Here is a 60948-nt window from a genome sequence, read left to right as displayed (position 1 = left end):
TAGAGTAATCTGTACTTCTATAGAGGTGTTACTATCAATGCATATGCTCATACAACCATAAATGCTGTCTCAAAGCCCTGTGCGCTCATTCATTTTTCTAAGCACATCCATTTTTCATTTCCCCCTTTTTTTTAGTTTGCAGTAAAATCTCTAAATTCTGAGAAATATTTTGAAGAAAATCTACTTGATACACACATTGTTTAGATATAAAACAATTGATATTTGTACTTCAATTGTGTAAATCAACCACAATTTTATGCTGTATACTTTTTAACACTCGCAAATGACATCTTAATTCAAAATTAAGTTTCAAAATCTTCAAAAAAACCTGCATTCTGCATTAACTGCCAAGGGCTTTGAGACATAGCATTTATTTTTTCAACATTTGGAGAATATTTCGTTATAAAAACTAGCCAAGATTATGGAATTTCTTTTTCCTATATGAAATCAGTAAACTGCATACTACTTGTTGCATGAGTAATTGGGACAAATCAATGCACTTGCGCCAAATGTCCTGTGGGTCTTGTGCATTAGACGCATCAACATCTTAGCCGGCATGCAATGTTTTGTCCAATTTCTCTCTCAATAAGTAATACTAATTAGTAATAAGAAATTAACAAAACTTGGGTTAAATGTTAAACCTTTGATAATGAATTGACTGCATGCTGTATAGTAGTGATGGCACATGGGGGTAGAAGAAAACAAAACAATTGGTCTGTTTATCACAAACTTTCACATTTATTTCTACATACTTTCTGCACACATGACATGATTTTTCTTTATCATTTCTCAAAAATAAACAGCAACTGCCTCAAGCCATTGCAACTATTCCATTTTAACATAATTGCCATTTACACTCTTCTGTAGTGGTAAAGCATTGTCGCTTTACCCACCGCAAAAGGTACAGACTCACAACCATTGCATTATACAACTGCTGACCATAACAACCGTAGTTAAACAAAATATCATTGGACAGTTAAGAGTGCACAACTGCCATTCATGTACGATTTGGTCGCTCAAGTTATATTGCTAATAATAAGTGCAGCATATATTACATTAGCCAAATATTCAAATTGAACATGAGCAGCACTTTTTCAATCATACAAATTTGCAACTCCCCACACACACAAGTATTGTATTAATGGTCTTATTTCTTATAACCCCAACACTCCCGTATATACACATTAAGTTATATCTGCATGGTTAGGTTGGTCGGCCCAGCAAAACACCTGTGGCTACTGGTTACCGACCTAGTTAGGGACAGGCATAAAAATTTCAAATTAATTATATTAACATGAATTGTTGTTTATTGGAAGAGAGAACTTCTCAGAAACAATTTGACACCAAAACCAATCTTCTACTGTATTGCTAAGTGAAGTTATGATTTGAAATTACTGTCGGAACATTGGGCCATTTTCTCTGATAAGACTTACCATAGGAGTGAATGGGGGACTTGATAATATTTGTGCCCCCCCCTGTCAATTTTTTTGTTTTCACTGTAATTTAATCTAATTTTTGTTGAATATTATGTATGTTATCATTTTCAACACATCTGTGAAATTTTGTATGAAAATTCAAATTTTAAGGTGGTAAAAAAGTGATTTTTGTGCTAATTTTGGTCAAATTTTGCCATTTTTCGGCCATTTTGGGCCCATTTTAGGCCAAAACAATGATTTTCCCCAAGCGATAACAAAAAAGTGCTTTCTCCTAGCAAATAAGTAAACTGGAATTGTTATGTGAAAAGGATGAAAGTTTTTGTCAAACCATGTTTCCCTTTTGTCAGGAGATGAATTTTGGGTCAAAATAGAATTTTTTCCCAAAAATGGCCCTTTTTGACCCCTTTTTTGACCAAAACGGTGATTTTCACCAAGGCATATCTCACAGAAAAAAATATTAAAAAGTGAAGACAATGTTGCATTCTGCTTCCTAAAGCTTTGAATCTGTTGTCAATGCAAACTAGAGCATCTGAAACAGATTAATTTTGGTTTTATTCATCATTTTCTCCAAAATGGTGTTTTCAGTGGCACAAAATGGCACAGATTTACATAGGGCTTTATTATCAAGTAAAATAAATAGCGCCCTCACACAGATGAGCCTGTCCCTAACCTAGTGTTTGGAACGCGAGGGGTCTTGGGTTCGAATCCCGACCAATACAAACTAACTTCTTTGTTCATCTTCTCTCTTTATTCCTTCCTTCTTTCCTTTCCGTTTATTAAACAGCACTTAGTGTGTTAATCATATGTCAAAAAATAAACTGCATTACTTGTTAGAGAAACTATTGATGCATTGAACAAACATCAAATGTATCCTAAGTGCACAGAGATGGCTTATTTCTTAAAACCAAGTAATTATTAGCCATTTTACTACGGAGAAACAACAATTTTTGCTGTTTTCCAAAGGTACACTCAGTGTTGTCACCAAATAATTTACGGGAATAATTACATCGAAAAAATTATGCTATGCATTTGTGAGGATGCACTGCGAATCCTTGGAGATTGGGTCCCACCTTTGACATACAACATAATTTTATGAGCGGTCAGGACTTAACAGTTAGTTACTATAGGTTAAAACCATAATACACATACTATTTATGTCAAGTTTTATTTGGGCTACTCCAAAATTACCAAAATAATGAGGTGAAATAAAATCTGACCTTGACCTTTTAACCATACACCTCTATGGGCAATTCATTACATTTATTCCAGTAATAATTCATAGCTGCTGTTTAACTACAAACACAACAAATTTGGCTGATTCCAACTTGTAAGTTAGAACATGTGTAAAAAGTACAAATATGCCAAAAATTCAGGTTTGGAAAAAATACATAATATATTTAAAAAAATCGTATATAATGGCTTTAACTGTTGAATGAACTCCTTGGACCAAAACTAAATGTCTATAACTTCTTTGTCCACGGTATGATGAAGCAAATCAGTTTCATACAAAATCTATTTGCGCTAAAGTCAGCAGACACGGACATTGAAAGAATAAGTGCGTTGTCATGTTTCATCTTCTCGTTTGCGCTTTACTCCTGTGACTACCGTAGTGATGAGTGGAGTGGATGTGCTTGATGTACTCATTGGTGTTATACTTGATGATGGACTCATTACAGACGTTGGTTGAAATGCACCACTAGATGGCACTGTAAATAAATAAAAATAAAAATAATCAAACAATTGGCGATTTTCCACTTTAATCACCTCAAAAACTACAAACAAACAAAAGTAATTTTGAAAGTATTTTTTTCAAAGCTGGATAGAGTGATACAGCCAGGGACACACTGAATTAGAATTCATTAAGGGCGTACTACACCCATATATTGGTTTGATTGGTCTAAATAAATATTTTTTCATTTATAGCTAGGCGATATATGCACGGATCATGTGAAATAAAAAAAATATGAAAAAAGAAGAAAAAAAGTGCTTTTAAACAATTGTAGTAAGTCATTTTAGCCCTATATATATTTTGTTTACTGTATCCTAGTTACTCAGATGCGTGTTTCATAACAAACCATGATTTATTCTATTCAGCATGTTCAAGTAGGGTACATGAATAGAATACATTAAATCCTTTGTTATACTCTCTATAGAAAATCTAGTGGTGCATGCAAAATATATAAACACTTACACAATGGATGTATAGTCATTAGTCAATAATATTATAATGTGTTGTTAGGAGAAGAAAAGGCTATTAGGTCACCGTATGTCAGGTTATAGGTCAATTGGTTCAGGTCAAATTTAAGCATCAATTTTGAATACACATGTGAGAGTTTGTGATATCATAATGAGGAATAATTTTGATATTCTGTCTTTAACTGGATATATATCGAGAAGTGCAAGGTGGATATACTAATATACCTTGGGATGTAAATGGTGAGTACAATTTAGAATGCCTAGTTGCGATGGATTTCACAAATAAATATAAAATAGTTACCAAAATCACAAACGTTAAGCTTACGGAAAACTACCCAATATGGTGGTATAGGTGACAAGAAATACAATTTTTTTCAACATTGCTGTAGTATGGTTGTGGTAACCTGTTACCTGTGGCTTAATTAAGTTTCAGTGAAATAATGTCGCAAGTTAAAAATACAAAATATAGCTCAACATTGAAAATAGAAGCATTTTAACCAGTTCCTTTTTGATAGTTGTGGAGCACCAAGTTCATGAAGTCATAAAAGAAATCAGGAACCACTTATTCCCATTTTACATATCAACTTTATTTCCCTAACGTGTTAGCAACACATATCCAAAATTTTAACGAAATCCGTTGATAGTAAGCTTTCCAAAATGAAGTGAATTTAAATCATCAGTGATGTACCACCTTTTGGCTTCTACTTTTAAAAGCATGTAAGCTACGTTGATACCGATGCCACCAATAAAACGAGAAGATTTGCCCCTTCATTTTGCATACCACTTTGTCCATTTTTTTGTTGTAATTTCTTCACAAAATGCAAAAAAAATGCAAAAAAAAATCAATGGGTGTAGTACCCCCTTAATGCAGTCAGTTTCATCTCAAGTTGAGAGTAACGCCATGTTGGATTACGCAATGGCATATTCGTACCGTGCATGCTAACCTTATCCTGCTGGACATATACACATGTAGAAGCGCAATATGTCCGTATGCTGGAGACACAACCGCATAAATGCATTGATTCGAATCTGCCACTGCGAAATCCAACATGGCATTACTCTCAACTTGAGATGAGATACACTATTGCTGAATAATACCAGCTAAAAAAGTAATTAAAACACAACTTATCCAGCTTTGACAAAAATATTTTCAAGACAACATGTTTTGTAGTAGCAGTATTTCTTTGCTGTCTTTTTTAAAATTTTAGTGACTTAGATTGTAGATGGATTAAAGAATCAATTCAGATCAGGAAGAGAGAGTGAGGAGTAATGAACAGAGACGAGGGGATCTACAATCTAAGTCATGTGTATGATCCACTTTTGAAGACTGCTAGCAAGACTAATATTGCTACCGGAAGTGACATAACTTCCCTTCCAAACAACAAGTCAGTGGTTCACTGACGAAACTGTCAGTCAGCAAGAAAAACTAGTAAGTTCTCTTCAAATTGGTTTTGACAAAAGAAAAACTCAATTCAGAATGGTATTTGCGCCCTGATATATAAGTCAGGGTGCAAATTCTAATAACAATACGCTATTTATATATCAATGGATCACATGCTAATAGCTGTTGCCGAATCCAGTAATTGATCTATGGTACAGGGTGTCCCAAAAAAAAACAGGCCCCTCATTCAGGCATGGGACTACGCATTTATGAAAAAGTCTGGAAAAGCTGGAAAAACATGTAAAATTGGACAAAAACACCTGAAAATAGGCTGAAAATAAATAAAACTGCGGGAATTTTGACATCAAAAAAGACTGGTTCCAGTGTTTCCACTGGAAAATCCCATGCCTGCTCATTGTGCCCTCTTTTTCTCCTATTTCTGAAAAGTTGATCAAATGTATTTTGGTATGTAAAGAAACCTTAAATCGTTAGCTTTAATAAACCAAAACAATTATTTCAATCGGCTCACAATTTTTGAAGATATGCCCTCTTTAAGAAATGTACCCGTTTTTCACTCTGTCCACGGATGAGGTTTGGCTACATCAAAGATTTTAACGAAACACACGGTTAATGACGTGGATAGATAATAGCATTAGGCTTGGTAAAGCATTCACTATAAGCGAGGATCACCAGCTAGCTTCAAACATCTTCGCAACCCCGTATTCGCAAGTATCCGTGCACAAGGATGGTACGCAAGCGCAATTGATGCAATGAGGACTAGGGCTGAAACTTGTATTCGTCAAGGAGGCAACCAGGTAGAAGGCAGAGCAGCACAGTAAACTCACTTCAAAAGAACCAAAGACAAACTAAACAGCCCTTTTCAGGGCAACCTTTTGTTCCAAAAAGAGAAATGACTTATGTTGTCAATAAAAAGAAAGCAAGAAACAATAAAGTAAGAAAGTAAAAAACCTCATAAAACAAAAAGGCATAAAATAACCGAGAAAAACATAAGTAATTGCAAGTAATAGCAAAAGAAGTCCCATCCCACATCAATTTCGCCAAATTAATGACACTTAACAAAATCCATAACCCATAAGCCCACGGTAAAGCCCATTCCCTTAAAAATAAAGTTTTTTTAAAAATAAAGTTATCATCGCGGAATGTTTTATAATCATGCATGGTATATGCACTTTTCAATCTTTGAAGTAGCCAAACCTCCTCCGTGGACAGAGTGAAAAACGGATATATTTCTTTAAAAGGGCATATCTGGTCATGTTTTTTATACTGGGACCCTAAAAAAGGTGGTGCTGTCACATTTTGCTAAATCATTTTGTCTACTTATTCCTATATTTTTGCCAAAATTCATCATGAACAAATGGTTTTGGTCTTATTTTGAAGATAAATTATTAATCTAATGAATTAATAACAAATACAATTAAACAAATGTATTAATTAATTACAACAGCTTAATTAGGTTAATTAGTCAAGGGTGGTGCAGGAAGTGGATGAGCAAGAAGCGGAGGAGCTCTGTGTAATTCCAATGGGAAGTTAATGTTCATTAATAAAATTTATGCACTTTGTTGCCTAGTAGAAGTAAAAATGCATTTGCATAATGTTAATCTTATTTTTTAACTTTCTATAACAATAATTGCCTAGTTAATCTTAATAAACTTAGTAATTAAGGATTTAACAAGCTTTTAATTATTAATGCAGTGGAATGTGGGTCATACAATACAATGGGCTTTAATTTTGCATGCATGCATATGAAATAAATTTCAATATTGTTTTATGTTTGAAATATAAAATAAATCTTCTCACAGGAGATTATTACAGTCAAAGGATTTAATCTGATGATATATTGATCTCTGGTTTATTGTTAAATAGTTTATTGATATGCTAATTGTGCATGTATATGCCTACATGTACATGTACCTTTGTTACTAATTATTCACTGTATATATTGATTTTTGGAACAGGAATTGGATATTTATATTTGATATTATAGCAATTCTGTAAACTATTTTGAATATATTTTCCAAATTTAATGGCACTTAGGGAAATTTTACATAAATTAAAAAATTTAATTTACAACTTTTTTCACACCCTGTATAACACAATGGGTTTAACAAATATAGTGCAAACTATATATTTAATGAAAGGCATAACTGTGTACATTCCAAATATCAAGTTCATTTTCCAATTTATATACTACATGTATGTAGAAATATTGGAGTGGTAAAGAAAGTAAATTTTTTTCAGTATTTTTAAATGGAATCACCCTGTATATTTTTTGGTACACCCTGTATATCCACTCAAACTTTACAGATTTGCAATCATGACAATATATGCTTTCTAAAAATGTATACTTTTACTAGTTTGGGTGAAAACGTTTTGAAATATAATCAGAAATACAAAATAGGAGTTGATTTTTGACAAATTGCAAGATGTGACACCTCAAAAAACATGACCATCTGCAAAAGTTATGATCACATTGATATAATGTTTCGGTTTATTAAAGCTAACAGGTAAAGGCTTCTTTACATATCAACATATACTTGGATCAACTTTTCTGAAATAGGAGAAACGAGGGCGCAATGAGGGGCCTCTTTATTTTGGGACACCCTGTATCTTCTAATTCTGTGCTTATTAATAAATCACTCTTACCTCTTTGTAATGTTGGTCTTATTTTGGTGCCAGAGCCTCCCATTATGTTGATAGTTGGAGTCCCTGGTGTTTTAGTGGACACTGAAATTGTATGAGGTGTTCTCATTCCACCCGATTTCAGTGTGATCGTAGGTGTAAGTTTGCCTCCTACTGTTGTTGATAACCCTGAAATAGTGTATCAAGAAAGTTTTATCAGTACAGGAGGTGAAGATTACATAGCATGGATTGAAAATTCTTACTAAGAAACAGGGCTAAAAATATGGCGATGAGCCCCCAAATTTCATATATTAGTCCCAGCAAAAATATTCCAAAGGCTTCTTTTAATAGACTCTGTTCATAATAGCCCATGTAATGACAAACATAATTTGAGCTCTGCTAAGTAACATTAATTGCAAAACCCTTTAAATAGCTGCCATGATTTTGAATAGCTGCTATGTAAACTTTTAAAATTCATGCCAATATTAAACCCCTGAATAAATTGATTTAAGGGGGTACTACACCCCTGGCCAATTTTGTGCCTATTTTTGCATTTTTTCTCAAAAATTATAGCGCATTGGAGACAAGTAGTAAGATACTATACGGGCAAGGACTACAACTACTGCACTGAAAATTCAGCTACTCAAGTCAAGTAGTTATTGATTTATTGATCAAATATATTGGTTTTCCTCATTTTTGATTGTAACTCCACAACTGTTGTCTGTGTTGAAATAAAATTTCCAGCGCAGTAGCTGTAGACCTTGCCCCTATAATATACATATCTTACTTGTCACCAATGCGCTATAATCTTTGAGAAAAATGCAAAAATAGGCGCAAAATTGGGCAGGGGTGTACAATGTAGTACCCCCTTAAGGTTATTAATTATTTTAAACTGTAGTGATTTGGTAGTTCACAGCATCTTACGAATGGTAGTGAGCTTTGGCAAAAACTGCATTGCTCAATTCATAGCGAGCGTGTAGAAGAATTGAAATATCACAGATACAGATAGGTGCTGCGGTTCTTGAGTTACGTTGTAAAGAGGGCTGAAACAACAACACTTTTGTAAAACGTACATAACTCATTAATAACAATAAATTAAGCAAGTTTGCAAAGTATATGATTTGTAGAATGAACTTTTGCAAAACATCAAGGCGTTAATTTTCAACAATATATTGATAAAGATAATGAAAATCGATTTCTAGGTTGCTTTGACCAACAATACCTCATCTACCCTTAATAAGATTGCATTTTTTAGGGTGTATCAAATACAATTACATTATTCCATTTTTATATGCCACCTAAACAAGGTTTCAACAGCCGCACTGTTTTTTCTTAATTCTTTTGAACAAAGACAGTTACTTACCTGTGCTTAATCTTGGTGGCATTGTTAGTGTAGGCTGCAAGAAAAAAATACAATTTGTGGATTAAATTTATGAAACAAGCTAGACAATGAAAGCACATCACAAACATGTGCCCAAATTATAGCTTTACTTGTACTATTCATACATGTACCCTGCAATAATACTATAGCTATTGTGAGTGGACACTACGAATTGTATTCCGAGATACAGTGCAAAATGTATGTGAACTTTGTGAAGGTTGTATTCATAGGTGTCTCAAGAGGCGCGACATGTTTCTCATTTGATAGCGTTTTAACCAATCAATAATCCTATTGCTGAAGAGGATAATAATCTTCTACATATAGAATCATTAAATAGAGTCTTTGTTTGCTTTGGCTAAATCCTGTTCAAGTGGTGGGTTACAATTGAATACATGAATCCAAAACCCACCCAAGTCCATGGGAAGTGATTTTGAGAAAAAAACCCTGTGTATCATTTTAATTCATTCAGTTAGATTTACCTGGTCAATATGGTAAGTTGTACGTTCAAATGGGTGGGTTTAACTGTATTAGGTATGACGATTAGCATTTCAGGGACTTAGTGGGGCTCATTTTAAATTCTGGACTTGGGTGGTTTTTTGAATCATATACTAAGACAATAATGTTGGAATGAGATTACCACTAGTAAGATAATACAAAATAAAGCACACAGTTATGTATAATGTTGATAAGCATTCTGCCATGTAATATAAACCACACACTTTCCTTGATTAAACTCTTTTTTTTTTCTTCAAAAGTCACTCTCCAGCAATGAATGTGTTACAAGTGGACTTTTATACATACTGGATTTCAATCAATGTGTTACAAGACTCAAATAATGGACTTGGGTTGATTCTTTCATACATGCTATTTTTCACATGCTCAATAGGCACAGAGGATGAATTTGAGTTGTTCTTTCATACATATGACAGGCCTATGTATAGCAACACTTTCCCATGCTTAACTCAATTTGGCCAAAGTATGGACTTGGGTGGCTTTTGTATTCATATATTCAATTGCATTGTATTTTGTCTGGGGTATGTATAACCAACAATTAACAATGAGAGGATATTCCCGAAGCTCGTTGACTTGGGGATGATTTGAAATGACCGCCAATTATGACTTTATTACTTGCAATGTGGAAAAAGAGATACACGTGAGAACCGAAAAAGGTACCATTTTGTTGAAGGAGCAGAGTTCAACACACCATAACCCTGCTTCTGGAAATCGTTTGAAGTCAAATGATATACCATTTTAAAGCTTATGATATATATTTTCTAAACACGAAATAAAACAAAATTGACCGGGACCGAGTTTACGGCTGATTCGTAGTGTCCAATCACATATTACATTATCATTTTGCTCTCATAAATTTGCTTCATCAATTGGAACAAAGCATAGCATGCAAGCAAAGCAGGACAAGCAAGCATGATTCCATTCAAGTTACTAAGGCAATACAACCGAAATAGTTCGATCGACCATCAATGCTTGGTCGATCCCTATTATTATTGAAATCAATTAATTGATTATTGTTAATTGTGATTACATATGAATCTGTGCATGTAATGATATTAGCAAATTTAAATTTACCAGTAATTCTGATTAATTAGTTGATAGTTCATTAATTACAAGCATCAAAGCAACAGCGATGGTCACAGTCGATCCAAAGATCGAACAAATTTGGTCTTGGTACTTTACTTAGGGGGCAGTGGTGCGCGGACAGCAGTACTGGCTCACCGACTCATAATCTGAAGGTTGCAGGTTCGAGCCCCAGTAGTGCCACTGTGTTGTGCACTTAGATAAGGCCTCTCTAACCAGGTGTAATTAATAGGTAGTACCTATGTAATAGACTTGTTGTGCAGAAGGAGTGGCAAGAGTAGTCTGGCCCAAACGAGAAGGAAAGAAGAAATAGGCACTTTGGCCTGGGAGCACTACTCTGGCATGACACTACTTTACTTTTAATTCTTAAACACTTGAGAATGTTCCTGCAATCTTATTGGTTCTTACCCGTCAGCGCGTATGCATCAACGCGATAGGCGTACTCGCTATTTCAAGCAATCGGAGGCGCATATCAACAACGGGACTGATCAATTTTAAGCCCTAGGTATAATTCCTTGAAAAATGTAGGATTTAATTTGATTAAAATTTGTAATACTTGAGAATAAAGGTATCGTTTTTAGTCGCTGTTGTGCATCTATCGTCTCATATAACACCAGCGACATCATTATTTTTGGCGTAAAACAAACTTAAAATAATGATGTCGCCCATGTTATATGGGCGATAGATGCACTCCAGCAACTAAAAACAATGCCTGCTATTCTGTAAATAGTTACTTACTCTTTTCTGTGATGGTTTGAGTCTGTAGTTACAGGCAGATAGACAATACCTGTCTGGTGGGATCCTTGGTCCATTGTGAGGCTTGATGGGTGGTAGAGGACTACTGTTCTTCTGTTTACCCATCTCTAACAGAAACTACACCAAAATATAGAACACAACAAGTTAATTGACATCAAAATATTTTGTTACTTCATACATGTACCAGGCTTTGCCATTTGAAATTTGCAGGGGAGCTTTTAATCGCTCTCCATGAGTGCTACAGGAAAGCACTAGGAGAGCATTTTTACTGTACGGTATATAGCGGATTATAGGCCTATATGTGGTTATTATTGTTCCACCAAAGGTAGGCAAGAAATTTAAACAAGGCGGTTCTCGAACCACGAGTCTCGCCTGCTTTCGCGATTACTTTTGGTAGAGGTAAATGAATTTGGTGGTTATCGGCTGGGCACGATTATCTGGCTGATGGTGACCGTACCCATCAAGTTTCATGCCCATGCAACAGGTTTTACTAATTTGACCTCAGATGACCCTGGTGACCCTGAAATGACCTTCCAAAAATTTGGCTTTAAATGTTGACTGTACCCACCAAATTTCATGCCTATCTGAAAGTTTTTACTAATTTGACCTCAGATGACCCCTGGTGGCCTCGAAATGACCTTCCAAAAATTTGGCTTTAAATGTTGACTGTACCCACCAAGTTTCATGCCCGTACAACAGTTTTTACTAATTTGACCTCAGATGACCCCTGGTGACCTCGAAATGACCTTCCAAAAATTTGGCTGTAAATGTTGACTGTACCCACCAAGATTCATGCCCGACCAACAGTTTTTACTAATTTGACCTCAGATGACCCCTGGTGACCTCGAAATGACCTTCCAAAAATTGGGCTTTAAATGTTGACTGTACCCACAAGTTTCATGCCCGTACAACAGTTTGTACTAAATTTGACCTCAGATGACCCCTGGTGACCTTGAAATGACCTTCCAAAAATTGGGCTTTAAATGTTGACTGTACCCACCAAGTTTCATGCCCAGGCAACAGTTTTTACTCATTTGACCTTAGATGACCCCTAGTAACCTCGAAATGACCTTCCAAAAATTGGGCTTTAAATGTTGACTGTACCCACCAAGTTTCATGCCCGTACAACAGTTTTTACTTAATTTGACCTCAGATGACCCCTGGTGACCTTGAAATGACCTTCCAAAATTTGGCTTTAAATGTTGACTGTACCCACCAAGTTTCATGCCCATATGACAGTTTTACTAATTTGACCTCAGATGACCCCTGGTGACCTTGAAATGACCTTCCAAAAATTTGGCTTTAAATGTTGACTGTACCAACCAAGTTTCATGCCCATACAACAGTTTTACTAATTTGACCTCAGATGACCCCTGGTGACCTTGAAATGACCTTCCAAAATTTGGCTTTAAATGTTGACTGTACCAACCAAGTTTCATGCCCATTAAGCTACTTGACGGTTCGCCATTATGCACTATGTCGGGGAGAGCCTCGAACTGGCAGCATACATGAAAGGAAGAATTATGTAACCTTACACAGAACGTTATGACTAGTTCAATTCCCATTCATGTATGCTGCCAGTTCGAGGCTCTCCCGCACATAGTGCATATAATGGCGGAAACTGCAAGTAGCTTAATCTGACAGTTTTACTAATTTGACCTCAGATGACCCCTACATGACCTCAGTGACCTTGACGCACTAACCAATACAAACCGGTTCTGTCTCGGGTCAAGATGCACCCACCCACCAAGTTTGAGGAACGTGCGACTCATAGTCTCTGAGAAAATAGGCGGAAGGCAAACTTTAACCAAAACTTTAACCAAATTTGTCACATACACACACACCCCCACCCCTACACACATACACACATACATACATACGGAAAAGTGATTATATAGTCTCCTGCCTTATCAGGCGAGACAAAAAACTCTCCTCAGCTTTATTTGAGGGAAGTGATGGGGAGCAATCACTCTAGCTCTCCTCAAACGGCAAAGCCTGATGTACACCCTTATGGAAGACATGCCCTTAATCATCTACACAGGGAGTGTCACTCAATTTAGAATGTAGTCACCCACTCACGCCACCCCATTTGAAATTGTACATTAAATAATTCATTGAATAATTCAAGCAATGGTATAATACGACACCTTTCATACACTTTTTGAATTTTGAAAATTTCAGATATTATTCATCCTTCCAGTTTGCAAGCATCTGCCAAGGTTCAACTCTGTATCTTAATTAAAAGCAATTTAACTTTCAAATGTCAAGAGTGATTAACCATCAAAATATATTACAACAAATATTGAACACAGGCACACTACACCTTTGTTTTCACATTTTTTTCTTTATTACTATTTTATTACTATTTTTACGTGGTTTAACTTATTGAGGAGTATTAGTAGAGGGTACACAGATTATGTCATGAAAAGGACATAAATTTTAACATTAACAAATTATTTTTAAAATTCTACATTTTGGAGGGACACCCCTGAGTACATATAGCTTGTGCACAAACATGTATGCAAGATACAATTATTTCAAAATATCAATCATCAACAAAATTATTTAAAAATCCTGACCCTGACTTACCTCCCTTGGTGGTGGTGTAGTGAAGGAATGATCTAGTCTAGTTTGAATTGCTAATTTTACATCATCTAGTTCTAAGTCTTTCCTACCAGCATGGTTGCAGTAGGCCTGGGCATCCTCCAACACATCTGTGACATAACCTGGAAAAAAAGAAAATTCATCATTTATGGCACACATGGCAACTCAGCGGGTGCGTTGCCGTTGATCGAAAAATCTAGTACCATCCACGACAACACGATAATTACTGTGTGGATGAAGATAGAGTGTGGAACTATTTAACTATTTCAGTCACTCAATCGTAGCCACTACTTCAGTCACTCAAGAACAATTCTTTGTGAAGTTTAATGTTACCGTACCAAAATTTATTTTGATGACTCATCTGTATCTTCAGAGCAAAGGATGCTAAATTCGCTGACATGTTAATTGAGCAACCTTTTTGGCCGTTTTATCCATCATGATGGTGTTTGTTTACTTCCAAACTTCCACTGCTTTACCGAGCTGATTCTGACCCATTTTGAGATAGCTCCACGTTCTATCCTCATATCCATCATCGGTTATCAGTCATGTCAGTGGCCTGGAATTGAGGATAGACTTTTCAATCAACAACAGCAGTGTAACCAACTCACTGGCTGCAAACTGTCCTCTTTGTTGAAAGCGTACTTCCGTGATTAGCCCAACATATCATGGCCTTCCTCACCATAGGGCCATGACCTCCGTACTATTGCACAAACCGGCGCGCGCACACGGACGCAGCCACACTGAACTCAAGTCGCAGTTTCAAAGGTTCAACTTGCATTCATTAAAAGTACTCACATGTTCAGTTTTGTGATACCGGTATACATGTAATCCTTATTTAAACTGTTATAATTCTTCCTTTGATGTGCATCATATCATCAGGGTTGTCACTACGCTGGACGGGGCCGTCCGGCACTCACAATTTTTTTTTTTGTTTTACATTTCGGGAAGTGGATGATGATATTTCATCATAAAAAGAGCAAAAAAAAATTAAATTATGGGGGTGGTAGTGGTACCCTCAAAGCCTATTCTCCGATCCCTAGCGTTTTAAATATTTTAACCAGTACATTTTTGGTCCTGGTGACAACCCTGGCCACCACCCGGGGTCCACCATAACCAAACTCACACACATTCAAAATACTTACATGATGTTGTACCAGAAATCTTAGTGAAGTGTCTAGACATCTTCATGTTTAAATGACTGTTTGGAGATTGCATTGAAATACACAGTAATTGACATTCTTCTGATACCCAGAATGCGAAGTTCATTAATTTCCTGTGTATTTCAATCCTGTGTATTTCAATTAGAAATTCACACATTAATTTAACCATGAAGATTTTACATTCAAGTAAAACAATTTGTGTCGAGCAGGTTGTCCAAAATGGGGAGCATTTTGCTCCACGACACCTGCACGTCTTGTTCCGCATGGAGCGTTGTGCAGTAGCCACACACAGATACGGATACATTAAATCGAACCCTGCAAGGAACAGTCGGCCAGGCATTGAGTTTTGCAATGTGACAGGTGTGCTGTAAATCGCACGCCTGGATAACCCGAGGTGTGCTTTTAGGTGTGCTGCAAATCGCACACCTAAATAAACCAAGGTGTGCTTTTTTCAAAACTGGTGTACATGTATGACTATGATTTCATTTTCAGCTAAAACTTAGCAATTGTGACAACATACATGTACTTTTTTTAAATGGCCTCTGGGGTAATGAATGGTGTATACTGCATAGATGTCCCTGGACTTTGGACTTATTGCTAGTGTCATTTGTAATTTTTTTTTTTTTAATTAGTTTTTTTTTTTTTTTGGATTTAGAATGTCCCTAGAATGTCCCTGGAACTTTAGAATGTCCCTGGAATTTTTTTTTAAAAAAAAAAAAAAAATTACAAAAAGATTTTAAAAAATTATAAATTCTTGTTTAAAATAGGCAAATTTGTAAATTATGTTCACATAATAATCTATGAATGATTTTAAAATGCATTTGTTTTGTATGCTTCTTTACTTCATAAATAGGTTGTAATGTGAACATCAATTATAAATTTGCCTATTTTGAACATGAATTTATAATTTTTTAAATCTTTTGTAATTTTTTTCAAGTTTTAAAAAAAATTAAAAATATTTCAGGACATTTTTAAGTTCAGGGACATTCTAAATAAAAATTAAAAACTTAATTTTTTTTTTTTTTTTTTTTTTTAGGTGTGCGAAAAATCGCACCCTCGGCGATTTTCAGCTTTTTGCCTAGTCATGCTTGTATAAAATATAACAAAATTTACAATTTTTTGCCATTTTCTGCTACATTTGTTACGGCCAAGGAAAGTTGATTTTGAGTTTCCCGTCACCCGCCCTCACTTCATTTTCTGACCCTCACTTGAATTTCATTATTGTAATTTTCCAAAAAGTACCGATAAAAACTGGTTATATTTGCAAAAAAATTATGAATATCCTTTTTTATTTTTTGTGGAAAAATCAAAATCAAAACATGCATTTTGCTGTCAACCTTGCAGACTCTTTTTCATATACTTTTGAATCTCATTTGGGCTAAACATCCATCTTCAAGTGAGTGAGCGGCAAATAACAACACATTTTACATGCGTGTTGGTCATATAATGAAAGGCAGAACAATAATGAATAATGAATGATGAAAAAGGTACCTCACTTGTTTTCAGAAATTATGTGACGGGAAACTCAAAATTGACTGTTAGGGGCCTAAGGCTAATGGAACTCGATTGTTAGTTTCCGATTGACCGCCCGCATCAATTTTTCAATTTGACCAAAACTTTCATTATTTTCATAAAAAAGTCAATGATCTGAAAATTGAAATGGAAATAATCAAAATTGAAACTCTCAAAATGTCTTACATCCCCTGCTGATCATAATCAGCAGTTTTTCTTAGTTGTAGGGGTAGAGGATGTAGAAAATAATGGAAATTTAAGGATTACCTCATCATGTTTCTAGTGATTACAAAAATTGCAAATTTCTTTTCATTTTAGTGAAAACAAATTCAAATCTTTTCTCAATCTGTTGTAAAGATGATCTAAGCATTAATACCGGTTTTGAGATGGTCTTTCATCAACAATATATACTTTGGTACTGGTGGGGAACCTAAATTTGGAGAAAGCTGTTCATAAAATCATTGATTGTGTTGACATAATGGATAATGAAAAGAGACCGAATAATGAATAATGAAATAGCGACCTCGTCCTGTTTTTCAAACATCCAATCGGAAACTAATAATCAAGTTCCATTGGCCTAATGTTATTTTGTATTCCTTTTCTCCGATCGGCACCAGATAAATCGACCTTCCTTTTACGCGCTATTAACCAATCAAGGATCGTAGGGAATTTGATTGACCGTGACGTAAGACACAAACTAGTCTCTTTTATCTGTCTTCAACACAGAGGAGTAAGATAAGACAGAGCGCGTACCACCAGTCAAAGTCCCCGTGTATTGTATGGTACCAGTTCTCGCATATTCATGAGGGCCGATTGTTCAATCGTGCTGTGTCAAACAATCACGCCAGCGCTGCGTGCCTTCGCGTATACGCGATAGAGCATTGCGTGCTTTCGCGATTACGCGATAGACCATGAAAATACACGGTAATTGCGTAGCAGTCTCGCCTGTCGCATTTCATGGAACAATCGGCGCTCATTATCGGATGAGGCGGAGACTTTGACTGGTGGTACGCGCTCTGTCTTATCTTACTCCTCTGTGGTCTTCAATTAATATAACAATAGTACAATCAATGCACTGCCACTGTACGATTCCCAGTCATGACTGCCGAATTTTGCACCGGCATTTTAAGAAAACCAAAATACGTTTGCATTTCACAAAATTTAATTTAATGCAGTTTACTTACGATATGTAAATTCAAGCATCTGATTAACAAGCCTTGGTTCATAGTCTGTGACTCCCATATCTTTTAGAATTGCTGTCATAACGTCCGCATCTTGCGGGTGATCTTTCGGGATCGGTTTTGGAGCAGCCATCTTTGTTTTGACCAAGTTGCAGAATTCGGAAACTGGTACAGTGTTGCTACTATTTTGAAGGCGGTGAATTCAAATGTAGTGCTCGTAAGTTTTTTCAACATTTTCTTGCTTTTGAAAAAGGTTCAACTTTGAATTAATACAATCATGGTTTATATTTTTTGTTCTGTTCAACATTGAAAGACGTTTTTTCAATGATATAGGCAAATTATTTTTAGAAAATTTGAAATGCATGGATCAGACGCATTGGATCATGGTGGTTTACCGGTAAGCTTAAAATTAAAATCATGAAAATTGAATTCTATCATATAATATATGTGCAAACTACAGTAGGAATTTCAATTAAATGTGCACAGCTTTCAACAGCTGTACTCCATCCAACCGCGATCGTGTATCGTGTATTTCAAACTGTTCGTGAACACACAACCTAGTGCCGTTACCGTAAAACGGGGTGAATCGTAGTCTTGCCAGCAAGACTTCAGTCTTTATCATAAACATAATGACATCTACGGACCAGAAGTCTTGCAGCGGTACATAGGGATGCACTGTACGTTTAAGAAATCCAAACTTCAAGCATCAAGAAATATATCTTGCATTTGTCAGTTTTACCTCAGAGATGTTGTAGACCCTCTCTACACTAACACAGTGCAGAAACATCACAAGGAGAATGCTGCTCAATATGATAAATCCAAATCATGAAAATAAAGCAATTTTGCAGAGCAATATTTTGACCACTTTTGCACTAAGTAAATTACTCCATGAAGATTGCAGGTTTTGCCAACTCAGGGAATGTTGAACCCACCCAAAAGATGAGATCAATGTAGATCAATTATCTCAACTTTGGTATGGTAGTAGTACAATGGGATTAAAATCATCCATGTACGCCCAGAGTCTGGTACAATGGGATTAAAATCATCCATGCAGGCCAAAACTGTCCTTGAGAGTTCCTCGTCTACATCCTTGGAGCCCAAAATGAGCCCACATATTGTGATGTATCTTATTTGTGAAAAAGATATAAATAGAGTGCACTATAACTCAGTATGCTGAGTTATAGTTACTAGAACTAGGTGAATCGGGACAGTTTGAGTTTGGGCTAGTCCGAATAATCAGACCCAGAACAAAATATTAATTTCTGACATGATCGTGTACTGGGTCTGAACTGTTTCCATATGAAATCTTGATGGCAAATTGGACAATAGAAGCACATGGTTCTACGTGACAGCTTTTTAATCCCTATTCATGTTACATGAATCACGCTATTGTGGACCATCCTTCTGATACTTGAGTGTTTGGACAAGCGGAGCGGTCTTTTGTCTACCTCTCTGTTTGTAAACAAACCAGGAGGTCGAAATCGTCCTCCTCGCCGAATACGAAAGTCAGCGTAATAGTACGGCACTAAGTTTGGGCATGGCTTTAATTGTATTTTTTTCTTTGTAGCTTCAATTGCCACAGTCATTGGTGCATTTTATGTCCACACATGAGATCTACATACTGGTTATGTTAGATTGAGTGGATTTCAAGTGCTTTACCTCTTTTTTTTAAAAAGTGACTGTCCCGATTCACCCCGAGTTAGGGGTGAATCGGACAGCAGAGTAAATAGTATTTGATGAAGGTTTGAATTAGTTTTTGTACCCTTTATCCCCACAAATGAGGTGAATTGGGACATTAAAGAAGTATTTAAATACTTCTCTAATAATTTAGAACAATTTAACAACAATTGATGTCATGTTTACTGCCATAACTTGGATGTTCTTTGGTACCGGTACCCGATCAACTGGACTGTACTTGTTACGGTAAAAAAGTAATAAAACTTTTGACCTTCACATTTCATGTTAAAACTTAAGTTTTCATTGTTCTTTTCTTATCACTACTTACATAAGGTAATACTACAGTGTGTCTTACCAAATAAATACCGGTACTGCATTTCTCCCTAAACATAAAAAAAAAATACCGATAATCATGTGTCATTTTTAAAGGAAAAAATAACGAGCGAGCTGTGACTTTCAGTCAAAAATGGACAACTCGCACATATTGCAGACAACTGTTAAATGTTCTTGCTACTTGCATGTGATTTTCCATCAATAACAATTATCATGTACATACAGCCTAAAGCAAAACAACCTTTGGCCAAACACATTATGGGCAATTTAGCAATACCATACTGGTACCAACTTGCAACCAGTGCCATAAAAACAACTCACGAATGATTTCTATCAGTCCAACAAATTGAACATTGGCAAACATTTTCCAACTCTAACAGCAATATTCAAAGCATAATTAACTCAATAATTACTGGAACTTCAGGATAAGACTAACAACATTATAGTTCAAATGGTTGTCCTCCAAAACTTTTTTGGGTTAAGGGTGGGTGGCTTTCAAATTTGTTTTTCTAATTTTTTAATTCTAAAATAAGTCAAATTATAGAGCTACCCAATGACCTGTGCCCAATGAAGGTGCAAATAGGTCTGTTTTACCAATACATATCTTAATACAAGTTATACCATTAAAGATACAAACAAATTAATAACAATATTTTAAAAACAAAGTACCGGTACATATTTATTTAAAACCTGAAAATCCTTTCAAAAAATTATTTCTGGAATTCTGAAAATTAGGTGTGGTAAAATTTTGTACCGGGACAGTAAAAACTCACTTCCTGTTTTTAAAATTAGTGGTGGGTGGTACCGGGTAGAGGACAACTAACTATTACAGGCTTAAGGTGATGCCACATAGAGAATAATCCAAACTTAATACCATTAAAGCTACAGTACATTGTGTCCCAATTCACCCCGTTCTCAAAAGTTCAAATCTGAAAAGTACAAAAATCAACAAAATTAAAAATTTCTTTGGACTAACCAAATTTTCACTTTTACAGCACATGTATGACACTTTTGTGAGGTCCCTGTGCATTTCCAGCTCATTTCCTCCAATGGTTCCACTGGGAGGATAAAGTTCTGACCACATCATTTTTTGGAGCAATTGGAGGAAATTTTCATTTTAGTGTCCTGGGCTCCATATTTCCTGTATCACATGTGCAAAGCCACCATTCTGATACTGACAGTCCATTTTTTAACATGGGAAGAGAAACACACAAAACAATCAATTAGGTTTGAAAAATTTGGTGTCAAAAACTTTTTGTGTTTTGTCCCGATTTACCCCGGTGTCCCGATTCACCCCGTTTTACGGTACGCTGACTTTCGTATTCGACGAGGAGGACGATTTCGACCGGGATTTCGACCTCCTGGTTTGTTTACAAACAGAGAGGTAGACAAAAGACCGTTCCGCTTGTCCAAACACTCAAGTATCAGAAGGATGGTCCACAATAGCGTGATTCACGTAACATGAATAGGGATTAAAAAGCTGTCACGTAGAACCATGTGCTTCTATTGTCCAATTTGCCATCAAGATTTCATATGGAAACAGTTCAGACCCAGTACACAATCATGTCAGAAATTAATATTTTGTTCTGGGTCTGATTATTCGGACTACACACAACCTTGAATCCGGGCCTTGCCTTGGAATTTTGGATACAATTACTCTTGACCCTACCAATACCCAATTGAATGAACGCTGCTTTCAACAGCTGTATTCAACCCATCCGTGATCGTATATGACCTCCCGTTACCCACGTACAGTCGCACCCGCTGGCGTACATCACGCACAATAGTGACTTTGTTATTATTTACCTAATGTAATCTTCTTACTCTGTCTTGGTAATGGATGCCTGGATGTTTAAGCCACCTTAAATCTCAAGTTGAAAGCAAGAGACCAAAGGGTCCGATAAAAACTGTATGGGTGGTGCAATAATTATGTGTACCCCCGGGGTGGTGGATTCTCAAAATGGTCTGCCAAAAATCGCTTGCCCCCCTTTGGCCGTGCTAAAAAATCTTTGCCCCCCCTTCGACTTACAAAAACCTTTTGCCCCCTTTGGCGTGCCAAAAATCTTTGCCCCCCCTTATACATGCAAGATTTGGGGAACCTGAATTTAAAACCTCAAAATGTCTTATCATATAATGCAGCGAAAGCGAGCAGGAAATTTTGCATATATTTGAACGTGTTCACTACGCCTTTTTAGGGCGTAATATAGAAATGGTGCCCAAAATATCTGTGCCAAAAATTGCTTGCCCACCCTTTCGACCTGCCAAAAATCGCCCCCCCTTTCGACCTGCCAAAAATGCTTGCCCCCCCCTTTTGGCCTGCCAAAAAACCGCTGCCCCCCCCCCCCTATCACTCACCCCCCGGGGTACACATAATTATTGCACCACCCCTAAGGAGTCCATACAGTTTTTATCAGACCCTTGCTTTGGTCGAGTTTAAGAATTCATTGATTAAAAATAAGAAAAATAAAAAGATCAGTTATAAACCTTTTGAATCACCACAGGCCAACGACACTAATAATTTCACTGGAATATTTGACAAGTTCCAAAGTTCAGAATTTCGGACAGACGGACTCCTTAAATTCTCATTGGACCCCTTAAATGTTGGTTTTGCGGGTACCATTCTACCAAAGGGACCAGAAAAATTAAATTGGACCCCTTGATTTTTTGTGCTCGCGCTACCCCTGCTGAGGTCAAAGGTCATTTGAAGTCAACTTGTTATTTAAGACTGGTTATTTAATAAATAAAGTATTTATAATATCTTGCATCAAAAACAACAACATATATATATCTAGTTTAATACACGATTCAGATTTGCTAATATTGTTGCTATTTTGCTGCAAGCCTGATTTAGGCGTTCAAACCACATACCTTAAAACTTATAACATATTGAGTTAAAATAGATTCACAGAATACCAGATCCTATTAAACTGAAGCAAAAATGGCAGCAGAAGTAACTCCTGATGATCAGCCAAGCATGGAATCCAAATCAGAAGCAATGGACGTAGACCAACCACAAAATGCAGTAGTATCAGAGGGAGGGAGTGAACAAGCATCAACAGCATTAATTAAAGCAAGTCAGAAAGAAGAAAGTGATGAGACATTAAAAGCAGATGAGACATCAAGTAACCAAAGACTAGGCTCTGTGTCAGATGAGGGAGCACAGCAGGGAGCAATGAATCAGGAGGCAGACTTGAAGGAGTATGAAGTACAGTACTTTGGTTTTACTCCACAGTCATTTGCCAATGGAGGTAAGTGCAGGTGAATGTATAAATTCTAAATATTTTTATGGTTCATTTAATTTTATGCTGCTTCAAAAACGCAGAGTGTAAAGTGTAGCACATTTTGTAACTTTTGAAGGATTTGTAGTTTTATTGCATTTGCTGATGAAAAACAATAATCTATGACCTGCATACTTTTGTACAGGTGGGATGTGGGGGTATGTCTGTGAGGGGTGTGCATGGTCAGAATTTTGTTCCACTGTGCGGGAATCAATCTTGATTCTTGCAGACACAATTTGTGGGAATCTTGCCAATCAACTTCTCTGTAAACTATAAAAGTTTGCAAGCATCAACGTTGATTCACGCAAATCTGTTTACGAGAATCTTTACGAGTAACGATTCTTGAATTCTTGACAAAATTCTGACCCTGGTGTGGGGTATGTCTGTAAGTGAGAGGGTTGTGTTGGAGTGTTTGTATGCAGGGGTGTGTTTGCAAGGGCTGGTGTGTGTAGAAAATGTGTTTGTGTATGTTGGGGCATATACCCATATAATTAAATCTTTGGAGGAGTGCATATTACACATACCAACTGTGGAGCCTGATCCCAACCATGGAGCACTACTGTTGAAAACAATGTATTTGACCCATAAAGGATGGTATATATTAACACCCGCAAATGTGTGTGAAAAATTCAACAGTTAGAATGTGTCATGTGTGTCGTATGGGGGTGTGTGTGCGTGCGAAACTCCACGCTTAGGAGATCATATAAGAGGGGTGGTTTGGGTAAGTGAATGTTGTATCATGATCGATGCTGCACTGAGCAGTATGTATAAAATCTATTCAATACTATCTTGTTATTTTTCAGTGTATAATGCAATGGTAGATTATTTACAAGATTCGGTGGAGGTTACTCAGGATTACATTTTAAAACAGGTATGTATGACAGTTGACTAAAGGCTCTCACCAATTTCTGGGTACCCAACCCGGTGGGGTCACTCCCTGACAGGGGGACACGTAGGACCATTACCACAAGTACAAATTACCCCCTTTCGCAGTCGATTTCAAGGACAAATCATGATATTTTACCCCTTTTTTACTCCAAAACAAGGACAAAATGGTACTCTGAAACACCCCTATTTTTTAAGATTCCGAGAACACATGATATTTTGGCCCTATTTCAACATTTTAAGGATGAGGCTTTTATGAATGTTTTTTTCAGTATTCAAGTATGGTACATGTAATACCCCTTGCATATAAATTGGCTATTGCAAAATTTCTGCAAATCTATGCTAAGCCTACGCACAAAACTAAAGAACTGAGAACAATATTGATCATGGGATGAGTACGAAGTAGAACAATACTGTTCATGGGATGAGTACGAAGTAGGAAACCAAATTTATTCCTTATTTATCTGGCCAGCTATCCACGGGATCGGGAGAAAATAATAATAAGAACCCCTTTCTTTTCAATTTTGTGGACATTTGTGCGATAAAACACCCCTATTTTTCCAATTTCACAGACAATTTTGTCCGTGAACAAGCCCTAAAAATTACCCCTTTTTCCGCGATTTTGGTAACGATCATGCGGTCAGTATTGCAAGTTGAGTGACCCCACCGGGGTACCCTAGGTCCTGCCCGTCCTTGGCCTGAACAGCTGGTCAATATTCCAGTAACGGGATCGACCTACACGAATAAAAAACTTTTAATTTTTTTGTACAAAAATTGTATTTTACAGCTGGATAAAGTTGTATGTTTTAACTACTTTTGCTTCTATTGGACAGCTAACAATGCATACTAATTCAATGTGTCTTTGACTGTTCAATAGAGGCAACAGTAATTAAAACGTACAACTTTATTAACCTTTGAAAAAAAAATTAGCAATTTATTTTTTTGGCCTTATGATCAACAGCCTAGAAGCACTTCTCCTGGAGGAACCACGCCACCTTTAGGTTTCACATGAGCCAAATGGCTCCTGTCTCCTGCTTAATCTTGCTCTTTGCTGCTCCCAAGTGTCAGCTATTTTTAGTGTCATGTACCATTATCCTAGAGTCCGAAGTTTACCGTTTTCTAAAATCCATTTTCCGTGTTGTATTCCGTGTTGTAAAATTTGTAAATCCGTGTCATGAATAAAACTTAAAATGTATAAATAATGATATTAATGTCACAGTAAAGTGTTCAATATCACGATCAATATGCTCTGATTGGAATATTCTCACAATAATAGGCCGACTATTACAATGTTTGGAGAGATATTGGAGTTCATACCTTGGTAATATACCTTTATTTCGGTAATATTAAACAGTATTTTTATCATAAACATTGACACACACAACTTATGATTGTTTTAACATTTATTTCTCATATCTTTTAACAATTTTTGTCACATCATACAAAAATGTCATTTTCCGTGTTGTACCTCCGAGTAAAACGGAAAACTTCGGACTCTACATTATCCATATAAGTTGAGTCATTTTCACAGAATTGTAGAGATTAAAAATTATTAGGTCCTTGGCCACTACTTAGAGTAATGTGCATGACATAGAGTAAGAATAAGCGCTAGCTTCATGTATTTAGTTTGAAATATGTGATATCATTATATATTATTAAAACAAAAAAATTTGTTTGTAAACAGTTTGCAGCTAAAGAAGATGTTTCTCAAGAGGCTGTGAAACAGGTATGTACACAGTCTGTATTATGTATGATGCTAAATTCTGATTCAGATTTTTCTAGAATAGAGAGTAAAATAATGTCATCAGCATTTAGATTTGGCTGTATTGGAGCAATCATAAATGTGATAATAAACCATGAAAATGGCAATGAAAGGAATCTAATCAAGACAAAATCTTAACCCCCTGAGCACTACCTGTCGATCTAACATTGCCTCTGATTGGTCAATTATATGATATCGTTACTTTAATCACCAATCAGAATGGAGCTTTGCAAATAATTCACCCCAATGTTTTTGCGTGGTGAAATTATTCTAACAAGGTTGACGATTGGTTCAATTAGAATAAAAGTACAATGGGATGTAAGTTTTCTGTATTTTTACAGAATTCTGTAATTTTTGTAGTCCAGATTTACACAATTTCTTTTATTTTCAGCCCATTTTGGGCTTTTTTCCGTATTTTTTCTTCAGGGTTACTTACATCCAAAGAGTACATGCTTTATTTACTTGCCAGTGCAGAATTTTTGTCTTAAAATGTTAAGGGGGTACTACACCCCTGGCCAATTTTATGCCTATTTTTGCAATTTTCTCAAAAATTATAGCACATTGGTGACAAGTAAGATATGTATATTATAGGGGCAAGGACTACAACTACTGTACTGAAAATTCAGCAACTCAGAGCAAGTAGTTACTGATTTATTGATCAAATATTGGTTTTCCCTCATTTTTGACTGTAACTCCACAACTGTTGTCTGTGCTGAAATAAAATTTCCAGTGCATTAGTTGTAGTCCTTGCCAGGGTCGGATCCAGAAATTTTTGATTAAAGGGGTCGCCTTTTGGTCGACGACGAAAAAAATGTGTTAAAGGGGGTTACCCCCTCGAAAACTCAACGGTTTTGGCCCATTGTTTGCTGTTCATGGCCGAATTGGTTGCTTTTTTTGTTTTTTTTAGTTACTGGCGTCCTTTGCTAGTCAAAAAATAGAGGGGGCGCAACCCGGCTGCGCCCCCCCCCCCAAATCCTCCCCTGCTTGCCCCTATAATATACATATCTTACTTGTCCCCAATGGGCTATAATTTTTGAGAAAATGCAAAAATTGGCCAGGGGTGTAGTACCCCCTTAAGACATTCAGTTGGATCACTGTATGGCTAAATATACAAACACATTCTCCAACAAACCTCAGGTATTTTAGAGACAACTCACTTCCCAACCCAGAAACTGGCAGTTTAGTTATTTCTGCATCAAGGCGTTCTAACCATATGAGTACAACCATATTGTGGGCCGGGTGGCACAGCAGTACAGGCTCTGCCTTGCAATCGGTGGGTTGCGGGTTCGAGCCCCAGCAGTGCCATCGTGTTGTGCTCTTGGGCAAGGCGCTTTACCTTACTTGCCTCTCTCTACCCAGGGGTGAAATGGGGAGCTGTTATGAATATTGTCCATTGAGCGCTGCCCAAAGGTGCATGTATGTGCATGCCTTGGGCATTCTATGGCGGCTGACATATTCTTAAGACAGCAAAATAAATGTAAAGCGCTCTGATACATGTGAAAGGCGTTGTATAAATACCAACATTTATTTATTTTATTTATTTATATTATAAATATTGTCCAATGTAGCTATTTCAGTCACATTCCTCACTCTCTCTTTGTACACATACAGTTGTTTCTGTAAACAATTTGACAAAATGTTTTAACTTTTGATCGCAATAAAAACATTTATTTCCATAATTTTCAGCTGTTATTAATTCAGCCTTCATCAGCAGAATGACCAACATCTCGCACTTGAAAATTATGGTGGTGATATTTTTGTATTGAGATCAGGAGTTAAAATCTTTCTATATTGTATATGGATTGCCAATACAGATGTACTTTGATGCCAATTGACACAGTCATGTTGTTATGTTACAGGGATCTGATAGACTGTTTGCTGTTTTCATTGATACATTCAACATCACCTTTGACAGATTAGAGTCTTATCTGCTGAAGAATATCTTCCACATTCCTAGCCATGTTGTCCTGCCTGAAGACAAGGTAAACCATTGTGGCTCTTTCTTTTTTCTTTATGTCAAGCATATTTTGGGTTTTTTATGTCAAGCGTATCTAGGCTTTAACACCTGACATCTGGGAGATAACACTGACAAAACTTCGGCCAGGCACAAGTGACCTGATAAAGGGGTCACTGTAGATAGGTAGTCGGTGCATTTATACAGGACATACAAGAGTAGCCAATAATCGGTATTTTATCATGGTTCATCTGCATCGCCTTTACCAGATGAGGCACTGGGAGAGCTGGATTTATAATAAAAAAAATTGGTCCTGTGGGGATTTGAACCTGGGACCTCTGGCACCAAAGGCAAAGACCTTAACCAGCATGCCATGCTGTTCCCTATTTATTTCCATTGTCTTGGCACAGAAACTTCACAATTTGTTACATTATTGCCAACTCTGTCTTTTTTAGTATAAAATATTATATCTGTAGGAGATAAAGTAGATAAAGTGGTTTAGGGCAAGAAAGCTCTATCTGCAATAGCTGCAGATAGGACCTGGTCCTAAACCCTTGAATTTTGTGATACTGAGTTTATTGATAGCTAATAGTGTAAGAGATTTGTGCATAATTTATTAGCAAGTTTTTGATGTTTTTCCATACACAGGTAAACCAAGAACATCAATACACTGCAGCAGAGGAGAGCAAATTAGATACAGAAATTGAAGAATTAAAACAACGGGTCACGGATGTAAGTTGATTCTTAAATAAATGAAAATTATTGAATGCAAAGGCGGTAAAGCGACACCACCAGCAAAATTGTCTACTCTTTCAATTTTGTGATATTATTGTAAACGTTTCCCTTGATAAATATTTTTTTCCGCATGCAAATATTTTCAAAATGTTGTTTTTTGTAACATATCGAAAATTTAGAATCCCGCAATGTGTAATAATTTTGCTTACTAACTTTGATAACATAAATTTGTCTAAAAAGTTGGTATCATTTTCTGCATTGTGGTCAGTCGCATGAGTTGGTCACACATGGTGGTCTTGAAGCTGACCAGTGGCCACTGTTATGACAATTTCTGTTTACATCATTTGTTTCTTTCTCTACAGGCTAAGTATGTGAATGCGAGATTACGACAATGGATGCAGGACGTGGAAATTGTCCTAGCCCAGCTGGATGCTTTCCTTATTCAATTGAATACCTGGCACGCTATCTGTAAACAAAATAATGGTAAGTAAAACTAAATGAAATTGAACATTACCCATGCTACCTACAGACAAAAGAAGCGTTACTACAGTGTAAAGTTGTATTGGAGTTCACCTTATGTCAGGGCATATGCTTACTGCAAAGAAGCTCTGACCCTATTGACAAACTACCTGGTGTGTAGTGCAATTTGTCAATTTCCAATCAGGGCATGCATACTTTCACATCAAGTTGGTAGTGACGTAGGTGTGTATTTCGCTGGTCACAGTATTGACGCTCTTGATACCTACGATACTACACCGCAGCTTGTTAGCACACATTCTTGCGGCACAATCGTAGAAAAGCGCTAGTATCACTACCAAATTCAATGCGCAATAAAGTGTAGTGTAAGAGAGAGTTTGTAAAATGAATCTTCAAAGAAATAATGCAGACCAAAACCCCTGAAAATCGCTGTGTGCCTGCAGATACACTACCCTGGGGGCCCTGAAATTGATCACCAAAGTCAGCCAGACAGACTCGGTGCCGATTTCAAAATCAATTCTTGTTGCCATTGCCTGTTGTTTATTGGCGAATGTAGTACTGTATACACTGAAATTTTTCGCAGATTATTTTGTGCCCGCGAAAATAATAACCCGCAAATATGTTTCTTATGTATTTTATCATATAAGTTGCCAACAACACCTCACAAATTTAACACTTCACGAAATTGGAGGGTGATATTTGAAACCGCGAAAATATCTGTACACAAAAATATTGACGTATACATTATTACAAAGTGTCACAAATTGTGGACCAGTGTTACAGTAAAATTTTACAATTTGAGTTTGAGAGCGTTAAAATTGGTCAGTATATTTCAAATCCAAGGGCCCATTTTGAAGTAAACAAATGTTTTATGGATCTTACAGCTGCCCGCAAAGTAAGGGCTTTCATACAAGCGCTCCTTCGTACACAAAGGAGCACAAACCGTCTGCGACCGAGACCAACGTATGTGCGTAAGAAATCTGGCTACATAAGGGTGATTGTCTAAGGTGTATGTCTATAGTTCTATGCCTACTTAAATTCATCAGCCTGCTCTTGACATTGATAAACAGGGCTAACTTGCTGCTAAAAATCAATTATCATTTCAGTGGATTTCCATGTATGTACGTCATCCACCAGTGGAGCTCCTGCGCCCCTCCGCAGAACTTCCGGTAGTGGATGTTCTGCGCTCGGGGGCGCAGAACATCCACTGTCGGAGTTGATGCGCACGGGCGCAGTCCCTTATATGTAACGGTGGATCATTGCTGCGCTCGGGCGCAGAACATCCACTGTTGGAGTAACTGCGCTCGGAAGTAAAATAATAGATTTTCTTATTATAATAACGGTGGATCATTGCTGCGCCGGGCGCAGAGAATCCACTGTCGGAGTTGATGCGCCCGGCGCAGTCCTATATATGTAACGGTGGATCATTGCTGACCTCGGGCGCAGAACATCCACTGTTGGAGTTGCTGCGCTCGTAAGCAAAATAATAGATTTTCTTATTATAATAACGGTGGATCATTTCTGCGCCGGGCGCAGAACATCCACTGTCGGAGTTGATGCGCCGGCGCAGTCCTATATATGTAACGGTGGATCATTGCTGCGCTGGGGTGCAGAACATCCACTGTTGGAGTAGCTGCGCTCGGAAGCAAAATAATAGATTTTCTTATTATAATAACGGTGGATCATTTCGCGCCGGGCGCAGAACATCCACTGTCGGAGTTGATGCGCCCGGGCGCAGTACCTTATATGTAACGGTGGATCATTGCTGCGCTCGGGCGCAGAAAATCCACTGTTGGAGTAACTGCGTTCGGAAGCAAAATAATAGATTTTCTTATGATAATAACGGTGGATCATTGCTGCGCTCGGGCGCAGATCATCCACTGTTGGAGTAACTGCGCTCGGAAGCAAAATAATGGATTTTCTTATTATAATAACGGTGGATAATTTCTGCGCTCGGCAGAACATCACTATCGAGTTATCGCCGCAGCATCCCTTATATGTAACGGTGGATCATTGCTGCTGCGGGCGCAGAACATCACTGTTGGAGTAACTGTGCTCGGAAGCAATATAATACATTTTCTTATTAGGCCTATATTAATAAATAATGCACGAGCGCAGAAATGATCCACCAGTATTATAATAAGAAAATCTATTATTTTGCTTCCGAACGCAGCAACTCCGACAGTGGATGTTCTGCGCCGAGCGCAGCAATGATCCACCGTTATATAAAGGACTGCGCCGGGCGCATCAACTCCGACAGTGGATTCTTCGCGCCGAGCGCAGAAATGATCCACCAGTATTATAATAAGAAAATCCATTATTTTGCTTCCGGCGCAGTATACTCCGACAGTGGATGTTCTGCGCCAGCGCAGCAATGATCCACCGTTACATATAGGGACTGCGCCCGGCGATCAACTCCGATAGTGGATTCTCTGCGCCGAGCGCAGAAATGATCCACCAGTATTATAATAAGAAAATCCATTATTTTGCTTCCGGCGCAGTTACTCCGACAGTGGATGTTCTGCGCCCGAGCGCAGCAATGATCCACCGTTATATAAGGGACTGCGCCGGGCCATCAACTCCGATAGTGGATTCTCTGCGCCGAGCGCAGAAATGATCCTCCAGTATTATAATAAGAAAATCTATTATTTTGCTTCCGAGCGCAGCAACTCCGACAGTGGATTCTCTGCACCCCCGAGCGCAGAACATCCACTACCGGAAGTTCTGCGGAGGGGCGCAGGAGCTCCACTGGTGGATCACGTACATAACTCGGATTTCTGAATATTATGGTTGTAACAAAAATATATATTTCGGTACATAAAAGACCACTATGTGTGATGATGTTATCATCAAAATTGTACTTTTTTGTTGGGGGGGGCAAATAATAATCATTTTGCATTAAAACCAAGTAAGGTATTATAAAAACAATAATTTTAACGTCGATTTAGGCATTAGAAGTGTAAGTTTGTACCAAAGATGCAAATCCCAACCACTAATTATATGGGAGAGTCACAATCTGCGCATATGCACTGCATGTATGAATGAAGTCAATTTTTCACACCTCGCTGTTGCTTTAAAATTATTATATTGTACAGACAAAATGGATCAATAGTTAGACTTTCCTTTGTTCAATATCATTGAATGGCTTTATTATTGTAAATTGAATTGACAAACTGAATTTTCTGTGCATTCATTTCAATACTGGCTAAATGAACGATTTCACTCCCCGCTTCACTCACAGGAAAGGGGTTTTGAATAGTCAGACGGGCGTATGGGAATCACAATGTCTCCATTATATCTTTAAACACTTACATAACCTTTCATGTACTGTTTCATTTGTTAGCAAATTGATACCAACTTCATCTTTTACTCTCTTCAGTAACCAACATATCAGAATCTATAACATTTGTTGCTGGCAAAATGCAGAGGTTAAAAGAACAACTAACTAAAGTATTACAACAGAAGAAAAACGGGAGACAGGTGAGTGCATGGTTAACATTTCTAAATGGTTTCTAAAGTGGTTCCTACTTCCCCAAGTATATTGCCCCTATCATCGGCAAGAATATAGGGTCGGTCAGTTGTTTTAGTTTTAGCAAATGACTCTAAAAATAACCAAAAATTCATTTTGTAATTCCACTATAATTGAAGTTTGCTGGGCTGAGGTACACTATATTGCCCTCTATGTTCGACACAAACATGGTGGAATCTGGACACTTTGGTCCGTATGCACAAAAGAGTTAGACCGGGTCTAAAGTAAGATCTGGTTCTAAGTGGATTTTAGTTCCATCAGGAATTGTCCTTTACTCTTATTTCCTTACTAGAGTAGCTAGCAAATTCTAAAGATTTAAATGCAAAGTTCAAAAATAATACAAAATAACTTAAGCAAATGTAAAGGAAAATGTCCTTTCTCCTGGGACTAAATTCCACTTAGACTGGGTCTAATGTTAGACCTGACTAACTCTTTTGTGCTTACAGACCTTTAAGTTTAACTCTCGCCACAAATTTCAGAAATGTCCATTTTCATGACCATGACTTAGCATGCATTCAAATGAGTACATACAAGCCTTCAGATAGCTCTTGATATTTTGGGAAAATATTTCAAAACTTTTGAATTTTTATGTTGAAGTTTGTTTTGTTTTACTTACCATATATATCGCAAAAATATAGTTTTGACTGGGTTTATTTCAATGCTTTCATTTGATTTATTTCAGAGAGAAGATCCAGAAACTCAAATCGAAGTGGATTCAGCAAAATTTTAACAACCAGAAGTTCAAAAATAAATGTTTATATTTTCTTTACTTGAAATAACCTGTACCTCGGTAGACTACCCCGTAGTCCACTTGCCCATTGTGCATACTCTGGATATTGTATTTAAGCTTAAAACTCTGATTTAATTAATGTGTGCACAATTGATAGATTTTCACATCTGATCTTTTCAGTCACCCTACTCCCTCTGTTTGTTAGCTTCCCAAGTGGACTACTGACATTGGAGTGCGGTTTACATGCTTAACACGGCTGTCTATGAGCTTCTATGGATGAGATTGTCGGAAATCTGGCCTACTAAAATTGGCGATGATGTAATGCATCTTTAAATGGATCTGGCTTGTGATTGGTCGCCCAGATCTCGTTATGGTTTAAATCCTCCGGTACCTGTCATAACCATTAATAACTACATGGTACACAAGTATGTGGCCTACTTACGCCTTTGTGTTGTGTAATTGCATGAACGCATCAGTAAGTCAATGAGCGCGTCTTGTATTTGCTTATGTTAAATTTGATTGATAAACAAGTATGATTGACAGTGTGAGTGTTAGGGACTTTGCCTGTTCAAAATCACGTTTTTAATTGAATGTCCATAGTCTATTTTAACCTGGAATTTCGCGATTAATAAACTGGCAGATTCTAAAATCAGAATTGTTCAGTACTGAAGTGCCAATACAATTATGACATTATGATATGTTGCATTCAATAATATAAGCCACTTTACTTTTACTGTCACTAATATAATTATATTAACTTTTTCAAAACAATTTTATACTAGTATTTTGATGTATTAAATATCAGTATAATTTCGAGTTCAACTGAATGCTTTCATCATGATTAACATGCTTTTATTTATCAAAAATAGACTATGGCATAGTCTAGTACCTCGGTATCCAAGGCTACAGGTAACAAACTCCTGGGTCTGATTTCTCGAAGCATGGCTAGTGGTCAGGCTTCCTAAGCCAGCAGACTAGCCCTACCAATTTGATTAATTTATCTTTCTTGGTGATGCACAATGTGAAGTAGTAAGCACTGGTGTATAGGACAAATTGGGCTTAAGCCTGATGGCTTAGGAAGCCTGACCAATAGCCAAACTTCAAGACATGGGTCAGATGCAAAAACTACCTAGTATGACATGTGTTGGTGGCCTTGTCTCAAAGGAGTTTGAAAATCTTGCAAATCATATTTTGTATGTGAATTCTTCAATTGTGTGTGAAGGGAATGGAAATACTTTTGGGCACAGCAACGCAATTTGTTGGCAGGTATTAACCATAGCATGCAGTGGCGGCACCAGGAATTAGCATGATCATTCCTTGTCACACATAACAGGTAAAAACCATCTTGGCTTAAGGGTCTTGTTAGACTGGATGTGCACACTGAAATCACAAGTAAATTCTTGAGTAATGACAACTGCCACCAGAGCAAAAGTAATATTGAAGTTGTTTACTACAGTGGGCAATCCTTTCTCATCACCGGTAACTGTTGTAATAGTTATTTATTTTGACATCTATTCCAGCTCCACTGACACCTCATTAATTTCCCTGGACATTTGGATGTATTGAAATGGGCGACGTGTCATGTCAAAAGGAGACACTTTTGGGCAGGTTATCAATTTTGAGGTTTTTACATATCTTAAATATAGAGATATTTTGCTCCACATCGTCGTTTCCCCCAATGAAATCGGACATACCTAAGCGAAGATATTGTGTTCGTAAGTTATAGCATTATAAAATTGGAAATTGACATATCGGCCTTTAAAAATATTATTGACAATGTAGAGAGTAGGAATTACCTTGAAAAATGTCTCAAAAATACAAGATGCCAGTTATATTCGGTCTAAAACTATCAGACAATATTTTGAACATTAATAACATCACCAATTGACAGCAAACCCAAATTGTGAAAAAAATCACCCCGGGCAGATTTTTGGCTGTTTCTCCATTTACTATCCTGCCCAAAAGTGTCTCCTTTTGACATGACACGTCACATGGGTATTACCAGGGATTGACACGTCACATGGGTATTACCAGGGATTGAGTTTTGAAAATAACAGGTGTGCTACAAATGGCACTTCTGGAAATGCTAAGGTGGGCTGTCAGGTGTGCTATTAAATTGCACTCGGTGAGAAGTTTAGGAATTGAGGTGTGCTATAAATCGCACTCGGACAGGCAATTTAAGGTGTGCAATCGCACTTGCGCGCCCTAAGACTCAATCCCTGTATTACCATTTTACTTTGAAAAATCAATATAATAGGGCTGTAGTGATAGTGTTTGTGCCTAAGCCTAATCCTACCCAAGCAAGTATGCACAATGATGTCAACGTGGTATTATGGTAGAGGACATCATTGCCTGCAGTTTGTCAGTGTCATACCATAAAGATTCACCTAATGGCACTATGGGCTTCCTTGACTTAAGTGGAATTTTAGGCACAGCCTATAATAGGAGAGACTGGACTTGGGTTATTTTTAGCAAATTTCCCTGGCAACTTACAGCTCAAAAACAAAACATTCCAAGCATGCACTCAGCGCCAGGTGTAACGCTTGTGATGTGCAGTGGGCGCATGGTCCAGTGACCTACGCGATCTGCGCTAGTTGTTTTCACTGGCACTTGGTTGTTTTCACTGGTATGACGTAGCTCCGTCCTTGGGATTTCAGAGGAGGGAGCTTTCTATTTGCACATGAAATTTACCCCAAGGCAAGGAGCCCAGGTGCATTATCTTTACGGTAATAAGTGACTATTGTCTGCCAATGGAAGTGAACTAGGGCAGTAATTTTTGTAACAAAAGGATCGACCATCTGCATTGTCTACTCTCTGGAAATTTATGATTTTTTCCAAAATTTGTCCAATTTTGACTCAGAAATTCCTGAATTGAATAATTGAAATAGAGAATTGCAATTTCTTGCACATCAAATCTATTTTTCACTGGGCAAATATTGCCACATACGTGTAAATACAGTGAAATTAATTAATTTCAGTCCATTCTCATCAATACTTGAGGATTCTATAGACAATTGGCATGAACTTGAAGAGTTAATCAAATCTGTTAACCATACGTAGACTCACATGATTAGTTTGTATAAAAATCTATTTTATTCACATTCAGCTACAATACATAATACTCAAATATAGTAAAATATGCTCACATGTCATTGACATTATTAGATAAAATGCTCTTTAAATAATTATTTGTAACATCAATGATAAAAGACAAATTCATGACACCTTTATCCTTAATATTCCACATAGTACTGACTGAGTGGTTGCTTTGATTTATTTTCCATATTTACTGTTTGATTTGGACTGTTTTGATTTGGACTTGATAGGTATATTTGGCTATTCTGGTTGAGATCCCTATACATCCCTCTATAGAAGAAATCTGCCATACAGGGAGTGGCAATTTCAAATGGGGAAACCTTTGCCTTATTTTATATGTGTATGACAATGATGTATATTTTGTAAATAAAATAACACTTGATAGCAATTCTGTGATTTGGTGTGTCAGAAAATATTCTTCTTTCTCAAGGTTCTTCTAGTACTATGATTTATGACTCCAGGATTCACAGGCATCACCAGCCTCTGTAATGGCATTGTGATTTTATCAGTATGCCTATGTGTACTTGATCAAATTTCATTGCTTCCTGGGCAGTGAAACAAACTCGGATATAGTGCATGTAATTTTTTTCCCCTCCCCCCCCAGCATGAAGCAATTAAAAAGAAAGATGTGTCTTTGAAGAGGACTTACTCCATATGCCAGAAAAATACAGAACTAATTTGTTTGGGATTAAAAAATATTACCCTGTTTTGTCAAGTGAAACATAGGGCCTAACTAGCAATAAAAGTCAAAATTTTAATATTTGGTTAATTTTCGGAAATAAGGACCAAAAACATGCGTTTTTATGGTGTTTATCGTATGCTGTGACAATCAAGCCCAAAGACTAATTTCAGTTTATGCATTCTAATTTTTGGAAAAGACATGTTTCACTTTTATAACCAACCATTAAATTAAAGTAACACAAAAAAGTGAAAATTAGAGCAAAATTTTGGCATATATACTCAAGATTTTGAATGCTTGAGACTAGTTCCACGTCTGATTTTTGTGACTCATTTGTCAGAAAACATGACAAAAATGCATGTTTTTGGCTCTTTTTGCAAGAAATTAGTAAAATAGTGAACTTTTTCTTATATCTCCAGTTAGGACTAAATGAATGATTAAGATTGAGCTATGTTTCATTTGGCAGAACTTGATAATATTTTTTTAATCTCAAAACATTTGTGCTGTATTTTTCTGGAATGGGGAGTAGGAGCCAACAGTTTCACCACCCTGGAAACAATGCAACCAGATCATGCCCTATACACATGCTGAATACAAGGTGAATACTTAAAAACAAAGATGCTGAAGTGTGTTACACTTGTAAGTATGGGACATTTTGAGGGGTCCGTGACATAAAGACGTAACTCCATTTTTTTGCGATAATGAGATTTTGATATCATAATTTTCAGAAACATGAGCACTTTCTAATAAACATAGAAGTAACTCCATTTAGCACCCCCATTGAAAGTCTGTTTCACAATGGCCAGTGAAACAGACTTTAAATACAAAAGTCAATGTGGACGATTAACTCATTTTTCTCAGAATGGCCAAAATGGAGTTTCATCTGTGTGTCACTCACCCCTCGATTTATTTTTGAGGACAAGGTAACATTTGTGGAACTTCTGCCTTACATACTCCTGTGAATCAGATATTGGGCAAATTTTATGCTTGGTTTTTTACTACAAGCCCAAACTGAATGAAAACAGGTGATAGCACCCTCAATAACCACATTAGCTATAGACCACTTGACATCATTGTTTATCAACAAAGGCGAGGGACTGGTCTATCGATATGCTTGAACGAACCACTACACTGTTCAATGACTTTGTTGTACCGGGTGTCCCAAAAAAAGGTTACATGTAGATTTTTGAAAATAATGTAAGTTAATGTTAACAAATTAAATTATCCTTTTCATGACATAACCTATGTAGCCTCTACTAGTACCCCTGTGAATGTCAAGTTCACAACGTGCGTAATTAGCCTGCATTCCACGCATTCCTGAGCAAGTTGTTTACCATGTTTACGTTACATAATGCAACACGAGGTTCACTGCCCGCATGCACGTGCACGGTGCATTTGGCGCTGGTCATTTGAAGAGGTCCAGCCATAGCATGGCAGACGCAATTTATTATTTTGTTGAACAGATAATTAAATTAATTGTTAAGTATTATTTCGAATGGACAATATTCTTACAGTTTTTTACACAGCAGCGATTTCAACTTTAAAAAACCTAAATGCAAATTGTTATTATCGTAATGCTGGTGGCAGGAGATACAGCGTGCAGAACTGCTTTGACCAAAAAGTGTTCCTCTCTAGTGACCATCTTCCTTTATTTTTTACCACCAAGAGTCAAGAAGCTCTATACAAATATGCAATATTTAATCGTGAATATGGTTCTTTATAGTGCAATAAGTTTTTCAGCCATGAACAAAATAATAATAAAAAATAAGAGATAAAGTAATAAGAACAAATAGAAAACAAAGATGTGCTTGTGTTCAACTTTCGTTGTACAATATTTTGATGATAAGTCACTCTTGACACCCATGTCATCTTGCGTTCATAAGTTAAGTTGCTTTTACGACACGGAGTTGAAATTTAGCAGACAGTTACAAGAAGGATGAATACATAATACCTGAAAAAATGACACTGTTTGGTTGTACCATCGCAAAATGCGGTTAATTTTCTACATGTAACGTTTTTATGGGACACCTTGTACTATATGAAATGTGGTGGGTGATTTAAAATGCACATGCCCTGAGCAAACTACGAAGCGTACGCACACTGCAGGGCAAAGAGCAATGGAAATAAGTTCCACATGTGCTTTAAACAGGGGTATATATGTAATGCAGTACTTCACTTATATGACCTATAAATTATCAAATTTGCACTCTGAATTACAAAATGTCTGTTTGAAACAAAGCATGATGAATCCTGTTTTCCAAGAAGATCCCATGTTCAAAACAAACTCCACACTACAACAACTGAATAATAGTATCAAAAATACTGCTGCACAATGCTTTATATATAATATATAATTATTGTATTTCTCACAAGATAAACCTTTCTTTGACTAAATATTGTACACGAATATGGAATAAATACTTAAGTTTCATATTCTACATTTTATTTACAAAATCAAGTTAAATTGCATAAATTAAAAACTTGCCCTACAAAAATAAATACAATACAGCAACACATACCAATAAAAGGTATTTGAAAGTAGTGAAAAATATACAACATTCAGACAAGAAGTTGCAGTCCAATATCCATTACCTGACATGAGATGGTCTATTTTACATGACCTGTGCTATTATTGTGCAATTCCATTTAAAATCCACACACCCCCTGTGGAAAATTTCAGTGCCATCACAATTCTAGTTGCACCTTCTGGTCAACCCAGCTGGATATACTTGCTAGTTTTATATGAAATTACAGCTGAAAAATGTATCAAATCTAGTTACAATTTGAATTCAGACAATTTGGGTTTTTTTTAAATATTTTTATATGGTTGACAAACTGTTGAATTCAAAGATCTGCCACAGTGGGGGTGTGGTTTTAAAATGACACTGCCAATTGAACAAGCTATATGTTTACTGGTAACCAGTAAGTTTGCAGTTTTCGCACCCTGACAGCAACGTTACCAGCCAGGACACTGGCTGTCGGTTTAGTTTCCCAGTACAATCTAGCACCCTGACAGCAACGTTACCAGCCAGGACACTAGCTGTCGGTTTAGTTTCCCAATACAATCTAGTGATATATGCAATGTTGGACTGCACTACAAAGAATTCACAATTATATAACAAAATATCTTTTTCAACTAATTTACAATATTAATGCACATATCATGAAGTACATACACTTATTAAGGAACAAAATCAAAACTTGTCCGGTTGCTATTGTTCTAAACAATGGAAACCGGACGGAACCAGCAATTGACCGCTGGTCGAATTTTTATTCCATCCCTAAAGACAAGCAGGGTATCCTTTTTACTCCTCATCTCGACAAGCAAGACCACTACATCACAATCCTTGTGAGAATTCAATTGCAACTTATGTGTGACCCCATCAAAGCCAACAAGTCATTTGTCAACAAAAATAGGATTTGAGTTCTGATCAAATTTTTTTGTTATTTTCAAGAACTTAAAAATAGTCATACCTCTGGAATGCTAATTCAAATTTGGATAGAATTCTACTATAAATGTAAAATGGTTTGGTCCAACAAAATAACTTGCTTTTCTTGAGAGTGTCACATATTATACTTGACAAATAAGGTGAGACTAGCAATTGATTTGATCAAGTTTTTATTGCCCCTCATAAATCAGTAGTACCTTCAACTTAAATTGTTTTTCACAAGGTCTGATCATGATTACTGATCCTTGGTCAACTGAAATGAGTTTAAACCGGGGGTCCCAAAATGGTTACATGTAGATTTTTACCCAATTTCCTGTAAAATTTCTGAAATAAAGAAGTTTTTTTATTGATCAACACTTTAGAAGTGAGTTTATTCTCCGAGACATGTGCAAATGTGCTTTGATGTGCCCAAGCCAGTATAAACAACTAGGGGTGTACTCTAACTTTTTTGGCCACTACAAAAGAAAAAGTTAACCAGCCTGACAGAAATTTTACATGCCCGACATATAATATATCCAGAGCCACACTCAATAGTAATAAAAAGAACCACAATTTGTGTTGCTTTGTGTATGTGGGCCTATTTATTGATGCATGGGGAAAGGTACCTAGGGCTGTTCATTTTTCTGAGTTTTCGTATGATATTCACTATTCATGATCAATGCAATAACGCATCGTCAGGCCCGTATGCATACGCATATTTGTTGGGAGGGTGCAGGACTGTGGAACTTTATCAGATGAAAAAGTGCGATTATGTCAATTTTTTGTAAAAATTTGACAAATATTGCACTTTGTTTTGACTTTTTGGAACACTATCACCAAAAAGTAGACCTAGAAATGTTGGGACAAGACATCCCAGAGCAGCTCAGCTGAGGGCTGCAAATAATAACAGTTTATCATCCTCAATTTCTTACCGGCCAGGCATTTTGAAAATTTACCTGCTCGACAGCAAAGTTATCTGCCCCTGGTGTTCGGGCAGGTGTTAAATAAATCCCTGCCTACAACGCAGTCTGAAACACTTGGGACTCGACAACAGCAAATCTGTGTGTATACTCTTGCTGTCATCGGTGCAAGTGATGTCTTCATCTTTCCAGGGTGTAAGGTGCTTCTAACCTATGTGATGAATGATGGACTTAAAACATTGCTGGAGGTAGTTCATAACAAAAAGGCTATTGCTAGAAAGACAATGCAAAGAAAGATAATGTACAATACATTTAGAGGGGGAAAAGACAGCTGAGGAGGTAGAGGGCGCTTAACCCCTCACTCTGGTAAAGACCATCCTCTCACCGCAGGTCTAGATACACAAAATGACGCAGTTTGGATAGCTCATTTTATTGTGGCCAATGGCCAAGATACATTAAGATCAAGAGTTCTCAGTTACGCTGGGGAAATGAGAAGCCACTTTTTCCAGACAGGCAAAACTAAGGGAATTTAAGAAAAATCAGGGGAAACTGTGGAAAATGATCCAAGAGGGCAATCATTTTGACATATAAGACACATGCCTTGTGTCATGTGTTGCTCTGTCCCATGGTCAAGTTAAAGCCCAAGACAGACAGATCTGGAGGACACTTGTTGGCGGCCTATACCCTGGGAAGGGGTGAAAGGCGATAAGTATAAGTAATGGTCAAGCTCCTAACACAACTACAGGCATGAGAATGCATTGAAATGAAAAAAAGGAACATTCTGTGGAAATTTGGACCAAAAACAAAAAAGAAGGAATTCCTTTTAAACAGGATAAATCTCATGTCTGCAACTAAAATATTATCAATGCTGTGTCTTAGACTACACCAGGCACAAAAAGAAACTTGGATTATTCTGAAATAAACATTTTGTTAATTGGACATTGCTTTCTTATTTGACACCCTGTTCGTGAACATTGAGCAAGAATTGACCAAGCTATGCGCCTCCAAACCCCAAAATCAAAAGTAGCAATTTGAAAGATTCAATTGTGCCTGTTACACTGTGTGCTTTATTGATTGGCCCGTGGTGCTTGTGTGCAATACAACGATGCGTTCCCATTGAAAATCGTTGAAATTGCAACTTTTGATTTTGGGGTCTGAGGGTTTGGAGGCACATATCTTAGTCAATTCTTGCTCCATTTTCACAAACAGGGTGTCAAATGAGAAAGCAAAGTCCAATTAACAAAATGCATGTTTCAGAATAATCCACATTTATCAGGTTGTTGAACAGCAAGGATGACTATAACTGACGAGTTTCTTTTTGTGCCTGGTGTAGATGAAACAGAACACCCAGAAAGAGTAAAGAGGCTAAATGCAAGTCTCAAAGAAAACCTGAGGCAGAGGACATAAATGTCGGTAATGATGAAGCTCAGCTATGGAGAATTTGAGAGTACACATAATGATTGTAATCTGTTGGTGTTTGACTCAAATTCTGCAGAATTTGGCCCAGTCAGCTACATGTCAAACCAAGTAAAAATGTAGGTAATGATGAAGCGCAGCTATGAAGAATTTGTGTGTACACACAATGTAATCTGTTGGTAATTGACTCAAATTCTGTCAAGGCAGAATTTGGATCCATCAGCTTCATAGTATGAAGCTTCAATGTAAAAGAGACAGCGTGGGGGATTCCTTAACTAAACGGGTATATGGTCAACAGATATTCCAACTTCACCAGCACCTCAGACATATGCAGAGGTGCTACTCAAATTCTGTCAAGGCAGAATTTTCCTTTGTCAGCTACTTGCCAAACCAAGTAAAAATGTAGGTAATGATGAAGTCAGGGGTGTGATTTTTCCGGATTTTTTTATAAAGAAATAAACAATCGCCGGAATTTTAGAAAATCCCCAAAATTCCCCCAACCCGGAAAATCAAAAAAATAATCTGTGCCGCAACGATCTTTTTTAAAGAATTCTTGTTAGTTTATGCTCACAAAATAGCCTCATTTGCACCTTCTGCCGGCTTTATGCGCCGCGGTGCGCCGTTGTGCATGATCAGAACATATGCTGTGGCTTGGCAAGCGTGGTATGAGGCTACCGTCGGCTATGTTTGATTTGAGATCGTTTTGTCGTGTTTGTGAACATTGTGAGTGGCAACAAGTGCAAAATCATGGCTCAATCGGCACAATACATCGACCAAGATGGAGATCTCCAAGTGGATAAAGGCCTCAAAAATGCATGGAAATTTAGTTGGCCCGAAGATAAGCAAAACATTGCCGACTTGGCCAGTACCAAGAAAGTTTATTTTCGCGATTTTTTCAAAAAAGTGAACAAACGCGGCTACTGCAAATGCCAGTGGTGCGACTGTCTGCTTAAATACGAAGACGGTGGAAAAAAAGATCTCAGGAGGCATGTTTCATCAAAGAAACATTGGTCTAAAACTAAGTTAAGAATTACGAACTACAGTCTTGGAGGTAAGGAAATCCAATTTTATATTAATAATTGTAGTACCAAGCAATGTTTCATGGCATGTTTCCGTTCGTACAGTCATTGAATGGTAGACGATTTAAATTGACTACCAGCAGGTACCAGCAGAACTTAGTTAATAATTGGGGACTAGGGGTGAGGCATTCATAAAGTGAAGTACTGTAAAAGTAGAAATTTTTGCGAGGTTTTTATTTTCGCGAATTTCGCGAGTGGACATAAAATCGTGAAAATAAAAACTCGCGAAAATAACCTTTTGCATTAGGTTTCTATTGTATCAATATCAAAACCACGAAATTTAATTCTCGCGCAATTGACAAAATGTTCAAAATCGCGAAAATATCTTCTCGCGAAAATATTGACTTTTACAGTATTTTAACAGTTTCTCATTTTTGCATTTTACCCCATGAAATTGCATCTCCAGTGGTGTTCAAGTGTGTAAAGCCCCTCATTTCGGGGCTTCACCACTCGACCCCTGACGGGCGTGCCCCTGGATTCCCACCAGGGGCCCTTAAGCTGGCCCCTGGACCCCGGCCGCAACAGCCGAGAGCTCCGCTTCGCAATTTTATTGCCTTGGTTTTTTTTTCAAAAACCACCAATCACACCCCTGTGAAGTGCAGCTATGGAGAATGTGTCACTAAGAGAGTAATTATACTATATACAAATTAAAACTATAGGAGACCGGCCTACAGGATTTGGGTTCCTTGTTTCGTGAAAACTTTCCAACAAATATATGGTATATACCTGAAGACACAAGCATACCAAATTGTCTGGCGCTGGGATGTACTAAAAGGGTATGGTCAACAGATATTCCAACTTCACCAACACCTCAGACATGTGGAGGTGGTGCGTATATTACTTGTCAAACCAAGTCAAAATGTAGATAATGATTTAGCACAGTTATGGAGAATTTACACGTATACAGAATGTAATCTGTTGGTGTTTGGCTCACATTCTGTCAAGGCAGAATTTAGCTTAGTCAGCTACATGTCAAACCAAGTCAAAATGTAGGTAATGATGAAACTCAGCCATGGAGAATTTGTGTGAACACACAATGTAATCTGTTGGTGTTTGACTCGCATTCTGTCAAGGCAGAATTTAGCTTAGTCAGCTACTTGTCAAACCAAGTAAAAATGTAGGTAATGATGAAGTGCAGCTATGGAGAATTTGTGTGAACACAGAATGTAATCTGTTGGTGGTTCAATTTGGCTCTGTCAGCTACATGTCAAACCAAGTACAAATGTAGGTAATGATGAAGCACAGCTATGGAGAATTTGTGTGAACACAGAATGTAATTCTGTTGGTGGTTCAATTTGGCTCTGTCAGCTACATGTCAAACCAAGTAAAAATGTAGGTAATGATGAAGCGCAGCTATGGAGAATTTGTGTGAACACAGAATGTAATTCTGTTGGTGGTTCAATTTAGCTCTGTCAGCTACATGTCAAACCAAGTACAAATGTAGGTAATGATGAAGCACAGCTATGGAGAATTTGTGTGAACACAGAATGTAATCTGTTGGTGGTTCAATTTGGCTCTGTCAGCTACATGTCAAACCAAGTACAAATGTAGGTAATGATGAAGCACAGCTATGGAGAATTTGTGTGAACACAGAATGTAATTCTGTTGGTGGTTCAATTTGGCTGTCAGCTACATGTCAAACCAAGTACAAATGTAGGTAATGATGAAGCACAGCTATGGAGAATTTGTGTGAACACAGAATGTAATTCTGTTGGTGGTTCAATTTGGCTCTGTCAGCTACATGTCAAACCAAGTAAAAATGTAGGTAATGATGAAGCGCAACTATGGAGAATTTGTGTGAACACAGAATGTAATTCTGTTGGTGGTTCAATTTGGCTCTGTCAGCTACATGTCAAACCAAGTACAAATGTAGGTAATGATGAAGCACAGCTATGGAGAATTTGTGTGAACACAGAATGTAATTCTGTTGGTGGTTCAATTTGGCTGTCAGCTACATGTCAAACCAAGTACAAATGTAGGTAATGATGAAGCACAGCTATGGAGAATTTGTGTGAACACAGAATGTAATTCTGTTGGTGGTTCAATTTGGCTCTGTCAGCTACATGTCAAACCAAGTAAAAATGTAGGTAATGATGAAGTGCAGCTATGGAGAATTTGTGTGAACACAGAATGTAATCTGTTGGTGGTTCAATTTGGCTCTGTCAGCTACATGTCAAACCAAGTAAAAATGTAGGTAATGATGAAGCACAGCTATGGAGAATTTGTGTGTACACATAATGTAATTCTGTTGGTGGTTCAATTTGGCTCCACCAGATACTTGTCAAACCAAATACAAATGTAGGTAATGATGAAGAACAGCTATGAAGAATTTGTGTGTACAAATCTATAGGAATTGAGAAAGATGTCCACAAAGACACATTTTCGAGAGAAAGAGGCAGAATTTGGCTCCATCCCACACATTGAAGATGGAGATATATACATATTAAATCACATATTGTTACATGAAAGGAGAATTTGGTAGGGTCACAACAGAAGAGGGCAAGATTGGAAGAGAGAAAGTTACTGGTGGTGGAGAAGCTGGTAGTGGAGTAGAAGTGGAGTAGAACATCTACTCGCACATTTATGCAAGGAAATACAAGCTTATAATCTTCTCTTATTAATGGTGAAATCTGCGCTGACAAATAGCCATGGAAATGTGAATGATGCGTCCTAAAAAACATTGCGAACCACATTCACCAATTACAATGTTATGTCCAGAGTGGTTAAGTGTGCCAAAATGTCCAGTGCTGCATGGGATGCACTCAATGTAACAGAGAAAGTGTTAGGGATTCTATAACCAAAAGTGATTCGACCCTACATCAACAATGTGCATCAAACCCTACCAGGTGGGTTAAAGTTTGGTAAATTTTATCTAGATCGTCTCCAGATATACCGGAAGTGGCCTAACGACCTCTGACACATATCGCGGGAAATCCCAAACATCGGAAGCCATTTTAATTCATCGCTCTGTTTTCATCGCCACATCATCATGATCGTGAACCACAGTCTTAAATTCAATTTTGTATCCCGGTTTGCAGATAAAATAATTAGAAAATTAGAGTGGTAGAAGAGTTACCTTTACCTTGCAGGAGTCAAAAACGCTGGCAGAGTTGTAGGCCAATGGTGAAATCCAAAAGAAATTTAACAGCATGGTCCACAACGGGAAGATATGGGATGACTGGGCAAAAGAATTTAACCCGATATATCCCGAGAAGATGCACAACAACGCCCAGCTAAAATAAAAAATCGAAATTGCTGAAAAAGTGGTATAGGGATTATAAAAAAGGGCAGGGGATGTCGGGGGCAGCTGGAGAAAGGGACGACCTGTGGGACTTGATGGACACTGTAGAGGGGAGGAAAGAATTACCAAACCATCACACATAGGGGATACCCTGACACTGTTGCTGCTAGACAAGGACATGAAGGAGGAAGATGCAGATGATAAGAGCACCAGCATGACCAGTAATGAAGACATGGTATCAGATGCCAGCACATATCAAGGTAAGTACAGTGAAAGTCAAATTTGTTCCGAGGTTTGTGGTAAAAGTGCAGGATGATTGAAAAATCTATCCACTGCATTCACATCAGTGTGTCAAATATGATCATTATTTGATACAATTTTAACATAACCAAGTACTATGTCAAATATGTATCAAATATATTTTGACACAGATTTGACATATCAAAAGTATGTCAAATATGATCCTGTTTGACATAATTTTTTTAAATACAAATTTGACATATGTCAAATTTATGTCAAATTTGTGACAAATAAATGTCCCAATTCTTATCGTTTTTGTTTGACATGATTTTGACAAATGTCAAAATTGTGTCAAATTTCGGTCAGGGAAAAAAATACAGATTTTAATCTGGATGAGATCCCAAGAGGCATGTTGCATTCAACGATTATTATAGCCATTACAGATGCAGTGGCAGACTTCAGTGCACAATATGTGTTAGTTTACAATGCACAAGTAAAATACAGATTTACCTTGAGGTAATCTTGACGAGATCCACAAGACATGTTGCATTCAACAATTATTATAGCCATTACAGATGCAGTGGCAGACTTCAGTGCACAATATGTGTTTGTTTACAATGCACTATAGTATAAAATACCCGTAGGTTTAATCTTGATGAGTTCCAAGACGCATTGCATTCAACGATTATTATAGCCATTGCAGTGGCAGACTTCAGTGCACAATATGTGTTTGTTTACAATGCACAAGTAAAATACAGATTTACCTTGAGGTAATCTTGACGAGATCCACGAGGCATGTTGCATTCAACAATTATTATAGCCATTACAGATACAGTGGCAGACTTCAGTGCACAATATGTGTTAGTTTACAATGCACAAGTAAAATACAGACTGAATCTTGATGAGGTCCAAGATGCACTAACCAACATCCAAGACCATGCAAAAAGACCCTTAGGGCTCATATTGAAATTCCCTTACACAGTAAGGTGTGCACCATCCTGCAGCTTTCCTGTGCTAGCCTTCTTTGGTTAAAATCCTGGGCAGGGTGTATCACTGATGCATATAATCCATCCGTTTTATGACCGAGCTTTCCTGAGGCGCGCACTTAGCGAGGGGAAGCCTGCCTTCTTTCTGTGTGAAAACGTGGTAGGGTATTTCAATATGAGCCCTTAGTGTTGTTTACACCTCAGGTAAGTATTATTTAACAGACCTGCCATCTTGCAGATTTTAATATGTGTTTATTCATTTCTCGCCATATTCTGTTGGATGTGACATGAAGGTATACATCTTTTCAGCATGATAGTGATGATATGAGCAAGGAAAGAATAGATTTAGTCTTGATGATACTACACAACAACTAAAAATACCTTCAGTGTTGTTTACACTTCAGGTAAGTATTATGTAACAGACCGGCCAGTGCACAATATAAGTGTTTAGTCATTTCTCACCATATTCTGTTGGATGTGCCATGTATACATTTTTACCGCATAATTGTAATGGTATGAGCAAGGCAAGTACAGGTTTAGTCTTGATGATACTACACAACAGCTAAAAAGACCATCAATGTTGTTTACACCTCAGGTAAGTATTATGTAACAGACCTGACAGCTTGCAGACTTTGGTACACAACAACTAAAGAGACTCTTGTTGTTTACACCTCAGGTAAGTATTATGTAACAGACCTGTCAGCTTGCAGACTTCGGTACACAACAACTAAAGAGACTCTTGTTGTTTACACATCAGGTAAGTATTATGTAACAGACCTGACAGCTTGCAGACTTCGGTACACAACAACTAAAGAGACTCTTGTTGTTTACACATCAGGTAAGTATTATGTAACAGACCTGTGAGCTTGCAGACTTCGGTACACAACAACTAAAGAGACTCTTGTTGTTTACACATCAGGTAAGTATTATGTAACAGACCTGACAGCTTGCAGACTTCGGTACACAACAACTAAAGAGACTCTTGTTGTTTACACATCAGGTAAGTATTATGTAACAGACCTGTCAGCTTGCAGACTTTGGTACAGAACAACTAAAGAGACTCTTGTTGTTTACACATCAGGTAAGTATTATGTAACAGACCTGTCAGCTTGCAGACTTTGGTACACAACAACTAAAGAGACTCTTGTTGTTTACACATCAGGTAAGGTAAGTATTATGTAACAGACCTGTCAGCTTGCAGACTTTGGTACACAACAACTAAAGAGACTCTTGTTGTTTACACATCAGGTAAGTATTGTGTAACAGACCTGACAGCTTGCAGATTTTGGTACACAACTAAAGAGACTCTTGTTGTTTACACATCAGGTAAGTATTATGTAACAGACCTGTCAGCTTGCAGACTTTGGTACAGAACAACTAAAGAGACTCTTGTTGTTTACACATCAGGTAAGTATTATGTAACAGACCTGTCAGCTTGCAGACTTCGGTACAGAACAACTAAAGAGACTCTTGTTGTTTACACATCAATATCTTGGAATGTACTTTTAAGTAAAGTAGAAATCTATCAGATCATGTACACATTGATGATGTTATTCGTAAAGGAAATAGACTTATAGGTTACATAAAATCAATAATCAAGACGACTTTAATCGGGTGTATTATGGCGATCTCTTATGGAAAACTATTGCGCTACCAACCATCAATTACGCATGCTCAGTCTGGACCTGTGCTAGTGCCTCTGATCTTAAAAAGATTGAAAGCCTCCAACTACAGATGGCAAGATCGATACTACGCGCAAGCAGAAACACCGCAAAAGAGGCGTTACATGGTGAATTAGGCTGGGACTCAATTTCATCAATACAGACTAATTATAGAATTAAGTATTTTGATCGACTTCTGAACATGAGTAACGATAGATTTCCAAAAGTAATGTTTAACACTCTCTTCTCGATGTATGATACTACAGGTAAAACTACTCAATGGAAATGGTTTACACATATCCAAGAGGCACTCACTTACTGTGGTCTAGATCATATGTTCTCAAACAGAGAACCTTTTAACAGTAACTGGGTGAACTCGTTTAATTATATTAAAAAGAACTAGATGATAAATTATGGTTAGAGATGGCTTCAACAAAGAAAACTCTGGTAAATTACTGTAAATATAAGGAAAAACCAAGCTTAGAAGATTATCTTCTTGATTCCACAGATTTTTATGGAAGTTCGCTTAAGTTTAAAGCTCGTACTAATACGCTTCCACTTGAATATAACATTAAATCTTGGCATGAACATAACATGGGTATATGTAAATTATGTAATATCGATCTTGAAAGTACCAATCATTTCCTCTTCACATGTCAGAAATTAAATCACATAAGAAACGAAGAATATGATAAACTTAAAAATGAACTGAGCACGCACAACTTTTCTTCTTTCTGGCAATGGTTCTACTTTCAAAGTAATGATAATTACGATGTTAAATGTTTTCTAATGATGGAAAACATATATATTGTTGATAGAATGTTAGGTTACATTTTTGATAAATTCAGTAAAAGTTATATCAAGCGCGCTTGGAGATTAAGAACAGAAATAATTAACTCAAGCAAGTAATCACTATTATGAAGTTGACACTTATTCATGAATGGCCTAAATGTACATAAATATGACATGTTTAATTTAATATCTGTAAATAATTATGTTTTTGATGGAGTCCTCGTACTTCCACTTATTTTGTGATGGTTATTATCTTTTATATGTTTAAACTTTTTATGTACTGTAATATTGATGTGGACGCACCATCGGGTAGATGAGTGCCACTGTTGTAAAAGTGAAGATTCCAAATAAATCTATCTATCTATCTATCTATCAGGTAAGTATTATGTAACAGACCTGACAGCTTGCAGACTTTGGTACAGAACAACTAAAGAGACTCTTGTTGTTTACACATCAGGTAAGTATTATGTAACAGACCTGTCAGCTTGCAGACTTTGGTACACAACAACTAAAGAGACTCTTGTTGTTTACACATCAGGTAAGTATTATGTAACAGACCTGACAGCTTGCAGACTTCGGTACAGAACAACTAAAGAGACTCTTGTTGTTTACACATCAGGTAAGTATTATGTAACAGACCTGTCAGCTTGCAGACTTCGGTACAGAACAACTAAAGAGACTCTTGTTGTTTACACATCAGGTAAGTATTATGTAACAGACCTGTCAGCTTGCAGACTTTGGTACACAACAACTAAAGAGATTCTTGTTGTTTACACATCAGGTAAGTATTATGTAACAGACCTGACAGCTTGCAGACTTCGGTACACAACAACCAAAGAGACTCTTGTTGTTTACACATCAGGTAAGTATTATGTAACAGACCTGACAGCTTGCAGACTTTGGTACACAACAACTAAAGAGACTCTTGTTGTTTACACATCAGGTAAGTATTATGTAACAGACCTGTCAGCTTGCAGACTTTGGTACACAACAACTAAAGAGACTCTTGTTGTTTACACATCAGGTAAGTATTATGTAACAGACCTGACAGCTTGCAGACTTCAGTACACAACAACTAAAGAGACTCTTGTTGTTTACACATACAAGTATTATGTAACAGACCTGACAGCTTGCAGACTTTGGTACACAACAACTAAAGAGACTCTTGTTGTTTATACCTCAGGTAAGTATTATGTAACAGACCTGTCAGCTTGCAGACTTTGGTACACAACAACTAAAGAGACTGTTGTTGTTTACACATCAGGTAAGTATTATGTAACAGACCTGACAGCTTGCAGACTTTGGTACACAACAACTAAAGAGACTCTTGTTGTTTACACATCAGGTAAGGTAAGTATTGTGACCATTGTGTAACAGACCTGTCAGCTTGCAGATTTCGGTACACAACAACTAAAGAGACTCTTGTTGTTTACACATCAGGTAAGTATTATGTAACAGACCTGACAGCTTGCAGACTTCAGTAAACAACAACTAAAGAGACTCTTGTTGTTTACACATCAGGTAAGTATTATGTAACAGACCTGTCAGCTTGCAGACTTTGGTACACAACAACTAAAGAGACTCTTGTTGTTTACACCTCAGGTAAGTATTATGTAACAGACCTGTCAGCTTGCAGACTTTGGTACACAACAACTAAAGAGACTCTTGTTGTTTACACATCAGGTAAGTATTGTGTAACAGACCTGACAGCTTGCAGATTTTGGTACACAACAACTAAAGAGACTCTTGTTGTTTACACATCAGGTAAGTATTGTGTAACAGACCTGACAGCTTGCAGATTTTGGTACACAACAACTAAAGAGACTCTTGTTGTTTACACATCAGGTAAGTATTATGTAACAGACCTGACAGCTGGCAGACTTTGGTACACAACTAAAGAGACTCTTGTTGTTTACACATCAGGTAAGTATTATGTAACAGACCTGACAGCTTGCAGACTTCGGTACACAACAACTAAAGAGACTCTTGTTGTTTACACATCAGGTAAGTATTATGTAACAGATCTGACAGCTTGCAGACTTTGGTACACAACAACTAAAGAGACTCTTGTTGTTTACACATCAGGTAAGGTAAGTATTGTGTAACAGACCTGTCAGCTTGCAGATTACGGTACACAACAACTAAAGAGACTCTTGTTGTTTACACATCAGGTAAGTATTATGTAACAGACCTGACAGCTTGCAGACTTCAGTAAACAACAACTAAAGAGACTCTTGTTGTTTACACATCAGGTAAGTATTATGTAACAGACCTGTCAGCTTGCAGACTTTGGTACACAACAACTAAAGAGACTCTTGTTGTTTACACCTCAGGTAAGTATTATGTAACAGACCTGTCAGCTTGCAGACTTTGGTACACAACAACTAAAGAGACTCTTGTTGTTTACACATCAGGTAAGTATTGTGTAACAGACCTGACAGCTTGCAGATTTTAGTACACAACAACTAAAGAGACTCTTGTTGTTTACACATCAGGTAAGTATTATGTAACAGACCTGACAGCTTGCAGACTTCGGTACACAACAACTAAAGAGACTCTTGTTGTTTACACATCAGGTAAGTATTGTGTAACAGACCTGACAGCTTGCAGATTTTAGTACACAACAACTAAAGAGACTCTTGTTGTTTACACATCAGGTAAGTATTATGTAACAGACCTGACAGCTTGCAGACTTCAGTACACAACAACTAAAGAGACTCTTGTTGTTTACACATCAGGTAAGTATTGTGTAACAGACCTGACAACTTGCAGACATCGGTACAGAACAACTAAAGAGACTCTTGTTGTTTACACATCAGGTAAGTATTGTGTAACAGACCTGTCAGCTTGCAGACTTCGGTACACAACAACTAAAGAGACTCTTGTTGTTTACACATCAGGTAAGTATTATGTAACAGACCTGACAGCTTGCAAACTTTGGTACACAACAACTAAAGAGACTCTTGTTGTTTACACATCAGGTAAATATTATGTAACAGACCTGACAGCTTGCAGACTTCGGTACACAACAACTAAAGAGACTCTTGTTGTTTACACATCAGGTAAGTATTATGTAACAGACCTGACAGCTGGCAGACTTTGGTACACAACAACTAAAGAGACTCTTGTTGTTTACACATCAGGTAAGTATTATGTAACAGACCTGACAGCTTGCAGACTTCGTACACAACAACTAAAGAGACTCTTGTTGTTTACACATCAGGTAAGTATTATGTAACAGACCTGACAGCTTGCAGACTTCGGTACACAACAACCAAAGAGACTCTTGTTGTTTACACATCAGGTAAGTATTATGTAACAGACCTGACAGCTTGCAGACTTTGGTTCACAACAACTAAAGAGACTCTTGTTGTTTACACATCAGGTAAGTATTGTGTAACAGACCTGTCAGCTTGCAGACTTCGGTACACAACAACTAAAGAGACTCTTGTTGTTTACACATCAGGTAAGTATTATGTAACAGACCTGACAGCTTGCAGACTTCGGTACACAACAACCAAAGAGACTCTTGTTGTTTACACATCAGGTAAGTATTATGTAACAGACCTGTCAGCTTGCAGACTTATTGGAGGGAGTTTGTCCACTACAAGTAAAACTAGTACTACATGAACTCATTGTGAAAGGTTGATCCTTACGACATTCAAGTTTAAGTTTAAAGTTTTAACCTTATCATGCTTATGGTACATGTATCAGGTCTCTCTGACCGTGCATTTTGTCATGGAACTAAATTCTGGAAAAATCTTCTTTCTTTCAAATGGTTTCAAAGTCTCATTTAATGAAAAACTTAAGAGCATTAATGCACAATTATACAAGCTCATATTGTTGTAGTGAAGTAGATATCTCTGGATGTGGTATTTTACATGTAGAACTAGTGATTAATTGATTTTGTTAATAATGCTTTATTATATTGTTAAATACAAGAACATTCTGCTAAAAAGTAGTTCACAATGGCACCAAATTGGTTTTAATATTGCTAAAACCCAAGAGCTTCAAGGGGCTCCGCCGCCTCGAACCCCTGGGGTGCGCCCACCCATCTCTATGGACTATCATCAAGAAGATGAAGGATGAGGGAAGACGAACCAACCAATCAATTACCATGGCAAGAAGGGGGGATGATCCACCAAGAAGAAAGAAAGTGGAGAGAACTGGAGCAAAGGATAAATCAACTGCAAATGGGATTACGCAGCGGAGGCTGCATACTTGAACAATATTGGAGGGTGGTAGTATATGCAACGCATAATCATTTAGTATCACAGGGGTCAAATCATGCTATTTACTGAAATCATAGCCTCGGTTTGAGGCCAAAATGATGAAGTATAATGGAAAGGAGATCCCAAAGGATTGGTAAGACTTGGTGCACTTCAATCCAAAGACCTCCCAACAGGTTTGCTGTCTCATGATTGTGGCAATTGTTTACACATCATGTTCAACATGTAAATTGTGTAAACATGAAGATTATTTTACGATACTCTTGACAGAATCAACTGTAACCTGCCCTACTTCATGACTATATATCCCCTGTAGCTAGAGTGGAGTTCCAAGTATTAGGACTCCTGGGGAAGCTCCTAACAGGACCTTGGATGAGCAAGTTTTACAATACATGCGACTCCGGCATAGGTCATGTGAAGAAATGAATAGACATATGTTCTGTACTGAAGTCTGCAAGCTGACTGGTCTGTTACATAATATTTACCCGAGGTGTAGCAAAAGGTTACTGACTTCATAGACATGGGGACCATAAATGAAGAGTGTGCTAAGATTGAAAGGCAGTTGCTAGGTCAGGAACACCCCACTTGCCACCCCATGTCTTGGTATTGATGGTGCACGGGATATTCTTCTCAATGAAAATCCCCCATTGGATACTGGCAATACACAGGTGCTAGCAGCCATCAATTATTTCATGTCATTTCTGAAGCTGTACAAACGCTGGAATGTGCAGGATTTCTTGTCAGAGCTTTTGTGTCTGATGGTGCATCACCCAACATGAATTTTACCAACTACACCAAGACAAAGACCAGGTGACATTCTGCACAAGAAATCCAGTATATCCCTCAAGAAATATTTACTTCATCTGTGATGTGCTCCATTCTGTCTCAGAAAATCATCCTCATGGATAATCTCCTGAAAGAAGGAACACCACATAAAATATTATATCACTCATACATAAATTCTAGGCAGTTCATTGGTTGATTACCATTGATAATTTTTACTATCACCCTCTCCGTGTGATAGTCTTTACCATCATGTGCTCTGCCGTAGTGCGCCTGCGCCAAGCCGTGCGCTGACTCTTGGACTCGCCGATTTAGTTATGGGGTGGACCCCATAATGTGAAGTATATCACGGCAAAACATGGTGTTGTGTTGATGAAAAAATGTATTTCCTATCTTAAATAGTAATTTAGTAATAGAATTTATGCATGAGTGATATAAAACAAATATTAACTGTCTTAAATTCGTGTAATGGTCGAAATATAATCACTCGGTGAAAGATGTATTGTTCCATTCTAAATTCAAGGCTACTGTTCTTCTTGAAAAACCACCCTTAAATCAGCCAAATGCTGCCGCCACCTCCGATGGTAACTTATGGGGCAGAGAATTATACACAATAACTAAGACTGGAAAGAAAGTGTAACAGAACTCATACGTAAATCTGATTTGGACATGCTATCTACCAGGAGCAAAATATCAAAGACTATGTATCCTCCACAAGGCCATGGGGGGCACTTAGCATTACCAGTGCAAAACTACTTGCGGCCGACCCAGAGGCATACTCGCAGATCAGCACAAGGAGCATTCATCGAACACCAAACAAGAATTGACAGTTATAAGTATTCTTTTGTCCCAAAAACTGTGAAGGACTGAAATAGCATTCCATCCAACATTACCAGCATCCCAGATCTTGAACACTTCAAAATCACACTGGGTGATTTCATCAGAGCCCAGGATCGGAACATTAGGGACTAAAAAGTCCTAATTCGCGCACACCACAATCCTATGCGTCTTGTTCCAGAAGGAATGTTGCACAGTACTTAAAAGAAGAAGAAGAAGAGGACTATGCCACAACCTATCAAGGGCCCACGACGCAGTCATCAAAAAGGTTCCTCAACGAATCTCCTGTGACATCATTCAAACCGAATCACAGGTCAACATTTCAGCACCAGCCAATTAGGTCTGAAGATGCATCTCAGATGAGATGTGATACTGTAGTCAGCTCAAAATAGTAAGTCCAGATGAACAGTTTAATATTGAATTTTCTGTTCATTTGTAAAAGCACCAAACTCTGTTACGATTTTGTGAATTTTCAAAATTGTGTACCTGAAAATTGGTTGACCTGGAGCCCAATGTGGTATAATATAAATTTAACTGAGTCCAAGCTGCTGGAGATCCAGGCACAGCAAAGGTGCTGTATGTAAGGAAACGATGAGGCTCCGGGTCTATTGAAGCAAGTCACTACTCTAGAAATCATTTGCTTCTGAACATCTGGGAGAAGGTCCTTACATCTAAAAATCTAGCTTCATAATTTCTTCAAACTAATGGATCTTGGGGAAATCGGCAAGTGAGTTAGAGAGCCATGAAATGAGTGAAGGAGATGAGGGATCAACAGAGTAATACTTATGATGAAATTACAGAACATAACCCAATTGAGAACCGAGTAGAAATTTTGTGTGGTAATATTCAGCCCCTTCATTGATACTGTTTCATCACAACTAGAAGTGAGATTCTAAGACTCGAGAGTCAGGTAACAGTATGGAAACAGAAAACTCAAGAAAGTCAGGTGAAGTACAGAGGTGTAACAATGAAGCAAGTATAGAAGGCAGAGGTAAATTTTGGAAAGTAAGACCGAATCTTGTGCATTCCGTTCTAAAATCTATAGACCACTTGACATGTGACGTCACAACCAAACCAAAACACGATGCATGTTCATATTGCAGAGCAAAACACAGCTGACGCCGGCCATCTTTGATACACGCTTTCAATTCAAAATCATATCGCTCGATCACTATCAAAACAACTTCCAAAATACACAGTAAATTACTCTCAAAATGGAGCCAAAACCAGAAATTCTGGCTGGTATGAGCCAAGAGAAAGCGAGGGCTACTTGAAGTGAATGGCATCTGGAATGCTACAAGATCTGTACCAATTCAATGAGAATGCTTGGTTGCCAACTTCATTTGAGTAATGGCCGCCAATGAAGTTCAACAACCTGCACACTTACTTGATACATACACTACATACACTCAGAAATTCGCAACCAAGTGCAAGAATCCTTTTGGATTCTCCAAGTGGAATTTTGCAAGAATCCAGGGATTCTCGCCATATAACTTTGTATGATAAATTGAAATATTTACGAAGAATCCATTTAGATTCTTGCAATTTTGTTGACGAGAATCTTTGCGAGAATGGCTTCTCGGATTCTCACAGAATTTCTGACCCTGAAGCTTATCGATCAGAAGCCAAGGCATACAACTATTTTGTATCAGGACATACACATGCAGAATTGTGTGTTTGCTGAGCAAGACGACGGGGAACTCTGCTTTTTCAGAAGTCTCGTTCTACCAGGGCAAAGACAGAACTCACACAACGGCAACAACTTGTATGATGCCTGGGTGTGTCTATGCACGTGTATGGCAGGATAAGAAAAAATCAGCTTCCCTCAAATTATATAAAAAAATTATGTACTATGATGACAACTTCACCTTGGGCATCACCTATGGTCAATGTTACAAAGAAAGATGGCACTGTAAGACCCTGTATTGATTATCGGAAAGTTAACCAACTAACATCAATTTTGGGAGCTAGTTGCCTTACTCAAATAGATTGTTGTTTAGACTGCTTAAGAGGAGCAAAACTATTTCTGAATTTAGGCTTACAGCCAGGTTATTGGAACGCAAGAACAAGAACATTTAGGCTATTACTACAAGAACATTCCATAATCATTAATCCAGACACCTACAGCCAGCATAAAAAAAAACATGGAAGGCATATCAAAATAACTTGATTGCTGAACTTTTGGAGAAGGGCGAGCCCTCAATCATACTTGGTGGGATGGACAGGCTGATAACCCAGGAGTTTCTGCCATTTATGGCACATATACACACTTTTGGATTTGGGTTCTGGCAAGGATTTAGACCTTCAGCTTGCACAGGTAAATGCAATGAGTGCATAATATGTGTTTGTTTACAATGCACAAAGAAAGTACAGATTTAATCTTGATGAGATCCAAAAGGTATTGCATACAACTATTAAAACACAAAAAAAAAAAAAAATCACAGAGGGTATTAATAAGATCATCTGCAAATGCAAGTCTGACCATAAAATGGTCGAAGTAGTAATGAACCTGACTCAACCTTCTTCTTCTTACGTATGTCAGGAAGAAACAAGATATAAAAGCCAAAACAATAAATTTCATTAATATTGCAGGGCAAAACACAGCTGACGCCGGCCATCTTTGATACACGCTTTCAATTCAAAATCATATCGCTCGATCACTATCAAAACAACTTCCAAAATACACAGTAAATTACTCTCAAAATGGAGCCAAAACCAGAAATTCTGGCTGGTATGAGCCAAGAGAAAGCGAGGGCTACCTGAAGTGAATGGCATCTGGAATGCTACAAGATCTGTACCAATTCAATGAGAATGCTTGGTTGCCAACTTCATTTGAGTAATGGCCGCCAATGAAGTTCAACAACCTGCACTCTTACTTGATACATACACTAAGCGAGTTGACACATGAAGCCATCAAAGCTTCAGGGTCAGAAATTCGCAACCAAGTGCAAGAATCCTTTTGGATTCTCCAAGTGGAATTTTGCAAGAATCCATGGATTCTCGCCATATAACTTTGTATGATAAATTGAAATATTTACGAGAATCCATTTAGATTCTTGCAATTTTGTTGACGAGAATCTTTGCGAGAATGGCTTCTCGGATTCTCACAGAATTTCTGACCCTGAAGCTTATCGATCAGAAGCCGAGGCATACAACTATTTTGTATATTCAGGACATACACATGCAGAATTGTGTGTTTGCTGAGCAAGACGACTGGGAACTCTGCTTTTTCAGAAGTCTCGTTCTACCAGGGCAAAGACAGAACTCACACAACGGCAACAACTTGTATGATGCCTGGGTGTGTCTATGCAAGTGTATGGCAGGATAAGAAAAAATAAGCTTCCCTCAAATTAAATAAAAAAATCATGTACTATGATGACAACTTCACCTTGGGCATCACCTATGGTCAATGTTACAAAGAAAGATGGCACTGTAAGACCCTGTATTGATTATCGGAAAGTTAACCAACTAACATCAATTTTGGGAGCTAGTTGCCTTACTCAAATAGATTGTTGTTTAGACTGCTTAAGAGGAGCAAAACTATTTCTGAATTTAGGCTTACAGCCAGGTTATTGGAACGCAAGAACAAGAACATTTAGGCTATTACTACAAGAACATTCCATAATCATTAATCCAGACACCTACAGCCAGCATAAAAAAAAACATGGAAGGCATATCAAAATAACTTGATTGCTGAACTTTTGGAGAAGGGCGAGCCCTCAATCATACTTGGTGGGATGGACAGGCTGATAACCCAGGAGTTTCTGCCATTTATGGCACATATACACACTTTTGGATTTGGGTTCTGGCAAGGATTTAGACCTTCAGCTTGCACAGGTAAATGCAATGAGTGCATAATATGTGTTTGTTTACAATGCACAAAGAAAGTACAGATTTAATCTTGATGAGATCCAAGAGGTATTGCATTCAACTATTAGTCCCCCCCAAAAAAAAATCACAGAGGGTATTAATAAGATCATCTGCAAATGCAAGTCTGACCATAAAATGGTCGAAGTAGTAATGAACCTGACTCAACCTTCTTCTTCTTACGTATGTCAGGAAGAAACAAGATATAAAAGCCAAAACAATAAATTTCATTAAATTTCAAGCCCAGTACACATCAACCAGTCCCTGGTGGCTTCGTCGACTTCAATCAGGCCGGAGATACCATTCGGTGGTCTATGGAGATGACAGGATGAGATGATATGGTCGGCTGTTTGTTCCTCACTACCGCTTTTCGCATGCTGGGCTTTCCTTTAAGCCCCATTGGAACAGGTTGGCATTGAAGCGCCCAACTCCACTTCTCAGGCGGTTTAATTTTGTCCAAGCAGACCTGGGTAGGTTGAAGCCTGGGATGG

At 37.5% G+C, this 60948-nt stretch overlaps 2 protein-coding genes across 5 annotated transcripts; one reads left to right on the top strand and one right to left on the bottom strand.

The window, feature by feature from the left end:
* Positions 1-714: 714 nt before the first annotated feature.
* LOC140155427 (transcription initiation factor TFIID subunit 9-like) lies at positions 715-18010 on the bottom strand. 2 transcript variants are annotated; one of them, XM_072178276.1, is made up of 8 exons: positions 17847-18010; positions 13976-14112; positions 11369-11503; positions 9017-9050; positions 7678-7842; positions 2660-3142; positions 2107-2308; positions 715-1250 (listed from the first exon to the last, which is right to left on the bottom strand). In XM_072178276.1, the coding sequence occupies exons 1-6, from the start codon at positions 17974-17976 to the stop codon at positions 3000-3002; spliced, it is 744 nt and encodes a 247-aa protein (XP_072034377.1). In that variant the 5' UTR covers positions 17977-18010; the 3' UTR covers positions 715-1250; positions 2107-2308; positions 2660-2999. The 2 variants fall into 2 exon arrangements, with proteins under 2 accessions (XP_072034377.1, XP_072034376.1); XM_072178275.1 differs by having other exon boundaries at positions 2107-3142.
* On the top strand, positions 17971-35029 carry LOC140155426 (protein MIS12 homolog). 3 transcript variants are annotated; one of them, XM_072178272.1, is made up of 10 exons: positions 17971-18060; positions 22754-23101; positions 23935-24002; positions 25701-25742; positions 27638-27760; positions 28381-28464; positions 28830-28950; positions 32324-32424; positions 33156-33259; positions 34093-35029. In XM_072178272.1, exons 2-9 carry the CDS (start codon positions 22792-22794, stop codon positions 33201-33203), a joined length of 897 nt encoding a protein of 298 aa, XP_072034373.1. In that variant the 5' UTR covers positions 17971-18060; positions 22754-22791; the 3' UTR covers positions 33204-33259; positions 34093-35029. The 3 variants fall into 3 exon arrangements, with proteins under 3 accessions (XP_072034373.1, XP_072034375.1, XP_072034374.1); XM_072178274.1 differs by having other exon boundaries at positions 18005-18060; positions 22762-23101; XM_072178273.1 differs by having other exon boundaries at positions 18012-18060; positions 22745-23101.
* The last annotated feature ends 25919 nt before the right edge of the window (positions 35030-60948 follow it).

The sequence above is a fragment of the Amphiura filiformis genome, chromosome 6, assembly GCF_039555335.1.
Source record: "Amphiura filiformis chromosome 6, Afil_fr2py, whole genome shotgun sequence".
Classification (NCBI taxonomy): Eukaryota; Metazoa; Echinodermata; class Ophiuroidea; order Amphilepidida; family Amphiuridae; genus Amphiura; species Amphiura filiformis.
Note: the sequence above shows the minus strand (reverse complement) of the source record. Positions and strands in the feature narration are given on the sequence as shown.

Coding starts and splice junctions, on each gene's coding strand:
- LOC140155426 (XM_072178272.1), top strand. CDS start 22,792: ATGGCAGCAGAAGTAACTCCTGATGATCAGCCAAGCATGGAATCCAAA. Junction 24,003..25,700: donor AGGATTACATTTTAAAACAG/GTATGTATGACA, acceptor GTTTGTAAACAG/TTTGCAGCTAAAGAAGATGT. Junction 25,743..27,637: donor CTCAAGAGGCTGTGAAACAG/GTATGTACACAG, acceptor GTTATGTTACAG/GGATCTGATAGACTGTTTGC.
- LOC140155427 (XM_072178275.1), bottom strand. CDS start 17,976: ATGGCTGCTCCAAAACCGATCCCGAAAGATCACCCGCAAGATGCGGAC. Junction 14,113..17,846: donor GATGCTTGAATTTACATATC/GTAAGTAAACTG, acceptor CTTTTTTTCCAG/GTTATGTCACAGATGTGTTG. Junction 3,143..7,677: donor AAGACCAACATTACAAAGAG/GTAAGAGTGATT, acceptor ATTTATTTACAG/TGCCATCTAGTGGTGCATTT.